This window comes from Anastrepha obliqua, chromosome 4 (genome assembly GCF_027943255.1).
Source record: "Anastrepha obliqua isolate idAnaObli1 chromosome 4, idAnaObli1_1.0, whole genome shotgun sequence".
Lineage (NCBI taxonomy): Eukaryota > Metazoa > Arthropoda > Insecta > Diptera > Tephritidae > Anastrepha > Anastrepha obliqua.
In genome coordinates, this window is record NC_072895.1 from 116,570,312 (window position 1) to 116,642,400 (window position 72,089).

Consider the following 72,089-nt stretch of genomic DNA (forward strand, 5'->3'; position numbering starts at 1 on the left):
TTGTATATCGAGTTGGTTTCGCTAAATATAGAGCATAACTTTGCGTAAAGTGTAAGCATTTGATTTGGCCGTAGACGTGGAAGCATGCCCTTTTTTCCGCACTTCGGATTGTGGTAGCGTACCCATTTTTCGCCATCAGCTACAATGTGATCCAGAAATCCTTTCCATTTTGGTCTTTGAAGTGCTATTGATAAGCAAAGAATCACCTTTCACCGTGGTTTTGGGGCATTTTCAAATACATTTTTAGTCACTATCAACGACTTCCGCAATTCTGCTTACTTTTTGACGTGATAACGTCTTATAATTCGATTTAACAGGCTGCACGCACGAAAAAATGTGTCGTTACCTTGCTCATTAGTGTTACCTTGCTCATATTAGTGTTACCTTGCTCATATGTAGTTACCTTGCTCATTAGTGTTACCTTGCTCATATTAGTGTTACCTTGCTCTTTAGTGTTACCTTGCTCATTAGTGTTACCTTGCTCTTTAGTGTTACCTTGCTCTTTAGTGCTACCTTGCTCATTAGTGTTACCTTGCTCTTTAGTGTTACCTTGCTCATTAGTGTTACCTTGCTCATATGTAGTTACCTTGCTCATTGCATTGAATGAACTGCAAGCGAAAGCACGGAACGAACGACAAAGCAAACAAAGCAAACGAACGGCAACGTTCGACATCTTGCTCTCTCCTACTTAAGTGAGCGTATATATGTATGTATATGCGCATATGTACATCTATAAATTCACGTATTTGTATTTTCATATGCCTTCTTATTGATTATTATTAATTTGATTCACTTGAAGAATTTAAAATAAAACCAAGTTTGTTAATAATACCTGTTGTTTTAATGTTATTATTATTAATTTTTTTATTATATATGAAGGAAAAAATGTATGGTAATATTTACCATATACCTTATAAGATATGTTGTCTATACTATGTAATATTATAAAGAGGAAAACTTTGTTTGTTTGTAATGAAGAGGCTCAAAAACTACTGGACCGATTTTAAAAATTCTTTCACCATTCGAAAGCTACATCCTCCACGAGTAACATGGATTATATTTTATTTTGGAAATAGGGCTCGAGATATAGGTCAAAACGTGGACCCGGGTAACCTTCGGACGTGTATATACAATATGAGTATTAAATGGAAGCTGTTGACAAGTGCTTTAATACGGGGTAATTTTCATACCTATTGATGACTAGGGTCTGGAAATATATGCCAAAACGTGGACCCGCCGTGTCTTTGCACTGAATTAAACCAAACTTACAAACATTGTTAAGGAGGTATTGAAGATGGTTTCCGTATAGTTTGGATACCTATTGATAGACAGGGTCTCAAGATATAGGTCAAAACGTGGACCCGGGTAACCTTCGGACGTGTATATACAATATGAGTATCAAATGAAAGCTGTTGGTGAATGCTTTAGTACAGAGTATTTTTCATGCCGCTCCGTGACTGGGGTCGCGAGATATAGGTCAAAACGTGGGCCCGGGTAACCTTTGGTTGTGTATGTACAATATGGGTATCAAATGAAAGCTGTTGATAAGTGCTTTAATACGGGGTAATTTGTTATGTTATGTAATGTTATCTTATGTTATGTTATGTTATGTTATGTTATGTTATGTTATGTTATGTTATGTTATGTTATGTTATGTTAGGTTATGTTATGTTATGTTATGTTATGTTATGTTATATTATGTTATGTTATGTTATGTTATGTTATGTTATGTTATGTTATGTTATGTTATGTTATGTTATGTTATGTTATGTTATGTTATGTTATGTTATGTTATGTTATGTTATGTTATGTTATGTTATGTTATGTTATGTTATGTTATGTTAAAGTATATTATGTTATGTTATGTTATGTTATGTTATGTTATGTTAAAGTATATTATGTTATGTTATGTTAATGTTAACTCATTCTCTATATCCATACAAAATATCTATCAAACAAATAAAATTAAAATTTTCTTTTGAAAAATGCAACCATTCAATCAGTATTTCCTTATGACGTTATCACGTTAAACTATCGTCAGTAAACCGACTTTACAGGCAACCTCTTTTAAATGAGTTTTTAACAATTAGTGCCACCTATTCTGAGTTCTCAATAATTTTATGCCTTCCTTTGATATGACGGTCCACCAAAATCAGCGCACCACCGCAAGTATTGAAAAGCATTCTATTAACCTCAGCTGACATTTTTCTTCGAATGGTGATACTTTAGCACATTCGACCAGGCACAGCCAAGAGTTCTTGAAGAAAACTTCTAATTGAGGTCGAAATATCGAGGAAAAAACATTATAAAAATAATTTTATGTATTCTTTTAAGTATGGCTCTACGCTCCACCCGGACTTAAAGGGTATATATTAGAACCCAACAGAAGGTAATACAATACACGGTTGCCCATATTCGACGGACCCGACGGATTTCGATGACTCTTTTGGCCCATTCCAATCGACGAGGCTTGTCCGTAGGCAACAATCTTTGCGTCAATTGAATATTATACGGAAATAAATGCAAATCAATGCGGATAATTCGTTCTAAAGTGGTCCGAGCAATGCCCAACTGCTGAGAACGGCGATTTTGGGATGTCCTTGGCGACGCCTTGGTCGGTTTTGATTTGGCCTCTTTGGATCAGAAAGAGCATCACCAGTGTTTAATGGTGTTCTTAGAAGGCGCACTTTTCACATTATTTATTTTTTTATATGCACGTTGAGTTTTCACAATTGACTTCTTTTGAGAATGTAAATTTCAACAATTTGGATGCGCTCGCTTGGCGTGTACTGTTCCATGGTAAAAATCTGCTTGGACTGACGCTTTCAACGCGGTATGTCACTAAGCGACCTAACGTTTCTGTCAAAAGATACAGGTTTGCCAGATGGGCCCGTCGAATATTGGTAGCCCTGTACAAAAGAGATCCGAAAGAGAAAATGGGGCTGGATTGGCCATGTTCTACGCAGAGGAAATGGAGACTTAACAAGAGCCACCATTGGTTGGCACCCCCAATGAAGCCGTAGACGTGGAAGACCACCGAATACCTGGAGACGGGTGCCAGAAACCCGCGCCATGCAGTTTAGCTCGAATGAAGTTAAGAGATTGGCGTAAAACAAACACGAATGGAAGAAATTAGTTGCCACACTATCTTTCACACCGGAACTCTAAAAATTTACGATGATATATATTATATTTATCTTTAAACTAGTCGGCCGTAGCCGAATAGGTTGGTGCGTGACCACCAATCGGGAGTGGGTACGTTCGAAACTCCGTGCATGAAACACCAAAATGGTAGAAAGTTTGTTTTAAGAGCGGTCGTCGCTCGGCAGGCAATGACAAACCTTCGAATGTATTTCTGACATGGAAAAGGTTCTCATAAATAACATTTGCCGTTCGGAGTCGGCTTAAAAGTACAGGTCGCCCGTAATGTGGGAAACATCAAGACGCACGCCACAAATAGGCGAAGGAGCTCTTCCAAACACATAAAGAAGTGCACGCACCAAGTACACATATACTTTTTCTCGGTCTCGAGCTCAAAAAAGAAATATTCGAATATATAATATTTGGAGGGCATTAAAAAAGCTCAAATAATTTTTGACCGAGAATAAATCTATGAAAAGAGGTTGTCTGTAAAGTCGGTTTACCGACGATAGTTTAACGTGACAACGTCATAAGAAAATACTGATGTAAGGGTTCCAATTTTCAAAACAAAATTTTAATTTTATTTGTTTGATAGATATTTTGTATGGATATAGAGGAGGAGGTAAATGGAATTGCAATGGAATAGGTCAAGTAACATTTACACAAACGTGAAAAATGACGAAACATTTATCAAATTTATGAAAGATATGTTCAATTTCGATTGTGCATCAGACGTTAATAAGTCAACAACACGAAGAGGCACCATCATCGATTTGCCTTTTTCAAGACACTTTACACTCGAAACACTCCCTTTCATTTCCTACTTTTTCTATTATCGTCCTATTCTCAACAGAGAAATGGTTCATTACCATGCACACAGGAAGAAGGCATATGCAAATACAAGTATGTGAATTTTATATACAAATGCGCATATACATACATATATATGCTCACTCATGTAGGACAGAGCCAGATGTCGAACGTTGCCGAACACGGGGGCCGATTGTGCTCTTTGTCGTTCGTTCCGCACTCTCGCTTGCAGTTCAAGCACATTAGCTTACATTTGCTTGCGTACGGAATAGATTCGTATATTTGATATGTCCATATGATTTGTATGCATATTTACATATAAATTTGTTCTTTTTGAAAATTGCGCGAAATTGTATATGTATATGCATGTTTATATACATATAATAGTATACAACATATCTTATAAGGTATATGGTAAATATTAATTACCATACATTTTTTCCTTCATCTACACTAATATTATAAAGAGGAAAACTTTGTTTGTTTGGTTGTAATGAATAGGCTCAAAAACTACTGGACCGATTTTAAAAATTCTTTCACCATTCGAAAGCTACATCATCCACGAGTAACATGGATTAGATTTTATTTTGGAAATAGGGCTCGAGATATAGGTCAAAACGTGGACCCGGGTAACCTTCGGATGTGTATGTACAATATGGGTATCAAATGGAAGCTGTTGGTGAATGCTTTAGTCCAGAGTATTTTTCATGCCGCTCCGTGACTAGGGTCTCGAGATAGAGACCAAAACGTGGACCCTAGAATGTGTTTGTACAATATGGATATCAAATTGAAGCTGTTGGTGAATGCTTTAGTACAGAGTATTTTTCATGCCGCTCCGTGACTGGGGTCTCGAGATATAGGTTAAAACGTGGACCCGGGTAACCTTTGGTTGTGTATGTACAATATGGGTATCAAATGAAAGCTGTTGATAAGTGCTTTAATACGGGGTAATTTTCATACCTATTGATGACTAGGGTCTCGAAATATATGCCAAAACGTGGACCCGCCGTGTCTTTGCACCGAATTAAACCAAACTTACGCACATTGTTAAGTAAGTATTGAAAGTGGGTTTCGTAAAGTTTGGTTGTAATTCGGAGCACTGGCAACGGGTACAGCGTTCTTTTGAACCAGCCATAATGTCGCTTACTTTTTTAACGCTTGGGGCGGACCTGAACTGTCAAATTGACAGTGTGAGTTACAATGTGTCAATATTTCTTTCTGATTTGGATATATTTACTCAAAAACAAATAGAAAAACAAAAAATATTGTTTATGCCAAAGCGCTTGAATAAAGAATAAAGAAATAAATAATATGAAAATCATATATTTTCTGTTCTAAACCATATCTATTCTATTTTAGTGTGCCCAGCGAAGGGGGCCGGGTTTGCTAGTATATAATAAAAAAATTAATAATAATAACATTAAAACAACAGGTATTATTAACAAACTTGGTTTTATTTTAAATTCTTCAAGTAAATCAAATTAATAATAATCAATAAGAAGGCATATGCAAATACAAATACGTGAATTTATATATGTACATATGCGCATATACATACATATATACGCTCACTTAAGTAGGAGAGAGCAAGATGTCGAACGTTGCCGTTCGTTTGCTTTGTTTGCTTTGTCGTTCGTTCCGTGCTTTCGCTTGCAGTTCATTCAATGCAATGAGCAAGGTAACGACAAATGAGCAAGGTAACACTAATGAGCAAGGTAACGACACATTTTTTCGTGCGTGCAGCCGGCTAAATCGAATTATAAGACGTTATCACGTCAAAATATTTATAAATACGCTTTATGAAGTAGAGAAATGGATGCACAAATGGAGGATTAGAGTCAACCCCCAAAAATCTACACAGGTAACATTCACTCTTTGAAAAGGAGACTGTCCTCCTGTTAATCTCTGTGGTACTCAAATACCACTAAATACGACTGTGAAGTATCTTATTGTAAATCTTGACAGAAGGTTGACCTGGAGATCACATATAAACTCTAAAGTGAAGCAACTTAACCAAAAAACAAAAAAGATGTATTGGCTTTTTAGTAAAAAATCGCAGCTAAGCCTGGAAAATAAAGTAAGAATCTATAAAGCAATCTTAAAACCGATTTGGACTTACGCTTTACAACTCTGGGGAACAGCAAGTTACTCCAATGTGGAAATAGTCCAACGTTACCAGTCAAAAACTCTAAGACTAATAACAGGTGCTCCTTGGTTTGTGATAAATGAGGAGATACATAAAGACCTCAATATTCTTTATGTTAAAGAAGAGATAAAAAAATATAGCAAAAAGTATATTAATCGACTCGACAATCATTGTAATACCCTAGCTATAAATCTGTTCGATAATAGTCAAAGTATACGACGACTAAAACGATTCCATATACTAGATTTATCAAATAAATAATATAAAATATCCTAACATAAAATGGCATATAATGGTTAGTCTCAGTGGAGACTAAACCATTTCTGTTAAGTACCTAGGTTAAGATTACAAAAATTATAACATTTGCTTATTGTCGTCAAGATTGATTGCAAATAAAAGTTTACATAAAAAAAAAAAAATACGCTAAAGAGGTATGTCGTTTATATTCACTATGTCCAAGTTTATTGTTTAATATTTTAGATTTGTCTGCTTCGACTAGTGCTTATATTGCAGCCAGCAGCGAAAAACAACATAGGAATGCACTTCCAATGTTTTACTAAGAATGATAATTTTCGGTAGGTGAAGAATTACAAATGTTCCGACTCTGAGAATATTGCATAGGGGGCTTTCTGCTTGGAGCAGAGCAAAAGGAAGGTATCCATTGTACTGGAGAGATGAAATGCAGATAAGGGATGTGGCTTCGCTTGGTGTGTTTAATGACGAGGAAGAAAAATTAAAAAAAATTTTAGTCTCAATAGTTTTGATTTAAATTGGAGTGTTGGAGTGTGTCGCTTAGTGCCAGGTCACATGACATAATTGTGGTTGGTATTCGCCTGATCAACAACTTGACCACCGAGCGTGAAGTTGTTAACCTTTTTATGTTTCGATTTAACTAAGCTACGCTGTTATATCACAGTACCATTCATAAAATTATGTTTATTCAATAAAAAACAATTTATATTGCTAGCATAACTGAAAATTTAAAAATTTGTTTCACATTTTAGTCATTTAATTTTTTCCATTCTCACATATAAAATAATCCAATTAATTTAAATCAAATATAATTAAGTATTTCTATACTCCAATTTGTGCTTTAAACGGTGCCATGAGGCCACTTAAATATTAAATTTTTTTATGTTCTAAAATGCTCGCTTTACTGCTCTATTTAAGTGGCTACATTCGAATCCGAATTTACCATTTGAAAACAAAAATTTACGCAATGCAAACATTCAGTTCACTACAGTTGCTGTTGGCGATCCTCTTTTCCAGCGTCATATCACAGGTTAGTTTATAGAAAATATTTTAAAAATTTTATGAATTAATAAATTTACAAAAATCATCGTAATTCTCTCGCAGTTGTATGCGGCCGATGATCAAGCAGCACGCGAAACTTGCGTCAAGCAGGCTAAGCTGAATGCCGATGAACTGAATCGGGTAAAGAGCGAGTCAGCTGTTATGAAACTCGTAGATGACGACTCGGAGGCATTGAAATGCTACCAACGCTGCTATTATCGACAACTGGGGTTAATGGACGATGCTGGCAAGGCGGTGGTGCCGCTACTTGTGGACTTTATTTCGAAGAACACTGGTGTTTCGGATAAAAAGAAAATAACTGAAGTTTTTCTCTCATGTAAGTCGGTAAAACGAGACAGCGAGTGCGATAAGGTGTACCAAATCGGGAAGTGCATTATGCAAAAATTGGCTGTTTAAAGAGCTGCAATTATTTAGTAAATGTTTCACTGACTCCTCTAAAACCTGTTGTAAAACGCCAGTTATTCGACAAATAAAAATCACCATATAAAAATGGAGCTCACTGTAAAAGCTGTGGTGGTTTTAACTCTCAGCAATTTTTGTTATGTTTAGTGTTTTTGGGAGGAAAATAATGTAAAGGATGGGGGCTCAGGTATCACTAGGTATATGACAGGAGTTATATTACATGCACAGTCCTTTCTGCACTGGATTCTATGTAATGCGAAAGAAAGTAGAAACGATGATGATCTGAATATGTAAAGCGTGCGGTAGCAATCTTGTATTTACTTTTTCATTTTTTGTTTTTGTCGGAACAAACTAGTAAGTACAGCACTCAGGTAACATGAAGTCCATTATACTGAACTCGGGTTCCCTTTTAAATTTGCTTTAAATCTATCCGACCTCCGCGGAAATGCGAGTAGATCTTGTGGTGCCAAGGAGCCAAGATGGTCGCTTCTTAACACATCAGTGCCAAAGACTACAAGCCTGATTCGAGCGAAGGCCGGGCAGACAGACAGAAAGGGGTCCGCCGTCTCATTCTCCTCTCTACATACTGGGCGACACCCAAGTGTCCCGGGACCCATGTTAGCATCAGGATATTATGTCTACCGACACAGTTCAGCTTGGATTTACAGACCTCAACTATCCTTGAAGTGGTTGAAGGGCTGTCTAAGACCATGAGCGCAGCTTTGCTGACGCTGTATTTACTTACTAGGAAATTCAAAATTTCTCTAGATTAAACGCCAAATATCTACTATGGCCAAAGAGACTTTGCTTTAGGAACGAAGGATTTTTTAGCTATTTCGTTTTTGTTTGAATATCTAAACAACAATCAACAAATCTTTACAAATTCTCTGCAAGTTTTTTCTTTCGCAAGTTTGAGAGAAATCTTTTTGATTGTCAGTAGCAGTAAAGCTGTGGATTTATAAGCATTTTGGATGAAGAATTATGCCAAGTTAGTACTTCTTCTCTGTGCCTTAATAATATATTTATCATAGCGTTCATTTAAGGCTAGATTTAGCATCTTTAAGCTATCCGTAGATGGTTAAGTTAGCATCTTTGACATAACCCATCCTTGCTGCTCTAGATTTCTAGCTACTGTAAGAGTACCAATAAAAGTGGGCACGACACTCGCCAGCTAACTGGCTTTTACTACTTTTCAACGTCAGACCTTAAAAATTAAATTCAATTTAACAAAGTCAATAAGCAACCAGTTTAAAAGTGACAACTTCTGTTCGTAAACACGATATCACAATTTGGCTAATTAAATACATAAGAGCAGTGAATTGACGCGATCACAAAGAAAAAGTAATAAAATAAATAAAATAAAAAACAAATCGTTTAAAATTAAATATAGCTTTAGTCATAAAAACAGAGCTCTTAAGACCTTGATTAATGCATATTATATATTTGTATGTATGCATGTATGCATCTGTGTGTGTGTATATATTATTATAATTATTTTATTGTTGTCATATGACGAAGAAGCTTAAGTTAAGTTTAGAGAGAAATAAGCCAAAATCTTAGCAGTTTTTTTAGTATTTTACTTTTCATTTAATATCTCAGGCCGTGAATAAAATTATCGGCGTACTTTCAACGAAAATAGTTTTTGCTCACAAGTGCGAATACAAATTTGTGAAAATTAATAATAACCTTATAAAAATAATATTTTTAGTTTAATATGAAAATATGCAAAATATTTTTCTAATGCAAGCTAGTAAATGTGTTGAACGCAAGCAAGAATTTATTGTTAATATTGCATTAAAAAAAGTATGAGGAAAAAAAACAACAGATTTAATTTTCCACTTATAACCGAATCCGATCTCTTTTATTTATTTATTGTTCATATTACATCCAAAAATGTATGAGCAAAAACATAAATAAACTTTAATTTTCGGCTTAAGAGGGAATTTGTGGTCTCGGCCTTTCTTCTCAATTTTTGTTTTGGGAAAGAAAAAAATTCATTTGGAGAGTCTAAAATTGTTTTAATAAAATATTTCATTAGCAATGGGAATTTGACGCATAGCTGTAGTTTTTCAATGGCGTGAAAGAAACAGAACGCATTTTTAGTCGAATATTTGAACCCAAAATTATTAAAATCGGTTCATTTTTGACTAAGTTATGGGCATTTAAAAAAAAAATTGTCTTATATAATTAAAAAAAATCGAGTTTGAGCCGAAAAACAAAATTGCCGATAACTCTTGAAAAAAATTTTTTTCGGGCGAACAAAAAAATACGTGTCTCATTATTTTGACCAGAGAGCAACATATTTCAGTTACATCGAAATCGAAGAACATGACCCGAATAGCCCGGTTGAATTGAAATGGAAAGCATCTTCTGCAAGGGCTAAAAACAATGACGGAAAACCATAACATTTTCCCTTTTTGAGATTTGGAAACATAAAAATTGTTTTTCAAAAAAATGTATTTCGAATTATAAAATTAAAAAAAAATTTTTTTTTTTTGGGAAAAAATTTTTCTTAGTTCACATGATTTTTTTTTTAGTTCACTTAACTGATAATTTGATACTGGAGTTTGTCGTTTGTGTGTCGTGTTCAAAATGCCATTTTATTTGGACTTTGTAAAAAAGGGAGCAAAACGACCCTTTTGTGAGAGAGTAGTTAATGGGTTAAAAAGTTCTATAAAATTATTCCTCGTAAAATTTCATTATATGCAACTTAACAACATATTTCTTTGCGATAAGTAATTTAACTATTTTTTTCATTTATTCAAAAACACTTAGGCAAAATATTGGTCATAGCAGAGAAATTTTACCGAAGAATGCAAGACGATTTTGAGGTTTTACTATATGGGTCTAGGTCATTCAGACTTAAAATTATTGCGCCCCCAAAAAATAGGGGGCCAACCCAGAGAAATCATAAAACGAAATAGGTGTAAAAACGTGCTTCAAAGTTATCGGTAAGCACCGCAACCATCTGACCACTGACTTTGTTCTATGGAAGCCTTGGAAATTATGCTCTCTAACTTTGTGCGCATGTTCTCAAATAAATATTGTTGAAAATGAATTTTTTTCCGACTTCATAAATTCGATTCCCTAGTTGAGATATTATTTTATATGCATAAACAACGAAGCCTTAAGTACAAGTTTTTGTAATCTCTTTGTTTCTCATTTAATTTTAATAATTTTTCTGTGACAACAAAGTTCATTCTCCTCCAAAACCTATATAAATTTGAGTTTAAAAAAAAATCAACAAATTTTCATCGGAATTTCAAACTTTTAACCAGCATTTCCTCCATATAGCAAAAGCTTGTTTGTATGGACAAAAACATTCATTAACGCCAGCAAAAAATTTCAGGTACACGGTTTTATAGCCAATGGAATTTTGGTATAATAAAGTGTAAGTTAAAAGTGGTGAGACATAAATTTGATGTTTGACAATTTTTCTCTGACTGGGATGTTTCTTTCATATAAAGGAAATGTCAAGCAATTGTTATATGATTTTTTTTTTTTCAAAACTTAGCGATTTTTTTTGAGACACTTCACAACTCTACTTATTAAAATATAATGGGCTATACATACAACTGCATACTCGAAATTATTTTAAATTTTGATTAAAAATTGTGAAATTTCGATAGAAATTTTTTGAATTTTTCTAAACTTTCACGAAGTTTGAAACTTAAATTTATAGGTGTTTTGCAGGGGAACGATCCATATTTTCATATAAATTATTAAAATTAAATGAAAAAAAAAAATTTAAAACTTATCAATAGATACCTGCGCTGTAGTTATTTAACAATGCAATTTCTGATCCTGTGTGAAAACTGTCATTTTCGACTTAAGCTGTTCTTCCATGTGATAATATGTATATATGTAAGTAAAGGATATGAAATTGTGTAAAATAAAAAAACATTCATAACCGGCTCATTTACATATTATATTATAATATATTTGCCACTCATTCAACTGACACTGATTTAATTTTTAATCAATCTTAATTTTTGGGACCATTTAAGTTGGGACATGCAAAATACAATGTTTTTGTTTTCGTTTTATTATTTCTTTCAGCACTTCTCATCTACATAACTAATTGGTAGTGCATTACTAATTTTCCATGTACACATGAGTGTGTGTGTAGATATATAATACATATATGTATGTACATGTGTGATTTGACAAAATTTAACGCTCACTTTACTTGCTAGCTTTGATGATATCTTTAATGTGTCTGCTTTTGTAAACAATTATTCATTTGGGCAATAAATGAACGATAAACAAAGCATACAATGTACATACATAGTGACCTGGTCTACGAAAAGGTACCTTACGTGCGAAAACAAGTTTTCGAGAAAACAGCAGTTAAAGTTTAAACTTCTAAAAACCCTTGTAACTTTTTTAAATATTAATATTTTTGAATCCGGCTTGGCTTATTTTCTTCAGCATAGATCACAGTATCAATAAAATCACAGAAGCAGTGGAAAACATTTTTTTATATATAAATAAATAAGAAAAAGTTAATGCAAATCGCAGAAATTAAAAAATAAGTTAGCTTTTGTACTGACATCCATGTCAAAAACAACTTATAAGACCCGGTGACAAAAATTTTTCGAAGTACTTAATACGATTCTGGTGTCAAATTTGAAAAATTTTAAATGGCATATCCAAGATGGCGCTCCAAATATGGAAAAAATAATTTAAGTTTTCTAAATAGTAACAATAACTATAAATTAGTGACACATGTTTGTAAAGGTTTTTAAAGCCACTGACTACGAATATGATGTCAAATTGACAATTTTACAGTTGACAGCTGCGTTACCTCTCCTTATTCTACTTCGTGGCTTTTCTGTTACTACGTTTATGTAATAATTTCTGTTGGTCTTTTGTTCACAAAATAGTGAAAAATGAGTGTTGACGAGGAGTTTAGTGCCGTTTACAGTAAATATGGTATTTTCCTAAAAACGATGAAGATGATGATGTTAGTTCGAATAGCGATGATGATGGTGAACTATATTTTAATGCATTGCTCCATTACCGAGAAGAGAATTAGCACCAAAGAAACGAAAGGCAAAGGATAGTTTAGATGTTCTCAAACCTGACGCAGAAAAAATACCATCTTCTTTACAACCAATACGTAAAAAAATCCTGAGAAAGACGGCGACGAAAAAAAATATAAAAACTTGAAAAACGTAAATTTTTGTGCATAATATTTCTTTTTCGTATTTGTACTTTTCTTTTTTTTTACTTTTAACAAACTTTTAAATGAATTATGGCTTTCTGGTTTTCACCATTTTAAAGAGCCTTTCACACACTATTCGAATCCACAAAAAAGTGAAAAATGATTTTTTTACACATAGGTAAGGTACCCTTTCATAGACCAGGTCACATACATATATGTATGTACATACATACATGCAATAAAATGTCTCGATACATGCAAATAAATTTTCGATGACGCTGAGGCATAATTGAGGTTCTATGCCGTTAATGTGTCGAATTATCTCATCCCTTAGTTCTTGAATTGTTGCTGGCTTATCGACGTACATCATTTCTTTCAAATAACCCCAAAGAAAGAAGTACAACGTTGTCAAATCAATTTATCTTCGCGGTCAATTGACATCACCGCGACGTGAGATTATTGGGCCATAAAAATTTTTCACGCAAAAGAGCCATTGTTTCGTTAGCTGTGTGACAAGTGGCACCGTCCTGTTGAAACCACACATCGTTCACATCCATATCTTCTAATTGGCGCCATAAAAAGTTCGTTATCATCTCACAATAGCGAACACTATTCACAGTAACTACCTGACCGGCCTCATTTTGGCAAAAAAATCCGGCCCAATGATGCCACCGGCCCATAAACCGCACCAAACAGTCACTCTTTGTTGGTGCATTGGTTTTTCGGCAATCACTCTTGGATTATCATTTGCCCAAATGCGGAAATTCTGCTTATTGACAAATCCACTGAGGTGAAAATGTGCCTCATCACTGAAGATGATCTTCTTCGAAAATTGGTCATTCACTGTTGCTCGATTGTGTATCTTTCCATATTTAAAATTGAATTAGTTTGAAATTAAAAAATGTCAAATTAAATGTACAAAAAACACTTGACGTTTAGGTATGGTTTACATCCAACATCGGCCCTTAAAATTTAACCACCCTTTATTAGTGAGCGCATCCGTTAGAAATTACTAGAATTGGGAGCAACGAGGAGTGAGTGAGGTGAGTAAATAATAAGGGAACAAATGAGATGAAAAGTATACGAATTTTAATGAAATTAAATAAAATAATTAAACTATTTTGAATAAATGGCGTCAAATGAAAATGGAAATGAAAATAAAAACTAAAATAAGTTAAATACAATGAATTGAACGACATGAAATTAAGTGAAATGATTCATCTTTTTGGTAGGAAATGTAGAGTTATGGGCTGGAATAAAATGGAAATGAAATAAATTACCGCAGCGAGATGAAATGAACTGATTGGAATGAAAATGCAGTGAAACAAAATTACTTGAAAGGAATTAAATGGATTGGCAATGAATACGATACAAAGGATAAAATTAAATATAACAAAAGACCCACAAATTGTTATTGACTTTTAGAATCTAAACTATGGTAGTTGAAAAATGTTCGAAGCTTATTGAAGTGTTGAATTCAAGCTGACATCAGAATAGCCAAAGCCCGTCAGGTTTCTTCGACGTTCCAGCTTGAAAGTTAAGGTATAGGTTTTTGCACTATTTGAGGTTATGTAACATTATGACATTATTAACCTCCGAGTGTATTTCTGCCATGAAAAATATCCTCATAAAAAATATGTATCATATCTGCCGTTCGGAGGTGGCGTAAAATTGTAGGTCCATTTGCCCATTTGTGGAATAACATCTAGACGCACACCACAAATAGTAGGAGGACCTCGGCCAAACACCCAAAAACGGTGTACGTGCCAATTATATATACATATATATTAGGCCGGGTCGATTTGTGGGGAGGCAAAGAAATCGCCCATTGCTCTGTGAAAATCATATTTTAGGGATCAAAATAAGAAACTTTGCCGAAGGAACCATACCTCTAAAACGAATTCTGATGGCCCACAATTTGGGTCGAACTTTTTAGTTTCTTTTCTATAACTCACTTAAATTAATTTTTTCATTTACATATGTTCTGACTAAATAAATTTCTTAAGAGAAAAAATAGATATTATTATAAATAAATAATAAATATTATTATAAATAAATAAAAATAAAGAAAAAACATAGCCATTTAGCTGATTTTAGCTACCCAAAAGTTTGACCCAAATTGGGGGGCATCAGAATTCGTTTTAGAGGTATGGTTCCTTCGGCAAAGTTTCTTATTTTGATCCCTAGAATACGATTTTCACAGAGCAATGAGCGATTTTTAAATCGACCCGCCCTAATATATATATATTATATAACATTCTGACCTTTTTTTCGAATCCATGAATCCATTAATCCATTTCTCTTACGTAAAAACATCTTGCCTTTTCTTTGAGATATTTGCTGTTAATCCCTTTTTGATAAGCAAAAAAATTTCATTTTTCTCTGCGATACCTCCTGCTGTATTTAGAGTTCTTATTTAGTTTTTGTGGATCACTTTATATAAGATTTAAACTGTAATTTTATTGGACATTTTCTTACAGAAAAAGCCCGATTTTTTAAGTATCAAAATTGGCTTAAAAAGGAAAGAGTTGCGCTCTGAAAAATTATTTTATCTTACTTTTATTGACTATTTTCGATAAAGCGAAATAAATAAAACAACAATTTTAATCAAACTTATATATGCCCGGTTTCACCAATCGATCTTAACCCTCCGGGCACTCGGACTGGCTTTTTCGACCTTGGGCGTGATATTAATACATTTCTATTATAGCTAACAACTTGAGCTACCAGGTAGCTTCCTTAAATTTAATGTTCCATCGAATTATGGATGTAACCTTTTAAAAAGAATCATCGAATAGAACGAGAAAAGACCAGATCCGGGTGCCCAAACGAAGGTTAAAAAGAATCATCAAATAGAACGAGAAAAGACCAGATCCGGTTGCCCAACCCAAGGTTTTAAAAAGGGTCTCCAACGGAGGGGTAAAATTTATCAGGATATTAAAGTTTAAAGTTGTAGAATTTCAGTGCGAAATTTTGCTATTTTTTATTATTTCTATTTTTATGTATGTATATACTTATTATAATATATTATATTATATTTGTATTTGTGATATGTATTTATTTAACAGTCTGATAAATTTAAAATTGATTGGAGAAACCGTGCATTGGAATTGTAAATATTGAAAATATTTAATTATTAATTTTTTATTAATGCATTCCAAAAACAAAGTGCGCATTGCAAAATGTTCTAAAACACAACGCAGCATTCACTTCATGCCTCAATATGCGTATGTCGTCCAAGCTGAAAATCTAAGCCTAGCGACTTCTTCTTCTTCTTAATTGGCGCTATAACCGCTTACGCGATTTTGGCCGAGTTTAACAAAGCGCGCCAGTCGTTGGATTTCAAGACTGTCATTGTCATCGGTGTTAATGCTGGTTCCTAAATAGACGAAGCCTTTTACAACCTCGAAGTTATAACTGTCTACAGTGACGTGGGTGCCGATACGCGAGTGCGTCGACTGTTTGTTTGAAGACAGGAGGTACTTCGTTTTGTCCTCGTTCACCACCAGACTCATTTGCTTTGCCTCTTTATCCAGTTTGGAGAAGGCAGAACTAACAGCGCGGTTGTTAAGGCCGATGATGTCAATATCATCGGCATACGCCAACAATTGTACGCTCTTATAAAATATTGTGCCTGAGCGATTAAGTTCTGCGGCTCGTACGATGCTCTCCAACATCAGGTTAAAGAAGTCACACGACAACGAGTCACCTTGTCTGAAACCTCGTTTGGTATCAAACGGCTCGGAGAGGTCCTTCTCAATTCTAACGGCGCTGCTGGTGTTGAGCAACGTCATCTTGCATAGCCGTATTAGTTTTGCGGGGATACCAAATTCAGACATCGCGGCATACAGGTAACTCCTTTCCGTACTGTCGAATGCAGCTTTGAAGTCGACGAAAAGATGGTGTGTGTCGATTCTCCTTTCATGGGTCTTTTCCAAGATTTGGCGTATTGAGAATATTTGGTCGACGGTAGACTTTCCAGGTCTGAAGCCACACTGATAAGGTCCAATCATTTGGTTGACGGTGGGCTTCAGCCTTTAACACAATACGCTCGCTAGAACCTCATAGGCGACTACAAAAACAAAATGCATTCGTAGACGCAGTCGCAGCGGCCATGATTCTTTTAGTCGCGGCGGCTCTGAACAATTTAGAATATTATATGGTACAAAATCAAAAAAAAGGGAGACGTGAATAGCCTAAAGTGTATCTAAGATACAATATATGTAAGGAATAGCTCTCTCTCTCCTTTTCCTCTACGTTATATGTTTTTAATCTCTCGCGGAACGAATATGCCCAAAACGTTGCATGACCTTAAAATTTTACTCTCCATTCTCGCACGTCCATCGACGCCTAAGAAGTTTCACTTCAAAAATATTGTATTAAGCACATCTCTTCAAGTAGAAGAAAATGGAAATGTTGAAATAAAAGGTAATAATTATTGTACACAGACTAAAATAAAAAATAATAATAAATAAATAGTTGCCAAGCCATAATTGCAGTTGTGTTGGCGACTGCTAGTGGACAATTAAGATTGCTTTACGATTGCCAAGTCATCGTAACAGCGAACTGCGGCTGATCCGGAAGCAATTCGCAATTTTTTTTAAATACAATAAATTATGCTTTAATTATTTTTAAATTTATAATGTAAAAAATTATATTTTTTTATTGCTAAATATTTCAAATTGCGATATAATTATGCATATATATATGTATGTAATTACCTTCACTAAACTTTTTAGATACTAATAAACATCTGCATGAACCCATATTGGATACGCCCTTCGATATCCGCTCCAACCAGTAGCGGATGTCGACTCTAAAACGACGTTGACACTTCTTGTGAAACTTAACGAGAATTTGATGATGCCGCAAGGAATTAAGCGCAGTAAAATGGCTGCAGTGCCAAGGTAGAGCAAGGAAGTGGCAATAATATCAGTAACACTAAAAGCAGATAGCGCAAATGGCACAGCAAATGGCTTTTCGTAGGGACCAAAGCAACACGTGTCGGCGCAAAAGTCACATATGCACAGGTAACTAAAATATAGGCAAAAAAATTCGCCTCTGTATTAGACACCATTTGGCTTATCATCTATAGTTTGCACTACGTTTGACTTTTTTTGCAATTTTTTTGCTCATGTTTTTCTTTCTTTAGCTTTTTCTAAAAATATTAATTTCACATTTGAATAGTAAATATATTTGATACAAAGTAAATCGAATTGATTTCAAATAGACTTTGCACCTTTTCGGCTTTCTGCTTTCTACCTCGTTCGACGCCATTAAACCTAGCACGCGCTTCGAGTTTACATTATTGCCTGTTACGATGACCGTCTTAGCGCTACGAACTCAGGTAGACAGGGCATACAATGAAAGATAATTATTTGAAAAAAAAAAAACAAAAAAAAATGGGTAGTGTCACGTACCTTTCTATCAGTATTTCAGACTTATATTCAAATGACTTCTATGAAGACTCATAGATTCGTATACATGAAGTGGGATAAAATAACGGGTGATTTTTTAGCTATTATCTTTTTAAACAGTTGGTTTAAAGAGCTGACGTACGATTCGTGTTTTGTTTCTCTGTCAAACATATAATTTAACCATGAAACGTCTTACAAACGAACAACGCTTGCAAATCATTGAATTTTATTATAAAAATTCGTGTTCTGTTAAGAAAGTTTATCGCGCGCTTCTTCCATTTTATGGTCAGTTTAATCGACCCACTGAAGCTGCTATTCCAGCTATTGTGACTAAATTTAGAACCAAATTTGCATTATTGGACATCAAACCACCAACACACTTACGTAGAGTGCGAACTGAAGAAAATATCGCAGCTGTATCGGCCAGTGTTAATGATGACCATCAATTATCGATTCGTCGCCGTTCGCAGCAATTGGGCCTCTGTTACTCAACAACGTGGAAAATTTTGCGAAAGAATTTAGGTGTGAAGCCTTTCATAATACAGCTGGTGCAAGAATTGAAGCCGAACGACCTACCGCAACGCAGAATTTTTGGCGAATGGGCTCTTGGAAAGTTAGCCGAAGATCCACTTTTTAATCGAAAAATTGTGTTCAGCGACGAAGCTCATTTTTGGATCAATGGGTACGTAAATAAGCAGAATTGTCGGTTTTGGAGTGAAGATCGGCCAGAAGAATTGCAAGAGCTGCCAATGTATCCAGAAAAGGTCACAGTTTGGTGCGGTTTATGGGCTGCGAGTCGTAACGTAACTGCGATGCTGCGAATCGTAACGTAACTGTGAATGGTGAGCGCTACTGTGAAATGATATCCAACTTTTTTTTGGTCAAAATGCAAGAGCTTGTCATGCAAGACATGTGGTTTCAGCAAGACGGTGCCACATGCCACACAGCACGCGTAACAATGGACTTGTTGAGCGGCGAGTTCGGTGAACATTTTATTTCACGTTCGGGACCTGTCAATCTGTCAATTGGCCACCCAGATCGTGCGATATAACGCCTTTAGATTATTTTTTGTGTGGCTATGTTAAAGCTCATGTCTACAGGTATTCAGACCAGCCTGCTTCAATTAACGCATTGGAAGACAATATTAAGGCATTTATATGTGAGAAACCGGCCGAAACTTTGGAAAGAGTATGCCAAAATTGTACTAAGCGTATGGACCATTTGAAGCGCAGTCGCGGTCACATTTGCATGAAATAATTTTTTTTTAATAACTTTCCTATAGCTCTTAAAAAATCACCCTTTAGTAAAAAAAGGAATTATTAAACTAACAACAAGTAAGTGAAGTCATGAAGATCGATTTTATCTGTATTTCCACTGACATTAAAATTAAGAAAAAAATTGGATAATAATGCCGGCGGTGAGTGGGTACTTTTTCTTGGATAATTGTTGATGAGAGAAGTAGAAACAAATAAAAAATTGCAATGGAATATGTAAAATGAAATCATTAAAAACTATTAGAACTGTATAAGTAAAAATCATGCAGTGGAGTAAGAAGCACAAAACCACAAAAAAAAATGTAGCTTAGACCAGTTTGAGTGCTTTTTTGTATATTTATAGATATTCTTACTTAAGTAACTTACGCGAATAAGAAAGCTTGAAGAAATTTTTTGCTTGTAAATGGAAAAGTACTGATGATTTTTGGTTGATCGAAACTACGAAAAAAGAAAATAAATAAAAAGCGCTTAAGTATAAACTCATTTGACTCTTTGATATTGGAAATTCTGGTTGAAATTGTGATTTAGTGCAATACAATGAATTTATATCAGAGTTCTGCTTAAGTTTTTAAGCGAGTTTTAGAGCTAGAAAAATACAGAGTGGACAAACTTTTGTGGCAATTTCTTTTTCAAATATTTCTTTTTCCTTGTTCACTCCACCTGGGAGTATAGGGCCTCGACAAGACTTAGTCTTGCGTTGGTTTCGTTAATCTTAAGGTGATTAGCCTGTCTTTTTCAAACATTAGCGCAGTAAAAAGTTTTACGCGTTTTTTGCTTATATAAATTTTAAATACTCAAATATATATACATTAGGCCGGGTCGATTTGTGGGGAGGCAAAACAATAGCCCATTGCTCTGTGAAAATCATATTCTAGGGATCAAAATAAGAAACTTTGCCGAAGGAACCATACCTCTAAAAGGAATTCTGATGTCCCCCAATTTGGGTCGAACTTTTTAGTTTCTTTTCTCATGTAAAGGCCAAAAATGATTGTATGGGAAACCCCCCAGGGGAGTTCCAGAGGGTGTGCCACTGGCATGGATGGATCAGCCGTCCAAAGTTAGTGGGGGTCGGTCATACATTTGGACTCGATTGGAGCACTCTAAATGGGTCAAAGTGGGATTTTTCATTCGACCCAAATTGGGGGAATCAGAATTCGTTTTAGAGGTATGGTTTCTTCGGCAAAGTTTCTTATTTTGATCCCTAGAATACGATTTTCACAGAGCAATGAGCGATTTTTAAATCGACCCGCCCTAATATACATAAATGTTTTATACCCATTAAACATACATTTTTGCTGGTTTAATCCCAATTTTAGACTAACTAGAGCATTTCGGCTGGCACCACTGCAAATTGAACTCGCACATTTTTCATCGCCACTTACCATCCGTTTCACAACTGAACGACTTCGCTGTACCCTAGCAAAAAAAATCTTCACTGCTGTGAAAACTTGAGTCGAGAAGAAATCCTTCTTATTATTTAGTTAAAGATAGCAGAGCCTCTCCTTTTTCATCTGCAGCCCTAATCATTTTATTTCGTCTTACAGTTTGAAAAATATACATTTACGTGGGTGCATCAATAAGTTCCTGAAAATTGATGTAAAGAACACTTTATTCGGTCAAAGCAAATATTCCACCTTTAAACATGCAATCCTAATACGATGCCAATTTTTCCAATATTTACGGTTCCGATATTTTCGGGTCCCTGGTATTACAATCCCGAAATTCCAACAATCCCGAGATGGTAGGCAAATAATCACGAAATTTTCGGAACTAAGAAACGACTGAAAAGCAGGTACCGCAAGGTGCCGGAACTGATATCTCTAAAACATAATCTCCTCTTAGTCTCACAAACTCATCCAATATTTTGAAGGTATACGGGTTCTACTGCTTAAGACGTTTGTTTCATCGACAAACTTCTCATTCTTTTACTGCTTTGTCGTTTCATATTTAGAAACATTTAAAGAAAAAGCAGTAGCAGGCAGATAAGGCTGTACAAAGTGCTAGATGTAGAAGAATAAAGCATGAGGAATGCATGTACGGGGAATTGACGCTGGAGTGACAGTCCTTAATCGGATATAAGTCCGGGTCGTTGCGGTAACGCAGAACCAACTGTCGTGGGAGCGTCTGTCTGCAGCCTTAGTGGAAAAGAAATTCTGCTCTCTAAATAACTAGTAATGCTTGCTACAAATCGGTGTTGAATAGAGTTAACTGCTCGACTCTTTTCAAGATAACCCATGTGAATGACAGCTCGCGCATTCCTAATACTCTCGCCGAGGTCTTTGTTGAACGACAGCTCCGACAGCTTCGATTCACTACAAGAATTCTCCTGTCTCAATTATTCCTTGATTTCAGATGTATGCTGATGAATCCACTGCTCGATTGCCATGAATATTTTCACGTTGCCTCAGCAACTGCCTACAAAAGTGATGGAATGCCAGATTCAGATGCTTGGGTACAACAGTGATATTGTCCTGCTACAATACCGATGATTGGGTCTATAGAGAAACAATTATTATAAATTACCGGTTTATGCCTTCTTTCATCGACGTTGCGTTAATTTGTTTCTTCGATCGATGGCCTTTATGCCCTTTACCTTTCAATCAAAATCGATGCAAGCAAATACTATTAGGGTTGAAGATGACTGGTAGAATTAAAGAAATGTTAATGAGTTCCTCTCCTGGCTGGTTCAGAGGAGTAATATAGGTGTGCATAGACTTACTGGCAGCTGGCTGTCAATGTAAATTGTCGTAAACTGCATTACTGTAGGAGAATTTTCAAATCAAAGACCGACCCCTTTAGTGCTGTCAATTACGGAAAAGATGCTGCGCGGGCTCGGTAGCCGTAGACCCAGCTGAAAGCTTGTTTGTGTGTCTCCCACTATCAATCATATGGTTTAGCGGGGAACAGCCAGTAAAACTTAAGGAAAACAAGTTGGTCTTAGAATTCAAATGCGCAGTTTTACGTGATGACAACGCAAACGAGTGGCAAAATATACAATAAATAGACAAATAAACAAATAAATTTTGTAAAAAAACTAACATCAGCCGGCTTGAGCGCGAGTATAAAAAGGCACCTCGCCTACCAAGCCACAATCAGTTCACAGTCAACAGTCGCAGTGAGAACTAGAACCAGTTTTTTCAACACAACTAAAACTTACCAAAAACAAAAATAAATAAATCAACATGAAAGTTTTCGTTGTTGCTATTGCATTTGCTTTCGTTGCTGCCGCTGTCGCACAAGACGTAAGTTAATTTCGATCTTAGAAAAGAGAGAAAATTTTTTCCTGACTGAATTTATTGTTATCCTTATTTGAGCTACATAATAAATAAATCATTTCCAATACACAATCAACCATAGAGTCTCGGTTTGAGCGAGGAGCAGATTCAAAAGGTCCACGCCTTGGCAGGTGAGTGCATCAAGGAGACCGGCACTAACCCGGCCGCTGTACGCAAATTGCGTGCTGGTGATTTCAGTGAAGTCGACGAGAATGTGAAATGTTTCGCTAAATGCTTCCAAGAGCGTTTGGGCTACCTTAAGAACGGAAGTGTCGATGAGGATGCTGTGAATAAGTCGTTAGGTCCCTTGGCCGGCGAGGAGAAAGTGAAAGCTGCTCAAGCCAAATGCAATAGTGTGACAGGTAGCAATGACTGTGATGCCGCTCTCGAGAGGTACAAGTGCTACTATGGCGAAAATGTTAAAAACCTGAGTTAAATTATACTAAGTATTATTAATCCGGAAAGTAATTTCGATTACCCTTGAAGCATTTTTGTAATAATTTGTAATAAATTCTGTACAAAATGTGATTCTTTTGCATTCTAAATTATTTTGTGTGTACTTCTTGGGTTCGTAAGGGAAAGAGTGTTGCTGCTCCATACCTGAACACCTCGTAACTCATTAGGTTCATAATAATTTTCATTGGCTAACTTCAGTCGAAATCCGGAGAGAGCAACGAAAGTAGGCCTCGAAATAAATGTTGGCGAAAGGCAAAACAATGCGCTTAAACACGACCTGTACACAAAGATTTTAAATCGACGCTACTAAGATTGAAGCAGTCTGCTTCTTTTGCTGCTTGGGCACAATATCTTCAAGCGGTGGCTCAAAAGAAGATTACAGGCAAAACATGTTTTTGACCCTCTTAAAGCTGTTCGGAGATCCTCTGTGCTCACTCGTAACACCAAAATTAAAACCTGCTACTGGAATGTAAAATTCGCCCTACTGTATGGCTGCGAAATTTGTAATCTTGCAGGCGCAGACTGACAACGACTACAAGTTTTTGTTATTCGTTGCCTCCGAACAGTACTTCGCATCTTGTGGCCCAACAGCATATCCCATCAAAGCCTATGGGTTAGCACAAGCCAAACTCCAATGCGAACGGAAATACTCAAAAGAAAGTGGGCGTGGCTTGGTACATTTTACGAAGAGAGCGGAGTGACAACACCCGTAATTCACGTTCCCAAGACAGTCGGTTCTACGTGACCGGAACAACCCGGATTTATAGCCAACCAAGGACTGTCACCTCAGCAGCATTCCCATCCATAATTCAATCGATTGGAGCATGTAAGCAAGCCGACTCAGAGGCAGACCGACTTGATGAAGAAGAGCCCTAGAAACGGGGAAAGCAAGGACAAGCAAAAAGTATAAACGAATTGAAGTGGCTGGCGTCCTGCAGAAGCGAATGGAGGCAATTTGATCTAGCCCTTTGTGCCCCTGTGGACCCATAAGAACTCACATATGTATAAAGGGTGTTTTTTTTAGAGGTGAGGTTTTCAAGATGAAATAAAACGTATATAATTTAATGTTATGGCCAAGAATTTAGCTTTATTATAAAGATAAGGGTTTGCCATTATGTTTTAAAAATGATTTCGAGCAAGTGGCCGCCGCGGCTGGCTCGAATAAATTCCAGCCGAGAGGCCCAATTTTCGACCACTTTTTGCAGCAATTGGGGCCGTATGTCAGCAATAACGCGCCGAATATTCTCTTCCAAGACGTCAATCGTCTCGGGCTTATCTGCGTAGACAAGCGACTTCACATAGCCCCACAAGAAATAGTCCAGCGGTGTTATATCGCACGATCTTGGAGGCCACGCCACAGGTCCACGGCGCGAGATAATGCGCTCACCAAAAGTTTCCTTCAATAAATCGATTGTTGCGTTGGCTGTATGGCATGTAGCGCCGTCTTGTTGGAACCAAAGGTCGTCCACATCAACATCGTCCAATTCAGGCACAAAAAAGTCATTAATCATGGCTCTATAGCGCTCTCCATTGACTGTAACATTATGGCCGGCTTCATTTTTAAAGAAATATGGACCAATGATTCCCTCTGCCCATAGAGCACACCAAACAGTGACTTTTTGAGGATGTAACGACGTCTCAGCAATGGCTTGTGGATTATGTTCACTCTAAATGCGACAATTTTGCTTATTGACATACCCATTCAACGAAAAGTGAGCTTCATCGCTGAACAAAAACCATTATTATCGAACCGCGCGAACCGAACCATTATTTTCGTAATAAATTTGCATGATTTGCAAACGTTGTTCAGGTGTAAGTCTATTCACTATGAAATGGCAAACCAAGCTGAGCATAAATCAAGTGACAGCTGTCAAAAAGACCATCTACGAAAAAAGTAGTGCAAACTTGAAAACCTAACCTCTAAAAAAACACCCTTTATCTTAAAAATATTTTGTGAAAATTTGAAGTAAATCCCACAACTATTTTTCTAGTTATTCAACAATTAACAAAGGCCGCTCGGGCGCTCGATAGCAAAACTTTAAAGGTGTATCGTCGGAGGGCGACGCAGTTGTAAGGTTTCGAACGTGAAATAAAATGTTCACCGAACTCGCCTCTCAACAAGCCCATTGTTACACGTGCTGTGTGGCATGTGGCACCGTCTTGCTGAAACCACATGTCTTGCATGACAAGCTCTTGCATTTTGGACAAAAAAAAGTTGGATATCATTTCACGAATGATACCTCCAGCCCAATGATTGGTAGCTCTTGCAATTCTTCTGGCTGATCTTCACTCCAAAATCGACAATTCTGCTGATTTACGTAGCCATTGATCCAAAAATGAGCTTCGTCGCTGAACACAATTTTTCGATAAAAAAGTGGATCTTCGGCCAACTTTCCAAGAGCCCATTCACCAAAAATTCTGTGTTGCGGTGGGTCGTTCAGCTTCAATTCTTGCACCAGCTGTATTTTGAAAGGTTTCACACCTAAATTCTTTCGCAAAATTTTCCACGTTGTTGAGTAACAGAGGCCCAATTGCTGCGAACGGCGACGAATCGATAATTGATGATCATCATTAACACTGCGATATTTTCTTCAGTTCGCACTCTACGTAAGCGTGTTGGTGGTTTGATGTCCAATAATGTAAATTTGGTTCTAAATTTAGTCACAATAGCTGGAATAGCCGCTTCAGTGGGTCGATTAAACTGACCATAAAATGGAAGAAGCGCGCGATAAACTTTCTTAACAGAATACGAATTTTTATAATAAAATTCAATGATTTGCAAGCGTTGTTCGTTTGTAAGACGATTCTTGGTTAAATTATAGACCAAACTGAAGATAGTTGACAGTGAAACAAAACACGAAACGTGCGTCAGCTCTTTAAGCCAACTGTTTAAAAAGATAATAGCTAAAAAATCACCCGTTATAATAGCACGGATTAACTCTTCCCTTCCGTTGGCTGACCCATCCTTATCCTTGATACGCTAATTTTGCAGTGAAATTAAATTTTAAAGTTAAGACGAACAGCGGACGGACAGCGTTTAACACAGTAAACGTTTTAACTGTTCGGCGGGGAAATGCCGAGGTTAACGGCCTTAACGTTGCAGCGAGTGGAACCGGTGGTTTGCAACAGTCGAAACGGTAGGCGCAATTAACATTAGGGTGGCAAAACATTTATTAGAATTTAGGGTGTGGCCCAAACAAAATGTTTTTTTCTCAAAACTATGTTTTTTGAACTGGTGACCACTGTAACTTAAAAGCTGCTTGGCAGATTTTAGTAAAATTTATACTGCTTTTGAAAAACATAAAAACCTCGTGCCTGATCGAAGGAGTTTTTTTCCAAAATCTAAAAAATAATTTTGAAAAAAAAAACAAATACCAGTCTAACGGTTAGACGCGATAGAAGTGAAATCTTCCGTAAAACAAACTGAGAGAGAATGAGACGAAAGCAGCATTAGGAGCGGGATAATTATAGGTTCACTATAATATTGCTATAAAGTTCATATTTTATTTTCTTCATTTTATTATTATTCATCCTCAATGTTTTCAATTTCAACAAATGATACGAGTGGCTTATGATAGATAAAATATGATACAAATGCTTTGGTTTCGATGTTGTCAACATATCTTTGAAATACCGCGTCAATTGTTGTTCTTGATCGTGTTGTCGATTCAGTTCGATTGTTACACATTTTTAAATTGTATGTTGTATTGAGAAAATCAATTAAAGGAACCGCTGTGCCCAATTCAAAATTTACGTTAAAATCGCCACTTAAAATCATTGGAACTTTATCGTAATCTTTTCTAAGTATCCGCGATACTTCTGGTGTATACTTTATTAAATTTTCGTGAATGAATTCCGTGATGCTATTTATTGATTTTTTTTCTGTCGATATTCACGACACTTTTCTGCATTATTTTTCGGCATAATTGCGGTAAATATTTAAAAATGAAAATATTTACGAATATAAAAATACACACGCGGTTGCTATTATGAGTGTCCCCAGCAAAACCTGCGTGACCGAAACTCTGCAGAATTGTCGGTTTTGGAGTGAAGATCGGCCAGAAGAATTGCAAGAGCTGCCAATGTATCCAGAAAAGGTCACAGTTTGGTGCGGTTTATGGGCTGCGAGTCGTAACGTAACTGCGATGCTGCGAATCGTAACGTAACTGTGAATGGTGAGCGCTACTGTGAAATGATATCCAACTTTTTTTTGGTCAAAATGCAAGAGCTTGTCATGCAAGACATGTGGTTTCAGCAAGACGGTGCCACATGCCACACAGCACGCGTAACAATGGACTTGTTGAGCGGCGAGTTCGGTGAACATTTTATTTCACGTTCGGGACCTGTCAATCTGTCAATTGGCCACCCAGATCGTGCGATATAACGCCTTTAGATTATTTTTTGTGTGGCTATGTTAAAGCTCATGTCTACAGGTATTCAGACCAGCCTGCTTCAATTAACGCATTGGAAGACAATATTAAGGCATTTATATGTGAGAAACCGGCCGAAACTTTGGAAAGAGTATGCCAAAATTGTACTAAGCGTATGGACCATTTGAAGCGCAGTCGCGGTCACATTTGCATGAAATAATTTTTTTTTAATAACTTTCCTATAGCTCTTAAAAAATCACCCTTTAGTAAAAAAAGGAATTATTAAACTAACAACAAGTAAGTGAAGTCATGAAGATCGATTTTATCTGTATTTCCACTGACATTAAAATTAAGAAAAAAATTGGATAATAATGCCGGCGGTGAGTGGGTACTTTTTCTTGGATAATTGTTGATGAGAGAAGTAGAAACAAATAAAAAATTGCAATGGAATATGTAAAATGAAATCATTAAAAACTATTAGAACTGTATAAGTAAAAATCATGCAGTGGAGTAAGAAGCACAAAACCACAAAAAAAAATGTAGCTTAGACCAGTTTGAGTGCTTTTTTGTATATTTATAGATATTCTTACTTAAGTAACTTACGCGAATAAGAAAGCTTGAAGAAATTTTTTGCTTGTAAATGGAAAAGTACTGATGATTTTTGGTTGATCGAAACTACGAAAAAAGAAAATAAATAAAAAGCGCTTAAGTATAAACTCATTTGACTCTTTGATATTGGAAATTCTGGTTGAAATTGTGATTTAGTGCAATACAATGAATTTATATCAGAGTTCTGCTTAAGTTTTTAAGCGAGTTTTAGAGCTAGAAAAATACAGAGTGGACAAACTTTTGTGGCAATTTCTTTTTCAAATATTTCTTTTTCCTTGTTCACTCCACCTGGGAGTATAGGGCCTCGACAAGACTTAGTCTTGCGTTGGTTTCGTTAATCTTAAGGTGATTAGCCTGTCTTTTTCAAACATTAGCGCAGTAAAAAGTTTTACGCGTTTTTTGCTTATATAAATTTTAAATACTCAAATATATATACATTAGGCCGGGTCGATTTGTGGGGAGGCAAAACAATAGCCCATTGCTCTGTGAAAATCATATTCTAGGGATCAAAATAAGAAACTTTGCCGAAGGAACCATACCTCTAAAAGGAATTCTGATGTCCCCCAATTTGGGTCGAACTTTTTAGTTTCTTTTCTCATGTAAAGGCCAAAAATGATTGTATGGGAAACCCCCCAGGGGAGTTCCAGAGGGTGTGCCACTGGCATGGATGGATCAGCCGTCCAAAGTTAGTGGGGGTCGGTCATACATTTGGACTCGATTGGAGCACTCTAAATGGGTCAAAGTGGGATTTTTCATTCGACCCAAATTGGGGGAATCAGAATTCGTTTTAGAGGTATGGTTTCTTCGGCAAAGTTTCTTATTTTGATCCCTAGAATACGATTTTCACAGAGCAATGAGCGATTTTTAAATCGACCCGCCCTAATATACATAAATGTTTTATACCCATTAAACATACATTTTTGCTGGTTTAATCCCAATTTTAGACTAACTAGAGCATTTCGGCTGGCACCACTGCAAATTGAACTCGCACATTTTTCATCGCCACTTACCATCCGTTTCACAACTGAACGACTTCGCTGTACCCTAGCAAAAAAAATCTTCACTGCTGTGAAAACTTGAGTCGAGAAGAAATCCTTCTTATTATTTAGTTAAAGATAGCAGAGCCTCTCCTTTTTCATCTGCAGCCCTAATCATTTTATTTCGTCTTACAGTTTGAAAAATATACATTTACGTGGGTGCATCAATAAGTTCCTGAAAATTGATGTAAAGAACACTTTATTCGGTCAAAGCAAATATTCCACCTTTAAACATGCAATCCTAATACGATGCCAATTTTTCCAATATTTACGGTTCCGATATTTTCGGGTCCCTGGTATTACAATCCCGAAATTCCAACAATCCCGAGATGGTAGGCAAATAATCACGAAATTTTCGGAACTAAGAAACGACTGAAAAGCAGGTACCGCAAGGTGCCGGAACTGATATCTCTAAAACATAATCTCCTCTTAGTCTCACAAACTCATCCAATATTTTGAAGGTATACGGGTTCTACTGCTTAAGACGTTTGTTTCATCGACAAACTTCTCATTCTTTTACTGCTTTGTCGTTTCATATTTAGAAACATTTAAAGAAAAAGCAGTAGCAGGCAGATAAGGCTGTACAAAGTGCTAGATGTAGAAGAATAAAGCATGAGGAATGCATGTACGGGGAATTGACGCTGGAGTGACAGTCCTTAATCGGATATAAGTCCGGGTCGTTGCGGTAACGCAGAACCAACTGTCGTGGGAGCGTCTGTCTGCAGCCTTAGTGGAAAAGAAATTCTGCTCTCTAAATAACTAGTAATGCTTGCTACAAATCGGTGTTGAATAGAGTTAACTGCTCGACTCTTTTCAAGATAACCCATGTGAATGACAGCTCGCGCATTCCTAATACTCTCGCCGAGGTCTTTGTTGAACGACAGCTCCGACAGCTTCGATTCACTACAAGAATTCTCCTGTCTCAATTATTCCTTGATTTCAGATGTATGCTGATGAATCCACTGCTCGATTGCCATGAATATTTTCACGTTGCCTCAGCAACTGCCTACAAAAGTGATGGAATGCCAGATTCAGATGCTTGGGTACAACAGTGATATTGTCCTGCTACAATACCGATGATTGGGTCTATAGAGAAACAATTATTATAAATTACCGGTTTATGCCTTCTTTCATCGACGTTGCGTTAATTTGTTTCTTCGATCGATGGCCTTTATGCCCTTTACCTTTCAATCAAAATCGATGCAAGCAAATACTATTAGGGTTGAAGATGACTGGTAGAATTAAAGAAATGTTAATGAGTTCCTCTCCTGGCTGGTTCAGAGGAGTAATATAGGTGTGCATAGACTTACTGGCAGCTGGCTGTCAATGTAAATTGTCGTAAACTGCATTACTGTAGGAGAATTTTCAAATCAAAGACCGACCCCTTTAGTGCTGTCAATTACGGAAAAGATGCTGCGCGGGCTCGGTAGCCGTAGACCCAGCTGAAAGCTTGTTTGTGTGTCTCCCACTATCAATCATATGGTTTAGCGGGGAACAGCCAGTAAAACTTAAGGAAAACAAGTTGGTCTTAGAATTCAAATGCGCAGTTTTACGTGATGACAACGCAAACGAGTGGCAAAATATACAATAAATAGACAAATAAACAAATAAATTTTGTAAAAAAACTAACATCAGCCGGCTTGAGCGCGAGTATAAAAAGGCACCTCGCCTACCAAGCCACAATCAGTTCACAGTCAACAGTCGCAGTGAGAACTAGAACCAGTTTTTTCAACACAACTAAAACTTACCAAAAACAAAAATAAATAAATCAACATGAAAGTTTTCGTTGTTGCTATTGCATTTGCTTTCGTTGCTGCCGCTGTCGCACAAGACGTAAGTTAATTTCGATCTTAGAAAAGAGAGAAAATTTTTTCCTGACTGAATTTATTGTTATCCTTATTTGAGCTACATAATAAATAAATCATTTCCAATACACAATCAACCATAGAGTCTCGGTTTGAGCGAGGAGCAGATTCAAAAGGTCCACGCCTTGGCAGGTGAGTGCATCAAGGAGACCGGCACTAACCCGGCCGCTGTACGCAAATTGCGTGCTGGTGATTTCAGTGAAGTCGACGAGAATGTGAAATGTTTCGCTAAATGCTTCCAAGAGCGTTTGGGCTACCTTAAGAACGGAAGTGTCGATGAGGATGCTGTGAATAAGTCGTTAGGTCCCTTGGCCGGCGAGGAGAAAGTGAAAGCTGCTCAAGCCAAATGCAATAGTGTGACAGGTAGCAATGACTGTGATGCCGCTCTCGAGAGGTACAAGTGCTACTATGGCGAAAATGTTAAAAACCTGAGTTAAATTATACTAAGTATTATTAATCTGGAAAGTAATTTCGATTACCCTTGAAGCATTTTTGTAATAATTTGTAATAAATTCTGTACAAAATGTGATTCTTTTGCATTCTAAATTATTTTGTGTGTACTTCTTGGGTTCGTAAGGGAAAGAGTGTTGCTGCTCCATACCTGAACACCTCGTAACTCATTAGGTTCATAATAATTTTCATTGGCTAACTTCAGTCGAAATCCGGAGAGAGCAACGAAAGTAGGCCTCGAAATAAATGTTGGCGAAAGGCAAAACAATGCGCTTAAACACGACCTGTACACAAAGATTTTAAATCGACGCTACTAAGATTGAAGCAGTATGCTTCTTTTGCTGCTTGGGCACAATATCTTCAAGCGGTGGCTCAAAAGAAGATTACAGGCAAAACATGTTTTTGACCCTCTTAAAGCTGTTCGGAGATCCTCTGTGCTCACTCGTAACACCAAAATTAAAACCTGCTACTGGAATGTAAAATTCGCCCTACTGTATGGCTGCGAAATTTGTAATCTTGCAGGCGCAGACTGACAACGACTACAAGTTTTTGTTATTCGTTGCCTCCGAACAGTACTTCGCATCTTGTGGCCCAACAGCATATCCCATCAAAGCCTATGGGTTAGCACAAGCCAAACTCCAATGCGAACGGAAATACTCAAAAGAAAGTGGGCGTGGCTTGGTACATTTTACGAAGAGAGCGGAGTGACAACACCCGTAATTCACGTTCCCAAGACAGTCGGTTCTACGTGACCGGAACAACCCGGATTTATAGCCAACCAAGGACTGTCACCTCAGCAGCATTCCCATCCATAATTCAATCGATTGGAGCATGTAAGCAAGCCGACTCAGAGGCAGACCGACTTGATGAAGAAGAGCCCTAGAAACGGGGAAAGCAAGGACAAGCAAAAAGTATAAACGAATTGAAGTGGCTGGCGTCCTGCAGAAGCGAATGGAGGCAATTTGATCTAGCCCTTTGTGCCCCTGTGGACCCATAAGAACTCACATATGTATAAAGGGTGTTTTTTTTAGAGGTTAGGTTTTCAAGATGAAATAAAACGTATATAATTTAATGTTATGGCCAAGAATTTAGCTTTATTATAAAGATAAGGGTTTGCCATTATGTTTTAAAAATGATTTCGAGCAAGTGGCCGCCGCGGCTGGCTCGAATAAATTCCAGCCGAGAGGCCCAATTTTCGACCACTTTTTGCAGCAATTGGGGCCGTATGTCAGCAATAACGCGCCGAATATTCTCTTCCAAGACGTCAATCGTCTCGGGCTTATCTGCGTAGACAAGCGACTTCACATAGCCCCACAAGAAATAGTCCAGCGGTGTTATATCGCACGATCTTGGAGGCCACGCCACAGGTCCACGGCGCGAGATAATGCGCTCACCAAAAGTTTCCTTCAATAAATCGATTGTTGCGTTGGCTGTATGGCATGTAGCGCCGTCTTGTTGGAACCAAAGGTCGTCCACATCAACATCGTCCAATTCAGGCACAAAAAAGTCATTAATCATGGCTCTATAGCGCTCTCCATTGACTGTAACATTATGGCCGGCTTCATTTTTAAAGAAATATGGACCAATGATTCCCTCTGCCCATAGAGCACACCAAACAGTGACTTTTTGAGGATGTAACGACGTCTCAGCAATGGCTTGTGGATTATGTTCACTCTAAATGCGACAATTTTGCTTATTGACATACCCATTCAACGAAAAGTGAGCTTCATCGCTGAACAAAAACCATTATTATCGAACCGCGCGAACCGAACCATTATTTTCGTAATAAATTTGCATGATTTGCAAACGTTGTTCAGGTGTAAGTCTATTCACTATGAAATGGCAAACCAAGCTGAGCATAAATCAAGTGACAGCTGTCAAAAAGACCATCTACGAAAAAAGTAGTGCAAACTTGAAAACCTAACCTCTAAAAAAACACCCTTTATCTTAAAAATATTTTGTGAAAATTTGAAGTAAATCCCACAACTATTTTTCTAGTTATTCAACAATTAACAAAGGCCGCTCGGGCGCTCGATAGCAAAACTTTAAAGGTGTATCGTCGGAGGGCGACGCAGTTGTAAGGTTTCGAACGTGAAATAAAATGTTCACCGAACTCGCCTCTCAACAAGCCCATTGTTACACGTGCTGTGTGGCATGTGGCACCGTCTTGCTGAAACCACATGTCTTGCATGACAAGCTCTTGCATTTTGGACAAAAAAAAGTTGGATATCATTTCACGAATGATACCTCCAGCCCAATGATTGGTAGCTCTTGCAATTCTTCTGGCTGATCTTCACTCCAAAATCGACAATTCTGCTGATTTACGTAGCCATTGATCCAAAAATGAGCTTCGTCGCTGAACACAATTTTTCGATAAAAAAGTGGATCTTCGGCCAACTTTCCAAGAGCCCATTCACCAAAAATTCTGTGTTGCGGTGGGTCGTTCAGCTTCAATTCTTGCACCAGCTGTATTTTGAAAGGTTTCACACCTAAATTCTTTCGCAAAATTTTCCACGTTGTTGAGTAACAGAGGCCCAATTGCTGCGAACGGCGACGAATCGATAATTGATGATCATCATTAACACTGCGATATTTTCTTCAGTTCGCACTCTACGTAAGCGTGTTGGTGGTTTGATGTCCAATAATGTAAATTTGGTTCTAAATTTAGTCACAATAGCTGGAATAGCCGCTTCAGTGGGTCGATTAAACTGACCATAAAATGGAAGAAGCGCGCGATAAACTTTCTTAACAGAATACGAATTTTTATAATAAAATTCAATGATTTGCAAGCGTTGTTCGTTTGTAAGACGATTCTTGGTTAAATTATAGACCAAACTGAAGATAGTTGACAGTGAAACAAAACACGAAACGTGCGTCAGCTCTTTAAGCCAACTGTTTAAAAAGATAATAGCTAAAAAATCACCCGTTATAATAGCACGGATTAACTCTTCCCTTCCGTTGGCTGACCCATCCTTATCCTTGATACGCTAATTTTGCAGTGAAATTAAATTTTAAAGTTAAGACGAACAGCGGACGGACAGCGTTTAACACAGTAAACGTTTTAACTGTTCGGCGGGGAAATGCCGAGGTTAACGGCCTTAACGTTGCAGCGAGTGGAACCGGTGGTTTGCAACAGTCGAAACGGTAGGCGCAATTAACATTAGGGTGGCAAAACATTTATTAGAATTTAGGGTGTGGCCCAAACAAAATGTTTTTTTCTCAAAACTATGTTTTTTGAACTGGTGACCACTGTAACTTAAAAGCTGCTTGGCAGATTTTAGTAAAATTTATACTGCTTTTGAAAAACATAAAAACCTCGTGCCTGATCGAAGGAGTTTTTTTCCAAAATCTAAAAAATAATTTTGAAAAAAAAACAAATACCAGTCTAACGGTTAGACGCGATAGAAGTGAAATCTTCCGTAAAACAAACTGAGAGAGAATGAGACGAAAGCAGCATTAGGAGCGGGATAATTATAGGTTCACTATAATATTGCTATAAAGTTCATATTTTATTTTCTTCATTTTATTATTATTCATCCTCAATGTTTTCAATTTCAACAAATGATACGAGTGGCTTATGATAGATAAAATATGATACAAATGCTTTGGTTTCGATGTTGTCAACATATCTTTGAAATACCGCGTCAATTGTTGTTCTTGATCGTGTTGTCGATTCAGTTCGATTGTTACACATTTTTAAATTGTATGTTGTATTGAGAAAATCAATTAAAGGAACCGCTGTGCCCAATTCAAAATTTACGTTAAAATCGCCACTTAAAATCATTGGAACTTTATCGTAATCTTTTCTAAGTATCCGCGATACTTCTGGTGTATACTTTATTAAATTTTCGTGAATGAATTCCGTGATGCTATTTATTGATTTTTTTTCTGTCGATATTCACGACACTTTTCTGCATTATTTTTCGGCATAATTGCGGTAAATATTTAAAAATGAAAATATTTACGAATATAAAAATACACACGCGGTTGCTATTATGAGTGTCCCCAGCAAAACCTGCGTGACCGAAACTCTAACACAATTACATTTTTTTGAATGTTACAAACACATATGCACGCAGGTTTTGCTGGGGCGTGACCGAAACTTTAACACAATTACACATATGCACTCGTATTTGTTTGAAAATCGACTTTTTTTTTTGGTTCTCCGTCACCTTTGGAAAATGTGTAAACAGTAAGCAAACTTTATTCATATATTTTTCCTCATTTTTGCATCAGTAAAATTAAACAAACGCCGTAGCCGAATGGGTTGGTGCGTGACTACTATTCAGAATTCACAGAGAGAACGTCAGTTCGAATCTCGGTGAAAATACCAAAATTAAGGAAAACTATTTTTCTAATAGCGCTCACCCCTCAGCAGGCAATGGCAAAACACCGAGTGTATTTCTGCCATGAAAAAAAGCTCCTCATAAACATATCATAAAATAACTGTATAAAAAAAATTTTTTTCTTGTGATTCGAACCAAGGATTTTGGATCGGAAGCTCACATTGCTAGCCGCTCGGCTATCGCGCCATGCTGTCGGCACTGGCCTAAAAGTTATTTAGTTCGTCGCTACGTTTATATCAACATATAATATAATGCTTCGTAGCCAAGAGTGTTGCTTTTTTCGTTTCACTTTTTCTCAAATCACTCCCAACGATTCTAAAGAAGTTTTCACTTCAAAAACGTTTCGATCGGGAACGTAAGGCACTTCTGGAGAAACGGGCTCCACACAAACAGCGATAACTTGTACAATTAATAATTTTGTTTTTTAATTTTGCTAAAGTGAAGTCTCGACGATGTATTAATGCTATTTTTTTTTGTACAACAAAGCAATTGACTAGCAAAAACAAATTATCGAAAATCCTTATTTTTTCGGGCCTCTGACTACCTAACCCCTTAAGCAGTAGAAATGTATATGGAAGTTAAGTGCAGTCGATTTAGGTTTAAAACGACTAAAATTGGAATTGAAATTAAAACAAATACTGAAACCAACCACAAAACACTAACGCCATGGAAAATTTTCCAAGCTCAGCCAAGTATTTTTCATTTGCTAAATGTGGTTCGCTTCAGGCCAAAAACTCAGTTAGTATCTTGCAATATTTTCCACCATTAACTGAAAGGTTTGAGCTGGAATATTTGAGAAAGCAACAAACAACAACAACTCTCAGAAATCGCCAGTTCAACAAAGAAACAATTAAATGAAATGCCACTTTCACCCGCTGCGTAAGGGAAAGTTTTTCTCTCCATTCTCTTTTCCTACCGATTGCTTGGAAAACAGCCGCCGATATAAAATCAAAGCTTGTGTTCAAACGCTTTGTATCGATATCACCAACAAATTCGTTAGTGTATTTAAAGAAGTGTGCATCAAATGTTTACTGCGAATTTCGCAAAGCACTGTTTATATTTTCAAAAAAATATAATCAAACCAATTGTGTATAATATAACACTGAATTATTTACTCATATGACAGCACCAGTTGTGTGCGCATTTATGTACATATAATTAGGAATTCACAGCTATTACGACCTACTACCCTGCAGTCCACCGACTAGTTCTGAACTGCATACCTTACGGTGCTACCGGTTTGCTTTGCAGCTGAAGTTGTTCCTTTTCGACCGTTTTTCAGTGCAAGCATGTCAGATGTTAATTATCTGCCTGTGCATCTGCACTGTACCAATTAATGAACTAGTCAGCCCATATACCAGTCTTCAACCAGTTAGTGAACTGGTTCACAACGAGCAAAGGAAGGCAGCAAATGAAGCAAATAATTGACGCTATCAGTATTTGTATACCTCAAATCCTCTTTTGCGTATCCATAAAGTTTGAGGTATTCATATTCATTGTGCACACACCGCTACTGGGCCACTTTGCAACTGGTACAATTGCAACCACTGTCGTACTGGTATGACTTCCTCCGTCAGATATCAGTTCATAACCCATAATTTTGGCTGGGCTTTGTGGCTTTTCATCACAGGGTATTCCCAACAATTTAATAGACTCAGACGCAGCTAATTTGTAGCGATTAAAAAATAAACAATAAACGAAGCCGTGCCTCAAAAAATTGCAAATCGAATCAAAGTACTTAGAAGCTTTAAGCGGGGCAGAGCAAATGCAAAATGTCAACAAATAAAACCAATAAAATCATCAACATCTGCCAGCTGGAGTGCAATTATAAAAAGACAATTCGCCTGGCAATCTGCAATCAGTTCTCCGGCAACATTCGTAGTGAACGCTAGAACCAGTTGTTTTTAATATAATTAAAACCTGCCAAAGGAAAAAATTTAAACAAATCAAAATGAAAGTTTTCGTTATTGCTGCTGTACTTGCTTTCGTCGCTGCCGCTGTCGCACAAGAAGTAAGTGGTGTTCGAATTTGGAATATATCCAGTTATTGACATCCTTTCTGAATTACACAACTACTGCAACCTTGCTAATACCCAATCTTCTATAGGGCATCAAGTTAACTGAGGCGCAGCATAATAAAGTCCGCGGAATAGCAAATGACTGCATCAAGCAGACCGGCACTAACGAGGCGGCTGTACTCAATTTACGTGCTGGAGGTTTCAGCGCTGTCGACGAGAATGCGAAATGCTTTGCTAAGTGCTTCCAAGAGCATTTGGGCTACCTTAAGAACGGAAGTGTCGATGAGGATGCTGTGAATAAGTCGTTAGGTCCCTTGGCCGGCGAGGAGAAAGTGAAAGCTGTTCAAGCCAAATGCAATGGTGCAACGGGTAGCAATGACTGTGATGCCGCTCTCGAGAGGTACAAGTGCTATTATGGCGAAAATATGAAAATCCTTGCATAAATTTCATTCTGTGATTTAGTTTAATTTAATTGGGTTGCAAATAATTTCGATTGTTCTAAAGCATTTTTAGTGTCTCGTAATAAATGTTTGTGCCCAAATGTGATACTTTTCATTCCTTATTGGCCGATGTGTGTTACTTCGATGTTAAAATGGATCATAATTAGGTTGGCACAAAAAAAAGTGATATCTCGCATACAGAGATTGTGAAACATTTAAGGAAATTGGCTTAGTACAAAAAGGTTATCATGTTTCAATAGAAAATCTCGAAGCACGGCATTACTGCAAATTCACTCGTAGGCCAGCAAAGTATCAAATGGCAAAATGTAGATGGAGTTCAGCGCAAAATACTGCAAGGTCCCGTTTTTGCGAATTATTTTGATGCGATTTTGAAGTTGTGCAGTTTGTATTTCATCCCAAAATTTCTTGAAAAAAAAGGAAGAAGCCCGCGTATAGACAGTATCCAAAACGTTTCCACGACAGTCGGTCCTACGTAACCGGAACGACCCGGACTTATATCTACCCAATGGCTGTCACCTCAGCAGCATTCTGTATATACGAGGTGTGTTCAAAAGGTATCGCGATTTTTTTTTTTTTTCGAAAATTATTTATTTATTCATTAGGGGGCGTCCATAAATTACGTGAGGTGTTTTTTTTTTAATTTTCTGTACCCCCCTCCCCCCTGGTGAGATGTCGTGAGACTTTATTCAACCCCCTCCCCCATCCCCCAATCTCACGTGAGATTTTTTAAAATGTGGGTTTCTTATGTAAACGCGTTGGATTGTTATTGTAAAAAGAAAAAAAATTGCTTCGTGCTTTTATTTACGACTAGTTAAAACTAGTAATCAATATTGCTGAGAGTTATAAGTGTAATAAAAACTGCGATTAAAAAAGAATATCTACTCTAATTCAGTCCATGGAGAATCATGCGCGGTTTCAAGAGAGACTATTGGGACCAACATGTCCATATGATTTTCAGTAAAATCATCTGCTCCTTCAACTTCGTTCTGATCTAGCCACTCTAAGCCGCCACGTATACTTGGGCAATAGAGATCATAAGGCGTGCTGATGAAGGCATTCAGCGGTTGAATCGGTACGCGTATTAGAAATGGAGCAAATGACTTTCCGTCATGTTCTTTAAAGTCCGGAATTATCAAACGTCCATCAACCTGAGTGATAGGGTGTGGAGGTGGCAGAAAACGGTCGTGAGGAATCATAAGCAGATCACTCCGGCGTGGGCTGCAGCACTTCTGGTCATCGCATTTCACAACCTAAAAAAAAATTAAAAACAATTTCCCTTTGTAACTCTTAATAAAAATTTGTTGACATTCGCGCTCGTTAAAAAACTAAAAAAAAAAAATAAAATAGGCACGCATAAAAATTTGATATGAATCAACTGCAATGTACCTGGAGTAAATATTGGCTCTCTCTAACGTGCTCAGTGTACCATTTTTCGGCTGGCAGGTCTGGAACGCTGGAAGTGTCATTATTCGGGTCTATATATTTAGCGACTACTTTGTGTCCGTCAATGCACACTGCAGACTATATTTCAGCCAAAATATCCTCTGCCTTTTTGAAATTATGCTTTTCCAGACTTTCGTCTAATGTTCTGCCGCTGGAGTCAAGATGTGTCCCAAAAGAATCATGGGGAAGAACAACGCCTGTTAGCTCTCGACTGAGTGGAGCCATGCGTCTCTCTACTCTATTGAATGCGCTCCTGCCAGGGGCATTAGTCACAATAAATACTGCGTCCAAATTATATTGTTTAAAATGCTCTATGGCGTGTGTGATCACTTTTCGATATCGCGGATTCTCGTCAGTCCCACCGTCACTTGAAATTATAAGAACAGGTTTAACTTTGCCGTCTATATTCTTTATAAATTTGGAAAAAGACTCAATTGTTAAAAGAGTGTCCAAGTCTTGAGCGTGACTAGTTGCAGTTGATGAAGAGTGCTTTCCACTTCGTATTGCTATTTAAGTTGGTCCACTATATGAAACAGCTTCTGGTCGTCCCATCTCATTGGGTTTCACTTCCCACAAAGCATACACGCTTGGAATTAATTTGTGCCCCAGAGGAATCACAAAGTCGTGATCTGGTAACGACACTTTATATTGAACGTGCATTAATAATGGCGCCTGTAGTAGCTGCAATTTTTTGAAATTTTTTTTAATGACGGTGTTGGGTGTTTTCTTCCATAATAAAATGTCGAGCAGTCGTTAAACAAGAAAAACCATAAAACTGCATACCTGAAAATTTTCTAAAATTTCTGATAAAGAAAAGTGAAATTTTGAGGAAAACTCATTGATTTTTTGACGTGATAACGTCTTATAATTCTATGTAGCCGGCTGCACGCACCAAAAAATGCGTCGTTACCTTGCTTGAACAGCATGTTATGTTATGTTATGTTATGTCATGTTATATTATGTTATGTTATGTTATGTTATGTTATGTTATGTTATGTTATGTTATGTTATGTTATGTTATGTTATGTTATGTTATGTTATGTTATGTTATGTTATGTTATGTTATGTTATGTTATGTTATGTTATGTTATGTTATGTTATGTTATGTTATGTTATGTTATGTTATGTTATGTTATGTTATGTTATGTTATGTTATGTTATGTTATGTTATGTTATGTTATGTTATGTTATGTTATGTTATGTTATGTTATGTTATGTTATGTTATGTTATGTTATGTTATGTTATGTTATGTTATGTTATGTTATGTTATGTTAAAGTATATTATGTTATGTTAATGTTACCTCATTCTCTATATCCATACAAAATATCTATCAAACAAATAAAATTAAAATTTTCTTTTCAAAAATGCAACCATTCAATCAGTATTTTCTTATGACGTTATCATGTTAAACTATCGTCAGTAAACCGACTTTACAGACAACCTCTTTTTTTTTTATTTGCGCAACATTTGAAACTCGCTTTTATTTGGTTGTATGAGTAGTAGGAATTATATTTTCATAAAAAAAACTATTAAATTAAATACTTATTTTAACTGAAGTTAATTTTCAAAATTTCCCAATTGATCCTAGTGCTGCAGTTATTCAATGCAGTATAAGCCTAGTATTGTCACTTGCGAAGCGAAAGAAAATATAGACAAATTTAGTAGTCTCGAATTGTGAGATGGGAATCGCCACGAAATGGCGAACGAGTGTCGAAAATGAATTTTTCTGTATTGCCATAGGGGAAAAAACTCATTTGCTTCGCTGTTACTGTCAAAATTTGGCTACTGCTTATTCTGTTCGCATTAAAAAAATGGAAAGAACGTAAGTACACTTTAAACTTATATATAAAATCTCTCTAATAACTCCAAAAGCTATAGAAAAATAAATTGTAAAAAGACATGCCTGTACTAGAAAAATGTACAAGCTAAAACAGCAGGAACTAAAATTATTGGAAATAAAAGAAGAAAGAAAAAAGGAGAAAAATTTAGAAGAAAAGATGACTCATAGAAAAGATGGAAATGAAGCAAAAAAAGCTGGAGCTCAAATACAAAACATAGGTTTAGAATTAAGAACTAATTAAGCTAATGAAAATGAAATAAAAAGTAGCTGAATATGTGAAGTAATTTTACATCTTATGAAGCGAATGAATTGAATTTGTGATTTTTATTTATTTTTTATGAATGATTTTTATGAACTTAAAATCGTTTTTAATTTTACCTGCACAAAAAGTGAAATTCAAAAGTTTTAAATGAAATAAACAAACACAATGAAATAAGGTAAATTATTTTGAATTTATTCAATAATTCATCCTACAACAAAGCATCAGCTGTTTGTGTTCTATACACATGTATTTGTTGTTGCGTTTGGTGCAAGCATCATGTCAAAATCAGCAAGCAAATGTAAACATACGAATGTAAACATACCAATACATACAAACAAAGCATATCATTTTGACGTAAGCCATACCTACGGCGAAAAATTCAGCTGGGTGAATGCTGTCACCTTATTAAATCCACCTTGGTGCAGTAGAAGCATAAATCGTAATATTCGCTGCCTCAACGCAGCCAATCACATTTGGCATTCCTGATCTACAGAAATATTTGTTCCTTCCTTGTTATTTCTCTTGTTCGGTCATTTCTGTGCTTGTTACTGCAAATTTCACATTCCTTTGAAACTGTGGATTGAAATTCATTTCCCACAGTTTGAGTGGAATCCTCCTAAGAAGAATGGACTTATTATTAGGTGCGCAACTAAGTTCTCGCTGTTTGTCAATAGATGCCGCCAGCAGTGTGTGCTAGTCGATTCTAACATAACCTAAGGGTCATAAACCAAGCTTAGACATATGGTAAGGAAACTGCTTCGACACATTAGTTACTTTTTTTGGTATCATATACTTTTGTTTGCAGATTTATAAGTACCGGAGAACCTACCTATTGGCCAACTGACGTAAAGAAAATTCCAGACTTGATCGATTTCTGCATAACCAAAAACATAAGCCATAACCAATTGACAATTCAGTCGTGCTATGAACTTTCTTCTGACCACTCGCCGATATTACTTGAATATGTAAGTCATATAAAATCTATAGATACATCTTTTCGCATACTTAATGACAGAACCAACTGGGAAAAATTCCGCCACCATATTGACGATCAACTTATACCAAATGTGATATTAAAAACGCAACTTGACATTGAACATGCCATTATCCATTTTAATGACGTAGTACTAGAAGCAGGGATCAGATCGGCACCAAAGCAAGCAAATAGAACAAATACACCAACAACTGACATTACTATTAAAAAGCAAATTATAGAAAAAAGAAAGTTAAGAAAAAGATGGCAAAAAACTAGATCACCTGACGACAAGAGAAAACTAGACTTAGCTACAAAAATTCTTAAGGATACCTTAAATAAGAGAAATAACAAAGAAATCGAAAACTATTTGAAGAATCTGACTCCCTATCAAGGTTCAAACTACTCTTTATGGAAATGTACTAAAAAATTAAAAACTCAAATAAAACATCAACCACCACTAAAAAAAGATGACAATTCATGGGCTATTACAAAAGAGGAAAAAGCGAAAACATTGGCAAATTACTTCGAAAAAGTTCTATCAAATGACGAAGAAAAGAAAATCAACAACCAAAACAACTTCCACTATGATTTTACAAAAATAAAAAGGACGAATACACACGAAATAATAGCTTGCATCAAAAAAGGAATAAAACATAAAAAAGCTCCCGGATATGACATGATCACAGGCAAAGCATTAGCGGAGCTACCAACCAAGGCATATGTATACTTGCGAAACGTTTTTAATGCAATGTTTCGCTTACAATACTTTCCGAAGCTCTGGAAAGTGGCAGAGATTATTGCTCTGCCAAAACCGGGTAAAGATCCAACTACCGTGTCATCATATAGACCAATAAGCTTATTACCGACAATATCTAAAATTGCTGAAAAATTACTGCATGATCGGATAAGCCAACTTCTAGACCAAAAACGTATAATACCGGATCATCAATTTGGATTTAGAAAAAAACATTCGACTATTCAACAGATCCATAGAATTACAAGTACAATCCAATCAGACCTTGAAAACAATCGATACTGTGCCGCAGTATTTTTGGACGTAGCTAAAGCGTTTGACAAAGTGTGGCATGAAGGCTTACTCCACAAAATAAAAAGAATGCTACCTTTTGACTACTATCTCATCATAAAAAGCTATCTAACCAACCGAAGCTTCTATATTAAATATGACAATCAATGTTCAGATATTCATCAAATAACTGCTGGAGTTCCGCAAGGAAGCGTTCTTGGCCCTCTACTATATGTTTTATTCACCGCAGACATACCACCTCCTGACGAAACTAATTCATCAATTGCTACGTTCGCAGACGATACAATACTATTAGCATCAGACAAAAGCTTAATTATCGCTACTGAAAAACTGCAGCGATATACAAACGCAGTTAAGGAATGGTTTGATAATTGGTGCCTAAAAATAAATGAAGACAAAACCGTGCAGGTTATATTTACTACCAAAACAAAATTTACTGCAGTTCCAATAAAAATGAATGGCAAAGCAATTTCAATTAAACCCACTACTAAATATCTCGGAATACATTTGGACTCGAAACTAAATTGGAATCACCACATAAAGCAAAAGGTTAAACAAATAAAAGAAAAACTTCGACAACTTCATTGGTTAGTCAGCACAAAATCCAGACTTACTATACAAAACAAGCTATTATTGTACAAAGCCATGATTAAACCAATCTGGCTATATGGACTACAGGTGTGGGGAACGGCTAAAAAAACTCATATAGAAAAAATCCAACGACAGCAATCAAAGATTCTTCGAATTTTGACCATGTCTGACAGGTACACGAAAAATGATGACATCCACAGGACTTTTATTATAGCAAGAGTAGACGAAGAATTAAAAAAGATAACAACAAGGCACTTTGAAAAAATACACACACACAGTAATGCAGAAATCAACAAACTTCTTGAAAGGGAAAGAAACGGGAAAAGGCGTTTAAAGAGAACCCGACCAAGCGACCTAGTATGATAAATGCTAGAAAAACCATAAATATGTACAAAAAAAAAAAAAAAATAGTTGTAAAATGTAATCATGTAAAGTGAAACTTGTATTGTATTATTGTATATTATTTAATTGCTATTATTTCGTTTATTTTAATTTTATCGCTTTTTGACACTGGCCATTAAGTGATGTATATAAATCCTGACCAAATTGTTAAACAACATACTTAATGTCAAAGGACAGATGTATAAAATAAATGGGGAAAAAAAAAAAAAATACTTTTGTTTTTGTGAAAATGTCTGATTTTGTGCCGAATAATCGTCGTTTGCGGGAAGTGTTGACTTTCCCTTTTCATTAAAAAAAAACGGCGGCTGAAGCGCATCGAGAGTTACAAAAAGTTTATGGAGATGCTGCTTTAAGTAAAACAACGTGCCGAGATTCCGTTCCGTCGCTTTAAATGATTGATTTTAATGTTGACGACCGTCCGCGTGACGGAAAGTCAAAAACCTTCGAAGACGCTGAATTGGAGGCATTGCTCAATGCGGGTCCGTATCAAACGCAAGAAGAGCTTGCTTTAGTATTAGGAGTTACTCGCCAATCTTGGGTTCCTTATGAGTTAAAACCAAGGGATGTTGAACATCGTTTTTTCGCCTGTTAACAACTGCTCCAGCGGCAAGAAAGGCAAAAAGGAAGGGTTTTCTTCATCGCATCGTGACAGGTGATGGAAAATGGATTCATGACAGCGATCCAAAGAAAATAAAGTCATGGAGATTGCCCGGTCATGCTTCTAAATTAGTGTTATTTATTATGAACTGTTAAAACCAAGCGAAATCATCACTGGGGATTGGTATAAAATGATGTGATTGAGCCGAGCACTGCGCGAGAAGCGTCCGCAATAAACTTACCGTTAAAACCTACCTGGAAACACTGAAATGGGACATCATAACCCACCCGCCATATTCTCCAGATGTTGCGCCGTCCGATTATCACCTGTTCCGATCGATGACACATAGTCTAGCTGACCAGCAGTTCCATTCATAGGAAGACATAAAAAAATGGCTTGATCCCTGGATAGCCTCAAAAGATGAACAGTTTTACCGCGGCGGTATACGAGATCTACCAGAAAGATGGGAAAAAGTAGTAGCCAGCAATGGGCAATACTTTCAATGATTCACTTGTAACCATTTTATAAGAATAAAGTTGTATTTTCATTAAAAAAACAGCGAGAACTTAATTCCGCACCTAATAGTTTTTCTTAAATGGCAACCACATAATCTTGGCGAATAAGTTCATCCGCCATTCACAATACGAATTTTAAGAATTTTGCCAAACCGTTCACTTCGCCACATTTGTTCGCTTCGCAAGCGACAATACCAGCCTAAGTTCCGAAACGCCTCGAATCAATATTTTCTTCAGCTCAGCAACTCGTCCTGAGAACGATAGCTCCACCAATAACAATCCCTTTGTCGATAATTATCGATTATCACCTACTACATATAATTTGAGTGTTAGAGTAAATCTTTCGAACACATTACTTTACACCTTCCATCTAACTTTTCTTTCATTCCTTACTTTTGCCTAAACACCCCAGCCTTTGTGTGTGTGTGTGTGTTTTGGGTTCTTGCTTGTCGTTTTTACTAGTACGAAACATTACTCTTAATTTACAGCACAATGACATAGAGCACACCTTTAGATTCTTTTTCGTATGTCAAATGTGGAAAATATTTGTAAAAAGGATTTAGGACATGGAAGGAAATAAATTGTGCTTGAAATTTAGCAATTCGTTAGAACTCACACTTTTCGCTACTCATTCCTGTTGATTAATGATGTTGACATTTTTGCGAACTGTTTTACATATGTACACACACACATACATACAAAGCTTTGCTCTACGGAAATTGAGCGCGAAACGATGCATTAAACTGGTTGCATGGCACCATTTTGGCAGAGAAGATCTATTTTAAGTGAAACTCTAAATTGAGGATTACGTTAGGATGTATATGCAAGCAAATATTAATAAATAAATATAAAATAACAAAGATACAACATTTTACTTCAGTTTCTAAAATGCAGTGCTAGTACTTTTGTAAATGTCCTTAGAATAAATTCTTAAAAACAAAACAAAGTCAGAAAGTTGTGTGTGCCCTTTGAGTAGGATTTTAGTCATGCTTGAAATAGTTCCGTTCAATATATTTCGCCAAATCGTGTTAGTGTTTCTTACTGGCATATTTTTGTAAAAAAATGCATTCGCCTGGTGAAGCCTGCGTCGAGATACCTCGAGAAATCATATTTTGGTGCAATTAGTTCATGTTTGGGGAAGAAACGATCTCGTCGCTGGGATCGATTTGGGCAAAACTACAAATAAAATTAGCTCACTTAGTGTTTTATTATTTTATTATTATTGATTGTTTTTTGACAAAAATATGCTCGCCTATGAAAAGAATGGCAATTGTTTTTCAAACGGAAATTTTTGCCATTCTGAAAGTAGCAGAATGGATAATTGAGAAAGGATGGAACGGGAAACAGATTGGAGTCTTAAGAGACAGTCAGGCTGTACTAAAGGCTCTGGAGAACGCAAAGCAAACCTCAATGACTATTCAAGAATATAAGAAGAAGTTTAATTTTGGTGCAATACAGAATAAGCTCGTACTTATCTGGGTTCCAGAGCACTGCGGGGTTCAAAGGAATGAAATTGCCGATGAATTGGCCAACTGTGGATCAGCGGTTCCCCCACAGGAATCAGAGTCAATGGTATCGGAATCAGTTCCGCTGGAATTATGATGTGGATCAGCGATTATGCGTGCAATTTACATAAAGAGCGATGGTCCGGTCTAGAACGCTGCAGAACTGCAAAGTATTTTGTGACAGAAAACTGTTGGACTTTCCTCTAGAACCGGGAAGAAAATAGTTCGGTTGATGGTCGGTATTTTTTGAGCACACAATCCATGGGGTCAACATAGGATCACAATTGGAATCACCGAGGATTCGATTTGCTTCTCTTGTTTAGGGAAGACGGATGGCATTGAGCATTTTCTCTGTGAGTGTCTCCCATTTGCTAGAGCAAGACTATGAATTTTAGGTTCCAATGTATGGGAATGAGTAAAATTCGTTTTCTCAAACTGGAGGTTATTTTAAGATTTAGCAAAGAATCTGGAAAATTCTAACAGGTCTAACTTTTTCTATGCCTTTATTCTATCCTATTGTTGCCCTATCCTATCTCTCTCCTTTCCTCCCTGACTATCTTCCCTTTCACTTTCCAGAGCTTTAAACACAATAGGCCTTTAGTGTTTTAGGAGTTACCAAATCTCTCGGTACTTCTTGGCTCGACCTTTCGAATTTCATTCAATTTCATTTCAAAATGGACTCACTCGGTTGCGTTGAGTCAATAAATTGGAAAATAATGGTAAGTGGCACTGGAAACATGATATATCGAAACATTGAATTTCTGGCAGTATTTGGGTTTTAAAAATAGACTAGACTTGCAAATTTTTGGAAACTAATGATTTGCAGCTTAATTTGGTAAATGTTTCTGTAAGAGACAGTACTGTATGGATGTGCTGAAATAATTTAAAAAATCGTGACCATTGGTCTCATTTGGATCAATACGAAAAACAATAATTACGTGGTGGTCCTGAGCCAAGATATTTCGGAAAGTCATACACACTGCATTAAATACTGTAGCATAAGGACTTATTGCCAAGTTTTGAAAGGCAATATCAAAAACCATATTCCTTTTTGCACGAGTTTGCAATTCAACAAGAGTTTATCAAAATTTGGAGTTTGTTGTTTTATGGCCCATGGAATTCTGGTATCCAAGAGACTCCAAAATGGCGTTGACTTTTTTAAGTTTCCTCTGCTGCCAGTGTTAGGAGTTCTCTTGCGTTTAATAAAGAATTCGAATATTCTTTATATGGAGAAAATTCAAAAAAAATTGTTTGATCAAATTAATAGATTAATAATTGAGATATATTGGCTCGTGGATGGAGCTTCGAACTTAAATGAATAATAAAATAGTCGCATGTTTTGAACTAAAGGTTGACGATTCCGTAGACTTGTTTCAAGAGTTCAAGCAAATCAGACGAAAACTGAGGGAGTTATGCAACCTTGAGTGAAAGGATTTAGCCAGGGAAACTAAATGCTAGGGAAGCTTTAGGCGAATTTGACTAACCTTTGTGGAAATCACCTCTCAAAACTTCAGGCCAATCGGGTCAAAATTGAGCGAGTTTGACTAACCTTTGTGGAAAGCACCTCTCAAAACTTCAGGCCAATCGGGTCAAAATTGAGCGAGTTATGGTACTTTTACCTCTACCCTTTCAGGTTAAGGTTAAATCCTTTCAGTCAAAGTTATGTAACTCCCTCAGTTTTCATCTGATTTGCTTGAAACTTTTACACAAATCTACGGAAGCGTCAACAATTTTAAATATAATATGTAAAAAACCCAACAATCGGTCAGAAAACAAAAATTGATCAAATTAGCCTAAAGCCAAGTTTTAGCCGGATCGGCGGTCGGTCTATTTCTTTGTGTTCGGCATTTATTTGATTCGAGCAAGTCTAGTGATTTTCCCTTTCCATCACGACAACGCACCGGCTCATGTCTCAGCAGTTGTGGTCACAAAATTAATGAAAATACGGTTTCAACTCGTTTCGCATCCCGCACAGTCTCCAGACTTGGCTCCCTCGAATCCCTTGGACTACTATTTATTACCTAATTTGACGAAATGGCTGGCGAGAAAAATATTTGATTCAAACGAGCAGGTGTAGTTGTTGCTGCTAAGGTGGATGAGTATTTGTGATAAATAATCTTAATTAGCGACTAGCGCTGTTCCTGTTGTCACCGACAGTTCGCAGGTGAGAGGGCATTCGCTGGTTGACGTTCAAAAAGGGTAGTCGACGGTTCGTTGAAGGTGCAGGTGGATGTTCCTGACATTTTAATTAATTATAAGTTAAAAGTTTTATAAATATAAATTTTAACCAGAATAAACATAAATTGGCTATTCTTGACACTGTGATGCACTTTTTTTAAATCAGATCCATTTCGTGAGATCCAGATATAACAACAAATTGTTTATGCCTATGTCTTCGAGTTCACTAATGTGCTATAAAAAAGGTTTCCGTATGTGCGAAGTATTGTTCTGGCTAAACCTGGACATTCGCATAAATAGTGGAAAAGACCTTCTTTCACCCCCTCCTCCTGACAGCTTCTGCAGATGGGATTGAAAGAAAGGTTGAGTCTGGCTGTATGATACCCTTTCAGTGACCTGTAAGGGTTGCAGTAATACGTGAAATGTTTGAGCGAGAGCATCCTAATGGGTAATTCGTCCTCTGGATGTTATACGACGGCTATGGTTTTCTTGATGTAGTATTGCTTCCACCTTCTTTCGGCTAATGCATTATAATGTGACGCAATGTCTTGAATTGGGTAGCGACTGCGACCGCCTATGTTATGTCTTGTGTTGAGTCTTTCCTTGCTAGCTTGTCTACTTTCTAATTACCCTCTATATTCCTAGGCCTGGTTACCCATATCAGAGTAATTTGAAGCCAGAGACCAAGCATCTCTAGTTCCTCTCTACAGGTGATTTCAGAAATGAATGGCTTAAAGGAGACTGTCGAAAAAACGGTATACCCCAAGCAATTAAATAGTTTTTATCTTTGCACGGACTTTTCAAACAACCCCGTATGTAGAAGGCTGAGAAGGCATCAGTTGGAAGCTTGCGTGACAAAAATGCAGACATTTTGATACTCACTTTTTGTTATGCCTTGGAGGCTGTCAGGTTGGAGTTTTAGCTTCCTGCTGAATTGTAGCACCCACATCCGCACATATAACTCACCACCATTGGGTGATTTTGCCCTTAAACCATCTATTTTTCCTGCTTCACCCCTTCTCCTTTAATGTTGCCACAATGGATGAAAGCGGAATTTATGTCCAAGGGTGTCCTTCTTCTTAGAACAACAATCCAAGCTAACCTAATCTAACAAAGGGCACCAGGCGTTGTTTCTTCTTCCTGGCACTAGTAAAATGAAATTTGGTGTATCTCTCGTAGGTTTTCCCAAAACATAGAAGGCCTTCTCTTTCTGTATAATCTCCACCAAGTGCTTCAATGTGAGATCGTTTGGATGAAATGAACCATAGCGTACGGCCTAGCTGTATCTCTATTCACTGCTCTGTGTCTACATCGCGCGCAAAGCTCATACCTTATCTTACCTCACCCAAAAAGTAACGCCGTAATACCTACGAGTATATGCAATTTCTAAAGGTAAGAGGATTCCACTAAAGTTCATACAGCACACAACAACAACAAACAAAACTTGTGTCTGATGTGTTGACAGCCGAAAGTAAGAGCAGCAGTGGACGATAGAACGAAAGAAATTTCGTTAGTTTTCACAACCACCCTCTCAATCAAAAACTTTTAAATTCAATTTCGTTTGCAAAGCTTGAGGCCATACGGCGCGCTGGCTCACTGCATGTGGTCAAGGTGATGGTGGCCAAACGGGCTCAACTTCTTGAGAAACTTTTACATATGAAAAACACAAACTGCATCATGACAAATACAGTCAAGAAGAAGTTCAACAAAGCGAACTTCCGCATCGAAAATGTGCTCGCAGACAACCAAACGAGCTTTCAATTGCAGAAATTCTAATCAGATAGCGGCGCACATAACAACTGAATGAATTGATTGTTGAAAATGGCTGTCGCCAGCCGGAAATAGTGTTTGTCTGGTTTGTAGGAGTACTGCATATTGTCAGCCACACGGACGCAATCGACACATAACCGGAGTGTCTGTCTCTATAAGAGAGCATGCGGAAGGTGGTGTGTTCGGGATGATAGATGTGGTGTTTGAAGTGAGGAGAATCTCGGGATTAGTTGATATAAATGAGGAGATAGTTCGTAATTTTTTTTAGCTTTATGATTTGGCATAAAATCTTATTGAAGGAAAGTTGATATCAATTCCAATTACAAATTTTTCATTTGAAGTATGGAATTCCAATTAACCTATTCGAGAACCTATCGTTTATTTATTTTTATCGTGACATTATAAAAAAAATTGATAAGTATGCAGAAATTACCAGAAGCATTTCTTTTATGCTGTGTAAAAGCTCATCTATTAACTATAAATATATTAAGCCCGTTTTCGCAACATTTTGGTATTTGGATTACGAGGCTATTGAGGTAAATGGAAGACAGCCACTTTCACATGTAAATTGGCGCTTTCAGGCGGAGGCTGTACGAGTATGCACAATCAATTTGGAATGATTTGCTATTCCTAAATATACATTTTAAGTTTAACAGGTGATAAGTTTTTGATATTATAGACTCTTTCAATTTTTAGCTCGAAGAGAAATTGATTAACAGAAACTGTTTTCATTTGACCGATGAAAATTCCTGCCTTAAAACTGTTTGTTTGAGTTTCATTGCACTAAAAAGATAAGATAAGATATGAATCTCTGAATTTGAATTTCGGCAAAACTTTGTGATATTCTAAAAATGCTACTTTTTTATATAAAAACATAGGGCTTTTTGAATCTCTTAATCTGAATTTAGCGAATCGATATCCCGAAAAAAAATCGCGATTTGGGACTGCTTTAAAAATATGTTTTATTTGTGTTAGAGATGCAAATATTAGCTGCAGTTGATGTTTTCGAGAATTTCTTTTTTTTAATCCCGAAATTAAATATCCCGATACTTCGGGATCGCAAATTACCGGTAGTATTGGTTTCCTTAATATCAATGCTTACATGTTTTTAAAATTATAAATATACCGAGCTCACGGGATTAAGGGGGCAGATATCTGTAAAATTTCGAAAAAAAAAATTTTTTTTTCATAAAATGTTCATATACTCCTTTAAGAATATGTCAAAAAAAATTTAGAACGTATTTTTTTTAATTCATATAAAAATTATGACATTAACAAACAAAAAAATGTTTGGGTGTTTTTTATTCAGGTCACTGACGCCGATGCTACAATTCCCGCCGATTGAGAAGCCCCGCTGCGACCTTCGTAGAAGAATTGAGTGTATATTCGACATTTATGTATATTCGACATAGGACTAAGTTGGGGTCTCTCCCCATCTATCGTATACTGGCTTTACACGGCAATTGTCAGACCAATCCTAACATACGACATATTAGTATGGTGGCCAGCTTTAGATAAATTGTACATCAAAAGAACCATGGCACACGTACAAAGAATGGCCAGTATTTGCATTTGCGGGGCCCTCAGAACCACATCCAGAGATGCACTAAATATTATGCTTAACATTTTACCAATAGAGCAGTACGGTAAGCAAACAGCTACCAAAGCAACTCTCAGACTAAGAGAAATCGCCCTACTCAGAACGTACCAAAGAGGGCACTCCTCAATTTTAGAACAATTCCCCTGCATTCCCAGCACAACGGATTTCTGTAGGACCAAGGACATGAATTTCGATAAATCCTTTGTCACATTGTTTCCTTCCAAAGAGGAATGGCATAACGGGCTCATTGTCAAGATAAATGACTTAAACATCTACACAGATGGCTCAAAACTGGACAACCAAGTAGGTGGATGGGTCTACTCCGACAAACTCGCAGTATGCCAATCATTTCGCTTGCCTGATCATTGCAGTGTATTTCAGGCGGAAGTCACTGCCATAAAAGAGGGACTTAAAGAAATAAAAACGAGAGTATTATCCGCAAATGAAGTCTTCATTTACTCGGACAGTCAAGCAGCAATAAAAGCGCTGGAATCAAAAACGCACTCGTCAAAAACAGTTCTAGAATGTTTTAAACTACTAGATGACGTATCTAAGTGCTACAAGGTGCACCTTATCTGGGTACCAGGCCACAGGAACATCGCAGGAAACTGTAAGGCGGATGAACTTGCAAGAACCGGTACAACGCTCGATCTCGAACCGGATAAGGCGCTGATACCCATGCCCATAGCCACTTGTAAATTACTTATAGACAGGGAAACCATCAAAAAGGTAAATACAATCTGGCAAAACTTCACAACATGCGAACTAAGCAGACAGGCATGGCCGAACTGGAACAGCGGTCGATCAGAGATCTTGCTAAGATTCAACAGAGAATCTATAAGAAAAATGATAGGAGTTTTAAGTGGTTAAATTAAAAAAAAAATATGTAATTGAGCAACTTATATAGAGTCCGCCTTATAGAAAAATATATATCGGGTGTTTTTTAGCTGCGTGAGAACTATCGATATTGATAACTATGGTTTGACAGCAGAGAATGGCAAACTGTGTGCACATTTCTGCTCAGTAAGGTTTGGCAAGACATCATGAATCGTTTAGCAGCAGATCCACGCTTCCAAATTATGGAAATTTACTTTGAAAAAGAAACAAATAAATCCGTTCGCGAGCTTCATAGCGAACTGGCGGCATCATCGGTCATTATTTATTTCGAAATGAGGAAAGAGCTGCCGAACGCAATCCAGCCATGCTTACTTAAATTTTGTTTCCAAAAATTATATATGTATACCTTTTTTGGGTGTTTGGCCGAGCTCTTCCTCCTATTTGTGGTGTGCGTCTTGATGTTGTTCCACAAATTGAGGGTCCTACAGTTTCCAGCTGATTCTGAGCGGCAGATATTTTTATGAGGAGCTTTTTCATGGCAGAAATACACTCGGAGGTTTGCCATTGCCTGCCGAGGGGCGACCGCTATTAGAAAAATGTTTTTCTTAATTTTGGGGTTTCACCGAGATTCGAACCAACGTTCTCTCTGTGAATTCCGAATGGTAATCACGCACCAACCCATTCGGCTACGGCGGCCAAAAACTAATCAGCTAAATATCGACGGCATTTGGTACCAACAAGTTGCCGCAACTTCCATACATCCCGCGCTTAACACCCAATTTATGGCAATATTCAAGCCACCATTGACGCCATATGGCCATATTTATAGGAAAAAGTAGTCAAAATTGGATTGCTCGCTGATCGAATGAACCATGTAACACGTCACCGCGGCAGACATATGCCAGATGCCGCATTTAAAAAATAAATGCCATGAAACTATCTGCCAGATTATAATAAAAAACATTCATTCCAACAATATTTGCTTTTCTATTATCATTTGAAGTTCTCAAGCTCTTAAAAAAGCACCCGATACATATATCGGGGAAATGTTGGCATCAAAAAGGAAATACCATTAAATAAAATCTCTCACAAGACCCTTGCAAGCACAGTTGCCAAGCTTCAAAGCTCTTCGCAATTCTCACATTGAGCCTCCCATTACCGAATTGCAGCAGCTCAAATGGCAATGCAATTGCTTTTCACAAATTGAATTGCTTCTCAACGAATGTAGACAGTCTAAATGTTTCAGCCAAATCAAATACCAGCCAAGAATACCCCACTTCATTAGTATGGCTAACTTTGCTTCATAATTTCTGTGATGAATTTTCTTATATTTTACGAGGCGTAAATGCCAAAGGAAGCAGGCCACACACGCCGAGCTGTTTATTTATAATATGTTAGCATTTGAAAAATTTATAATACTCTTTACTATCCTTGAAATATTTGTCATTTTGCTTGGCTTGAAAGTTTTTGAAGGAACGAGAAATCAATAGATTTTTTGGCAAATGAAAATCTGAAACATTTCAAATATAAATATTTGGATAAACGAGTTAATGTAGCCCTCGTTGGCAAATAAATTAAAATTGAAAGTTTGATATATGTATTCGATAAGTGGGGCTCACTTGGGCGTTTACTTTTAAAAACTTCATGGAGATAAGAGCTATAGTCTTTAAATTATGCTTGGCTTAAGAGAGTGCACCCTTATATTTTGATAAAAATTTGTTTGATTTGTTACAAAGAAAGTAATTATATATGTATATACTTGCCCCAGAAAGGTTAAGAGGTAATTAAAGTCAGACAAATTTCTAACGGACGGCGCATTGGCCCTATTATTTATAATGTCCTACTAAAGCCAACGCGAAAAATCTGAAAGCAACGAAAATTTCTGCAAGGAACATTAGACTGTATTCATTCTAGAAGAGCTGAGCAATCAATTTTGTCATTAACCAGACCAAAGATAAATGATACTGCCTGAAGCAAACATCTGTAACTTAAGGGGAAAAGTTTAATCGATCGACAGCGGCATTCATATGATGGCTAAGGGTCTGAAAAATTGAGTGAATGTAGCGCGAAATACACAACAAATTTTTGAATCTGTAAACTAATTTGGGCCAAACAAGCGCAGATTATAATATTTTATGGCATGTTACACCGCAACAGAATGGGTTGGTGCGAGATTTCCTTTCGGGATTGCATAGGTTCTAATCTCTTTGCATGTAACAACAAAATGATAGAAAAAGTTTTTTCTACAAGTAGTAGCCATCGCCCCTCGGCAGCCAATGGCAAACCTCCGATGTATTTCTGCCATGAAAAAGCTCCGCATAAAAATATCTGCCGTTTGGAGTCGGCTTAAAACTGTAGTTCCCTCCATTTGTGGAGCAACATCAAGACGCACACCACAAGTAGGAGGAGGAGCTCGGCCAAACACCCAAAAAGGGTGTAAGCGTCAATTATATACAAAGTATATGGGTCAGTGAAGAGCGAAGAGTGACGTCATACTAAAGCGAGCATAGCAAACGAGTTCGAAACCGCATAATTTGATTGCGTGATAAAATTCAGCCTTGAATCAAAGAGAACTTCTCGCCAGCTTTAATCACATTAGACGCAGCAAAAATGTGATGCAAGGTATAAAGGAGGTTTTGAAGCTTAGAAGATGTAAGTTTATACAATTTTTCATTATTAAGAAATAGACGATTCATAAGGCATTAGGAAAAAAACGATTCAGCTCAGACGGTAGGGTGGCTAAATCACTAGAATTCCTTCTTTCAGCATAAACTTTTACATCATCAGTTTATAGAAGAAATTTAGTAAAGGAAAAACGAATATCATTAATAAACAAAACAAACAACAAAGCTCATAAAATACAACCCTGAGGCCCATCAGAGGTGGCAATAAAGTGTTTCGAAAAAGCCCCATCGATAACTACTGTACTGCATCGCTATATTAAATAGGGTAAGTCGAATGAAAACCAAGAAATACCAATTTAGCTTGGTCGAGCTACTGTCCCTATTTTTTATGTGATTTTTGCTGTTTTGGAGCCACCTACGGTTCAGACCATTGGGAAACTGCAAACAGACCGCAATTTTAGTAGCTTTAGCAACTAACGTCTGTTCTATGAGAATACTTTCCAGCTCGATGGCATACATACAGATACAAACACGCTTTCTGGTGAATGATTACATGTCAATCAAGTGAAATTTGAATATCCAACGCGCAAGGAGAATAGTCCAGCAATTGACTTGTTTCTTTTAATTTTTATCGATTTCTTTCAGTAACATTTTTTTCCTTTTCATTTCATCAATACATTTTTTTTCGATAGATGTCTTCAATGAGGTTGATTCTGATTTCTTTGACAGTTTTGCTTTTATTGAAGCCAGTTAACCCGGGATTTTTCTGTCACATAAAAATACTCGAGCGTGCACTTTGCATGGACGAAAAGGCGTGATACCTCAGCGAAAAAAATCAACGGTACTTTGTATTCACTTGAAACTTGCACTTTGTTATACTAGAATTTAATGAGCTATAAAAGTGCATTCCCAGAAAAATTCGAAAAATTGTGGTTGAAAAGTTAAAAGTTTTGATGAGATTTCGAAGAACTTTTAAAAATTTTGTATAAAGTTTGAAATCTTGCGTTATATGGTTTTTGTTAAAGAGTGAACTCTTCGCAGTAAATTTACTGCTTTTTTATACCCAAAATGCAAACTTTTTGAGTTTGGAGTTTGCTTCTGATGTTTCTGAAATGCAAATTTCATTTCTTGCTCATTTTGAAGTTATCCAAGAATACTGCATCTATTTATCTTAACTCTTTTTCGAAACATTTTTATAAATTTTACAAAGCCTTTGAATCTACTGAATATGAATTAATTAATTAGAGGTGTAATTATAGTAAAAAAAACACAACAAAATACCAGACAATACTGAAGAAGCCATAACGACCTTTTTTTAAAAAGGATAATATTAAATAAGCTACGAACTGCATATTTAAAATTTTCTAAAAATTCCGATGAAAAAGCGTGAAATTTTCATGACAATTTTTTGTGAGTATGAAACTTTGATTCACGCGGCTTTTTCATAGTAACGACTATATTTCTATAAATAAGTAGCGAATATTCAATAGAGAAAAAAGAAAAACTGGGTGCAGGCTTTTTTATTCTTAGTATTCATATTTGACTGCTAAAGTTGTTCCACATACGCACCGAAGGTTAATATTGGGTTGGGGAAAAAGTAATGTCGTATTTTGTCAATTGAGCCCGACATTTAAACATATCTTGCGTTGTACTTATTGCATCGGGTCACACTAAACGGCGATTTGAAGACAACAATCTGTACTACAAGTGTCTCTTTGACAGTGTTGTGATCGTACGTTTCAGTCTTAAGTTATAACGCGTCAAAGATGGAGTCCACCAAGGGAGAAATTCGTCATATTTTACGTTTTTACAACCTTAAAGGTGAAAATGCAACGAATGCGGCGGCAAAAATTTGTGAAGTTTATAGGCCTGATACTGTAACGATTCGCACAGCACGGCGTTGATTCGATCGATTTCGTTCTGGTGTAGTAGATGTCGAAGATGCACCCTGTACTGGTAGGCAAATCGTCCTAGAGAGTGATAAAATCGTTGAAATTATCCAAAGAGACCGGCAAGTGAGCATTCGCTCGATTAGTCAGGAACTAGGTGTAGACCACAAAACCGTTTGGAACCATTTGCAGAAAATTGGATTCCAAAAAAAGGCGGATGTTTGGGTGCCACACGTGTTAACGCAAAAAAATCTTTTGGACCAAATCAACGCTTGCGATTCTCTGCTAAAACGGAACGACCATTTTTGAAGCGGATGGTGACTGGCGATGAAAAGTGGATCATGTACGACAACGTCAAGCGAATAAGATCGTGGTCAAGAAGCGGCGAGCCGGCCCAAACCATCGCCAAGCCCGGATTGACCGCCAGGAAGTTTTTGCTGTGTGTTTGGTGGGATTGGAAGGGAATTATCCACTATGAGCTGCTCAACTATGGCCAGACCCTTAATTCGGTCCTCTACTGTGAGCAACTTGACCGTTTGAAGCAGACGATTGACCCGAAGCGACCAGAATTGGTTCCTATTGATTGGTGTTGTGTTCCACCAGGACAACGCTCGTCCTCACACATCTTTGAAGGCCCGCCAGAAGCTACGAGAGCTCGGATGGGATATCCTATCGCGCCCACCATATAGTCCGGACCTGGCACCAAGTGACTATCATCTCTTCCGGTCCATGCAAAACGCCCTCTGTGATACCAACTTGGCCTCAAAAGAGGCTTGCGAAAACTGGTTGTCTGAGTTTTTTGCAAATAAGGAGGGGGGTTTTATAAAGGGGGGATAATGAAGTTGCCTTCTAAATGGCAACAAGTTTGCAAATAAAACGGGTCATATTTGACTTGAATCGGATAATTCTAAGTAGGTTAAATAAAGCGTCAAATTTCGATCAGAAATACGGCATTTCTTTTTCCCCAACCCAATAGAAGCACATCTGCAAACCCTTCCACGAACTACTCGCATGTTATTATTTCGTTATTCTCTTACATTATCATCTATTTTAGGTATTCTTTAAACCTAGAAATAACAACACCATAAAATATGCAAATCGTCAGACCCAATGGAAGCAACAAAATAACCCATATTTGTAAGAAACCAAAAAAAAAAAAACAACGAAATCAAGGCAAAGCAGCGTAAAATTCCATCTCCATTCGCTTGCTTTGCATTGCAGAGTAGCCATTAAATTATGCTTTCGCCTTAAGCGTACAAACAGATTTGCACCTGCAAATCTCCAGAAACCAAAATAAACGCAGAACATAATAGATAAAAATGTATAAAGGCGATATTAAAGGATTGTTATTTTCATATTTGGCAAAGCAAATCTCTGCGCTGTAAAGCACAAGCACTCCCCCACCTCTTGTTCGGGAATAGAAAATGCAAATAATTCAAAAAAAAAAGAAAAAAAAACGCAATTCAATTGCATTTATTTGTGATAAATAGTGGAAAAGCAGCGCCACATAGTCGAGCAATGGCCCATTCCACACAGCATCATTTTTTACAACGCGCAGATACTCAGCTCACCTTATCTTGAGCGCGCATTTTGCCAAAGTATTCGCATACGCACAAACATACCTCCTACTTACCCTGCTGTCCAACACCAAACTAGTGAGAAAAAAGTACTAGTTTACAACGGCAATTTTCTGACTGAAATCGAACTAGTACGAAAAGGACCAGATTTAATTCACTTTTATTTGAGTATATTGTAAGCCATCGAAACGAGTACTTATTCAATTACTTATCAAGTATGCAATTGAATATATCGCCGCTTTGCCAACAAAAATCAATTTAACCTCTTACGCTGATGATATAAGTTTCCAAAAGCCGCTGACTGCAACGTGTAAATGAATTTGTGACGAGCTCTTGCGTGGCAGAATTTCTATTAAGGGGGGGGTAAGGGATAAAAATCGATTTTTTTTCGCATGTTATTGTAGTAAAACATTTCAAAAATACCGTGTTCAAATTTTAAGTCAATCCGAGCAAAACTTTTTAAGTTATAGAGCATAAAGCCGAGCCGCCTCAAGCATCTGCCGAGATAACTTAAAACTTTAAACGCGGTTTTCTCGAACCTTTTTTTTTAAAGTGCGTAGTCATTGGCATTTGAAAACTACTCAACCGATCCTTTTGAAATTTTGCACACATATTTTACATATAAAAACCCTCCGCCCAACGTTTTTTTTTCGCCATTTTTTTTTATATTAAGGTGGTTTTACACCTACAAAATGGCGGCATTTTTTCGTCAAAAATCACTTTTTACTTCAAACGACTACCAAATGGCTGAAAATGAAAATAAATCGTCAAAATAAACGTTGGGGGGAAGTTTAACTCATACTTTAACTAAATTATTCGATTTTTTTGATTTCAGATGATTCTACGCTGAGATATGCTGACTACTGCAAAATGTATTTTTGAAAAGACGTCTACGTAAATGTGCTCTCATTCGCTCATTTTACAATATTTTTACATGAAAATTTTATCGAATATTCTTGAAATGTTACTTTATAATATGCAATAACTTTTAATAAACTGACTTGAACCATTTCGCTACAATAAATTCATGAAAAAAGTGTTTTTTTTAGAGTTTATCCCTTTACATCTCTCAGAACTTCGCTTTGTAAAAATACCGTAGTTGCTCTGTAACGAAAAGTCTAACTAGTGTTTAAACATTCCACTTCAGATACTGGTATTTAATAGAAGAAATCATATTATATTAGTTCGTCATGGAGCAGAATACATAATTCAATTTACCTGCAACTTAATTAATTTTTGTTTTAGGTAAGAAAGTTTAAGACTCGTCTATAGACGCAACAATGCATCGCGCTGATTCTTTTTCTTCTTGATTAAGCGATTTTGGTCGAGTTCAACAAAGCGCTCCAATCGTTTCTTTCTCGTGCTAACCGGCGCCAGATGGACACACCACCTCATCTTATGATGGGGGCCTTATAAAGTGTTTAAGTGTGTTTTGATCGTCAAGAGAGGACTTAACTGCTCAATTGCCTACTTAGACCCAAGAGGCCCTTTGTTAGCAAGAGAGACTGATGATCGCGGTGATTAGATTCGATCAGATTCTACGATTGGGTCAAAAAGAAAACTAAATAATTAAGATGAATGAAAAGGCGATACCGGATGTGTATTATATTAATTTCGATCACAAAAATAAATAAAAAAAAATAATAATATTAATGTAAAATATTAAGTTTGTCTTTGACAGATTTCTGCATTAAGAAGTTTGCGGCAGCACTCTATGAGCCAAAATTTTAAAAACGTGCTCAGCACCGATATAATAATAAACTGGCCGCACGGAAAAAGCGTGCAAGGCACATACAAATTTCTATGTGGTTTTGTTGTGTAATGAACTTTTACATAATACCAAGCTGAGTGTAAATATAAATTTTAACTAATGTGTCTTATTTCCGAATATATAAAAAGCTTTCCAACGCCGGTGGGTACGAAAAGCAAGTCAAAAGGCGCAATCGAATAAAAGGTAGTTTTTCCAAAAAAAAAAAGCCGTCGCAGAAAAATCTTTGTAGCAACCAAATACATAAAAGATGATGTCGAAATTAAAGCAGCAGTAATTTTATTTATGTTCCCAAAGTGAATAGTTTAATTTTTATTTCCTTGTTGGTGTTTTTAAAGAATTTGTTTATTTTTTTTGGGATTTACATTTATTTAACATTTATTTCAACAAATTTTTGAATATTTAACCAATTACCAAGTACGTAAAATATGTTTCATTTAAATTTCATTTCAAAAATGAGTCCACACTTTTAGTATGAAACAAAATATTTTAGAAATTGGAATGGAAGGAAATTAATATATTTTTTCACATTTTAACTGGTCTTAAACCGGTTACTTTAGCAACATATTGCACTAGTTTCAAGTACCTGGGGATACTACTAAAAAATGCCAATAGTGTTCAGGACTGCGTACAAGATCGACTTCTGGCAGCAAACAGAGCTTTCTACGCCAATCTGAAACTACTAAAATCCAGACTACTCTCGCGCAGCTGTGAATACAGTAGTTACAAAATAATAATAAGCGCAGTTTTAACGTATTGCTTTGAGTCATGGATAATGTGAATCAAGGATGAACAAAGTCCCCAAACTTTTGAAAGAAAAGTCTTACGAAAAATGTATGGTCCAATACGGGCTGAGGATGGTTAATATAGAATCAGATACAACGAGGCGAAGATGTCATTTGCTGACATGGAAAAAATATAAAACACGAACAGGTGGAGCTGAAAAGGGGGCTGGTCTTATTCTAGTTTGCAACCAGTATTTTTCCCTGCAACCTCAAGCCAGCACATTTGACTACTGGATGATGTTGCATGCCCACACATACACATATTATATATTTACTTTGTGCATTGGTAATATTGGAAATGATTTAGGAAAATATACATACACACACACACACCTTCAGAGAAATATTTTTCTTTCATATGGTATTTTCGTTTATTTTGCATAAATTTATGTTTATTGAATTTTCAAATTTACTATCGCACCAAAACCAAATCTAAATCCAAAGCCAAACCAAAAACAAAAGCCCAGCAGCACAAGGCTTAGAGCTGCACACATGCACACATACAACCAACCATGAAATGCATGTGAATAATGCCCGTGCGTGGCTGTGTGAGTGTGCTTCGGGATGTATGTGAATTTCTGCTCGGCTAGTCCTTTGAATATTTTGCCTGCTCTGGCATATTTTTCGGTGGCGCCAGCGTGTGGTTACATACATTTGGTAGGACTTGCGAGCTGAACGCAACATTTTTTCTGCCGCACAAGTCACCGCTCAGCTTAGGCATTACAAATTGACGTAGGTATGTAACTAAAAATAATGAAAACAATGAATTTAAAAAATCTGATACGAAATTAAACTACGAATTGCACTTTGAAAAGGGCAACTGCAATTCGGTGGAAGTAAACAAGCTCAGGATGTCCCCGCAAATGTTTTTACGCGCAGTTGCGCCCAGTCAATCGAGCTTTTTATAGTTATCAGGCATATCAGCACTCAGCAGACAGTCGAAAAGTTTATGTTTATCTTCCATTGATGGTGATTGCATCTGGAAACGTATGCGTATCAGCGCACCTCCATGTCATAGAAAGCATCGCCAGTTCACTGTAGGGAGATAATACGATGGGATGAGCTACGGTCACTTTAGAAAAAAAAATTGCATGAGCAAAATAAGTTTAATTATGATAATATTTAGGTTATTAGGAGTCCAAGATATTTTCTATGTAATTCTTAATGTAAAACCGTTCAGCCATTTGCTTGTCAGCAATATCACTCAAGTGTGAAAAATATGTTGATCCCAGGCACATTTTTCGAGTTCTATCAAGAGCAAGGCAGGCCCAAAGTAGGTGTTCCAAACTACTCCTTGCAGTCACCTCGTTGCATGTGATGCATGTCGCATCGCTCTGGACTAATTCCATTTTGGCTGCGTGATGTGGGGTGAGACAGTGTCCCGACAGTACTCCAAGCAATATTTTGCAGGCTTTCCTAGGCAGTGATAAAATAAAGTTTCTAGTTTTCGTACTCCAAGCCCTTAGTATAATTTTGGAAGTTTTGTACGAGGTTGAGTGTTCCCATATCGACTGCGTTTCCAGAGCTAGTTCCTCATTTAGTTCCGTTTTCAGAAAGAAGAGTGATGGATATATGCCTGACGTGCTGAATCTCAGCAAGCGAATACCGGCCTTAGTGAGCTCATCGGCTCTCTCATTGCCTTCTATTATTCAGTAAATAGCGACCTGCTCATTTTCGCATTTTCAAACAAACAAACTTCAACCATCGTTAGTGGTAGGGGTCTTAGCTAAACACTGCCCAATGGTAGGCCATGCTGTGCTTTGGCTTCAAGTCCCTTCTGCAGTATTTGCTGGACTTATCTCAGCATCCATTCGTCAGTTGCATTGCTTTGGCGAGACTGAATTTTGAACATTTTTCCACATAAATCTGAACTTAGCTAACTAATGAAGGATTCAGGTTTGCTGGAGGCTTAGAGAGACTGAATTTTGAACATTTTTCCACATTAATTATAAGAGCAGCTATCAGGTAGGGATCTTAGAGGGAAAAGTGGTCCTATGCGATTATCTGATGAGCCAAATAACGATGCAGTACCAGTTGTGGCATATTCATGGAAAGGACAACTGTCGACCTGACAGCGTTGTATGAATTTTGCCCTCTTAAAATTTCCCTATATCTCACTTGACGGCCCTCCATTGGCACTCTAATTCGGAGTCTTCATAGCTATCTCGTCAGTTTGGCGGTACTTCTACCCTCTATTGTATTGTTTTCATTATCTCTTCTAATGAATCAAAGAAACCTAAGAATGATTACATTTGATACCCAAAAAAAGGCCCAAATACATCGATTTATCAAATTTCTCACAACAGCTGAAGAAATAAAAAAGCTTGCCACTGGTCGCAATAAAAGACTTCAGTCACACACAAACCCTTTAATCACAGAAATAACAGAAGAGGAAGTCAACAGTGGACTTTTTATGCTAATAAGCAAACATTTTTGGAATGGTTGCACTACTGGGGGCTTTCCATACATGTCTCAGAAAATGTTTTAGTTTTAAGTATAAATGTTGAATGTTAGAAAACTGATTGGAATAAATAAATGGATTAAAAAAATAATAATAAAAAAACTTTACTCTTTTTCATTATAAACCATCACATGCTTGCCTCATGTGATTTTTGTAATATATTTCTCTGAAAGCGACGAAAAAGACCCATATGTGAAGGAGGTAGAGGGTTAAAATATTCTAAAGAAATAATCCTCGCAATATTCCACATAAAATTTATGATGAATTGAGGCATAGAATAACTCAGATGAAGAGCTCTTGACATTTTATCAAAAGAAAAAAAGAAAGAGTAAGATTTTGTGGCAGATATTATTCTTTGATCTGCTTAACCAAAAACCGTTTCCAGAGCCTTGTCATTGAATTGGTGTTGTATGGTGTAAAGAACATTTTAGCATTGAAATCATTATCTTGAAAAACTTACAGATATACCCTACCTCTTCTCACCCCATTCGACGCATAGCTTTTAATAAATGAAGCCTATTTTTACTAAATTTACACATAAACATTGCAAAGGTATGCAATCGGGCTATTTCTTTCTATGAATTTATTTTTCACCCGCACATACCGACTGGTTGCCTAACTTTGCGAAATTTCAGTGGAACTCTATGAAATTTTTATGAGCTTACAATGTTTTTAATGAGTTTAGCAAAGGAAGGTTAGAAAAGCAGCACTCAGAATTACGGAGACTTCACCACCCGACAAATATGCCGCTAACTGTTGTGAGTTGGTTACTCCACTCAGTCTCCACACAATTTCAGTTGAGAATACTCTTTGTATGAACAGTGTTCTTGCTACTCTCTTTGTTGCCTTAACCGCCTGCAATGTTTGGAGTTGTATATTTTTTCCGCTTGTAGCTAAAATGGCGCTGCTGTGCAATGCTTGCTACACTCTCTGCCGCTTATGAAGCTCTCAGCTGCTTGTAGAGTTTCGTTTTCACTCAAACATTTGAGCAGTGAGTTCACATCTCTACACTATTTCTGCTGATTTAGTCTCTTAAATATTTTATTGCTTTGCTTCGCTGCCACAATGATTTTATGTCGCTTGTGGTAGACGAAGTTTCTGTCCAATTATTATTTAATCCTTACAGTAATTTATAGGTAAGCGATGACTTTTTTGTTCCGTTGTATTTGTAAGGATTTGTGATTTGTAAAGATATGAAAAAATTTTACTATATCTTCCGAAAAATGTATATCAAAGACTTCAAATATAGCTCACAGAATTTATCATTTTATTGAAGGCTCATACGAAAAAAAGCAGGATTCTAGGCGAAGCTGCAAGTAATAAAAAAGTCATACGAAGCTAAACGGTCTGCATTTGAAGGCCGAGAAAATAAGATGAAAAAAAAGTAAGAGAAAATATAAGATATTGAATATTACTGGAACAGATGGGTACTGCATCACACAATACCCAATACACCTTCAGATTGTCGGCTAAAGGCCCCATTTCAGCAATACTTTTCTTAAAAAATACTTTTCTAGATCCAGCCAAAATCGCGCATATCCATCCAGGTTGGCACAAAATTAAACAGTACGGCGCCCGCTGTAGCCGAATGGGGAAGCTCCACATAAAAAAATATCTGCCGCTCCGAGTCGGCTTAAAACGCACGCCACAAATAGGAGGAGGAGCTCGGCCAAACATCTAACAGAAGTGTACGCGCCAATTATTTATTTATGTGTTTTTTTTTTTAATTAAATTGATGAGAAAATAAAAAAATTAGTGTGTATGAGAGTTGTTTGAAAGAACGGTGCAAAAATAAAAACTACTTAATTTTTTGGGGTAAACCTTTTTTACTTTGTGTATAATCCAATTATAAGCAAAATTAATAAAAAACATTTTTCTAATAGCGGTCGCCCTTTGGCAGGCAATGGCAAACCTCCGAGTGTATTTCTGCCATGAAAAAGCTCCTCATAAAAATATCTGCCGTTCGGAGTCGGCTTGAAACTGTAGGTCCCTCCATTTGTGGAACAACACCAAGACGCACACCACAAATAGGAGGAGGAGCTCGGCCAAACACCTAACAGAAGTGTACGCGCCAAATATTTATTTATTTTTTTTATATTCCCCTTTTAGGTTTAAGCACTTCGTCAAACGTTGTTCCAGTTTGATGAACCCTTCCAAGTAATAGGATTTGTCCAAGTCTGAAGCATAGACATTTGTTTCTGCAATCACGATTGAATAAAATTGATTTTCCGCCAGCCATTTCTTCAAATTAGGTAACAAATAGTAGTCCGAGGGAGCCAAGTCAGAAGAAAAGGTTAGATGTGAAACGAGTTGGAACACTATTTCCATTAATATCGCGCCTACAACTGCTGAGGTGTGAGCTGGTTTGTTGTATGCCGTGATGGAAAAGGAAAATCACTCGACTGCTTCGATTCAAACGAATGTTAAATAGGTCTGCCACAATTTGTTATGTGTGATATTGTGTTACTCCATGTACGGTGTGCATGTGGTGCCTCCGACTCAAATACACATAATCTATTTTGCTCTGAGTCAAATTCGTTGCCCAACTGATCCATTGAGACAGGCCTAAAATACAACGAAATACACCAATCTGACTGAAACTTGGTGTGTGTTCTTCCAAGAGATGCTAGTAAGGAAACATAATCTTAATACGCGCCAGTAGTGCCATCTCTGTGACTTTGCACTGACTTTTCAAACGGCCTTCGTAATAATAAAATCTATAGTCTCGCACATAGTCCACTGTATGAATTTTTTCCTGCATAATAAAAAAACATTTGATTTTCGTCGTGCAAGCTATACATTTAGCAATTCGCACATTTCAAATCACATCATCCAAAAAACTCCGAATTCATTTCGCCCTTCCTCCACAAAATATTGCATTCACAACTGAAGTGCCTTAGCGGAGGTGACTATAGTATCTCATTCCTTCAGTAGTCATTCTGGAGAAACCAAAGCATTGCTTATAATACCCTATAGTCAAGTTGGTCAAGTAGCAAGCCAATGCTTGTGAGTAACTTTCTTCTGTTTAGCGCGAAGAATCTCTGCACTTTCTTCTTATACCCTACTTGACTTACGAGTTAGACTTAGTTACGGGTACCAAAGTGTTCTTTCCTTCGAGTCAATACAATTCGCCATGTCGAAGATGGTATCGGAAAATAGCCTTTCATACAAGCTCGCCCTTATCTCCTGTGAAAAGGGAACTGCTTTGCTTATTCATAAGTAGTTAAAAATGTCACTGGGTGAAGAGGTGTGCGCACTCAATTTAGCAAAAAGAGTAACAACTCTGGTAACTGATTCGTACATATTTAATCGCTTTTTGCACGCGTGTTGTATGTATGTATTTAGTACTGATAAAACTATCAATGAAGAAATGTGGGATAAGAAAGGAGGAAAGTAGAAAAATTTAAAGACTCCATAGATTTTTTTAATAAATATAAAATTTACATTTTTTTATTTTAAACGAATCTATAGCATATAAATAATTATAAAAATTTTGTGGGCACTCCTTTATGCCATAAAATTCCAATATTTAATAATATAAATATAACAAAGCTGATAACTTTCAATTTCAATATTTAATATAACAATTGATTCCATATCAAAAATTTTATAAAAAGCTTAAAAAATAAAATAAAAAGTACACAATGAATATATGGCCCATATGTGACTTATTCATATTACCATACATCGCTTTCAGTAATGGTGTGGTGGTGGTGGTCAATGGTGCGGAGGTCCATGGTGCGGAGGCCCATGGTGTGGGGGTCCGTGGTGAGGCGGTCCATGGTGAGGCGGTCCATGGTGTGGCGGTCCATGGTGAGGAGGCGGTGGTCCGTGGTGCGGTGGTCCATGGTGAGGCGGTCCGTGATGAGGTGGCGGTGGTCCATGGTGCGGTGGTGGTGGTGGTGGTGCCATTTTTGGGAAAATGTATAACTTTCTAACTAAATACTAAAAATTCTAATTTATTTTATTCAATATTCTCCGCAAGAGTACTCTTCAATGAGCGTCGCAAGTGAACTGTAGTAAAAAGATTTTATACTTAAGTATATGTCGGAATCTTATCGACATATTCTCCATGCTCATATAGCTTGTTTAGTATTGTTTATTGAGTGGTAATCAAATTTTAAGCGATAACTATAATAAATTTGTCATGTTTCGCTAACGAAAACCAAATGATTCAATATGAATTTGGTTAACTGAAGGCTCGTTAGTCATAAGGGGTGACTTGTGCGGAAATCTGATTAGATAATGAAGTAAAAAAAAATATATGTACGCAATACCCTAAAAATATCAAACAAACTAATAGTTCGAATTTTTCCAATACTGTTTGCTCCGTGCATTTTAGTCAGTTAATACTACGTTGCTGCAAAATGTGGCATAGACCAAATTTTTGTTTTTAAGAATAACGTAGCTGTTTGTCGAAAATTCCTTTACCATATTTTTTTGATGCATGCCTTGATCTCGTTTTACTCGGGAAATCCCCTTCTAGTGTGGATTTTTGAAAAAATCAAAATTTTTTCTGCATATTTTCAAAGTTTAGACATTTAAGAATATGCCATTAAAAGTATTTTTTAAAATTCATATTATTCAATGAGTTATAGCCTTTTTGGTGGCATGGCGTCGGTTACGGTCCGTCTTGTCTGAGCACTTTGAACGCGTTTTTGTCAAAACTACTTTTTTCGAGCTGGCGGCAAGGATATCTCGAGTTCTAATGAACCGATTTACTTAAAATTTAGGGATGAAAAATATGCAAAAAAACATTTTTTTTTTTAATTTTTCAATGTTTTTTTTCCAAAATTTTTTTTCCAAAATTTTTATTCAAAATTTTTTTTTCCAAAATTTTTTTTCCAAAATTTTTATTCAAAATTTTTTTTTCCAAAATTTTTTTCAAACATTTAAAAAAAAAAAAAAAGTTTTTTAATTTTTAGTTAACTTGTCTAAGAGAATACGTTTAGTTTTTATTTTTCAAATCAAAATTTTTCAAAGTTCTTTTTTTTCAATTTTTTTGTTTTCAAAATTTGTTTTTCCAAAATTTTTTTTCAAAATTTTTTTTTAACTTGACCAAGGCTCATTCGATAGCGGCATCTATGATAATTAAGAATCCGTTTAGTTTTTATTTTTTCAAATAAAAAGGAGGGTTGGAATCATGCACGGCAGCACACGACGTTTTGTTTGGACCCCCTACTTTGACTGCGCACACTTTAGTTAATTTCAGTTTTTTTTTTTGGTTTAGTTTTTAATGTAATAATTTGCTTTTTGTTTCCTTTGTACAGCGCTTCAAAAACCAGGCTAAAATCAAGCGTCTACACTAGAATACCTCCTTAAAGTCACGATTGTTCGACCCCTCACCGGTGTCATCTTCTAGTGGCAAGTATTAGAAAATATAACAGAAAAGGAGCATAACGAAAAGTGTGCAGCAGACACCATTCGCGCTTGTCACGTGAGCTCTGCCCTTCAGTTCCACAAACACGCAAGCACCTGCATTGAATATTCTACCAAAAGATTCATACAACGATTTTCGGCCCAGCTGTAAGAAGATTAAAAACAAGTCAGATTGGGAGACATTTTTGTTGTAGCGCGGAATTCTACTATCCCACTTCTGTGGTATGAAAATAAGTTTTTACAAAAAGAGCCGGTAGAGGCGAACGTGAAATTTCCCAAAACTATGTACCTAATCTACTTCCATCTCCACTAATGACTCGATTCTTAATAATAAGGTTGATAGTAGCATATTCGCCGAAGTACACTCTCTGAAACTTAGCCTACGGCTTCTTGAATATTACAACGTCTGTTTGACCCAAAATTAATAGCGTTCGCTTCTTCGCAAAGTCTACCGCAATATAATCTGACAACTAAGGTGCGATAAATAATTTCACTGAAGTGAACTAAAACTTCTACGGAGTAAGCGATTAAGTCTGTGGCCTCATTTGAATATTCATTCTAAAAATCATCCTTTAGACGCTGGTATGCTTACAAGAGTCTGCCTAATGGCAAGTGAAAGAGCTCCCGCTCACGGGAGCCAGTTTGGAATGTGTCGGATGCTAATTATTGTTGTTTTTTTTTGTCAAGTAGTCGTGTGGAATACAAGAACTGTTTCTTCACAATTCTGCCATATTCTGACAAATATTCTCTGTATACTTATGAAAAGAGACTTTTTTTCAATTTCAAACGTTTATTTACAAAAAATGGTTACACATTTAATCTTAAAAATAATAGCCATCGCGAGCGACACATTATTTCCATCTCTCAGGCAACTTGTGGGTGCCGCGCCAAAAAAATTCTCCGTCTTTGGCCGCAAACCAATCATCGAGCCATTTTTTGGCTTCTTCGTAAGAATTGAAGCGCTGCTCGATGCAAACAAATGATAATCGGAAGGCGCCAAGTCGGGTGAGTAAGCCGCATGCACCAGCGATTCCCAATCGTACGTTTCCACCAATTCCCGGGTCGGTCTTGTTCGATGTGCCGTTGCATTGTCATCAAGAAAAATTACTTTGTGACGCCGATCGGCGTTTTCGGTGCATAGCGCTGTTCAAATCGGCCAATTGCCGTTGGTAGCGTGCACCGTCAACTGTTTCCCCTGGTTTTAAAAGCTTGTAATAACCGTTGTTTTTGGCTTATGGCCGGGCGGACCATACGATCGTTTACGCTTGTGATTGGAGAAATATACCCATTTTTCATCACCCGTAACAATTCGATGCAAAAAAGATTTCCTTTTGAACCGGGAAAGCAGCATTTCACAAGTGGTTTCACGATGTCCGCAAATCGTAGTTTGAAGGCAAGAAATTCGACATTTTTAAGAGCGACAAAAATGCATTGTTGTATGAAACGTAACAAACAATGAACTGAATATTGTTGACAGATGACAGA

The 72,089-nt window shown here is 36.8% G+C and overlaps 4 protein-coding genes across 4 annotated transcripts; all 4 read left to right on the forward strand.

Annotated features, from left to right (window-relative positions):
• The first annotated feature begins 7,316 nt into the window (after positions 1 to 7,316).
• Positions 7,317 to 7,807, forward strand: LOC129244383 (uncharacterized). The gene is made up of 2 exons (XM_054882004.1): positions 7,317 to 7,379; positions 7,454 to 7,807. The coding sequence occupies exons 1-2, from the start codon at positions 7,317 to 7,319 to the stop codon at positions 7,805 to 7,807; spliced, it is 417 nt and encodes a 138-aa protein (XP_054737979.1).
• A 14,945-nt stretch (positions 7,808 to 22,752) lies between these two features.
• Positions 22,753 to 23,494, forward strand: LOC129245828 (general odorant-binding protein 56d-like). The gene is made up of 2 exons (XM_054884239.1): positions 22,753 to 22,913; positions 23,029 to 23,494. The coding sequence occupies exons 1-2, from the start codon at positions 22,854 to 22,856 to the stop codon at positions 23,380 to 23,382; spliced, it is 414 nt and encodes a 137-aa protein (XP_054740214.1). The 5' UTR covers positions 22,753 to 22,853; the 3' UTR covers positions 23,383 to 23,494.
• Positions 23,495 to 31,090: 7,596 nt separating this feature from the next.
• On the forward strand, positions 31,091 to 31,829 carry LOC129244542 (general odorant-binding protein 56d-like). Its single transcript, XM_054882229.1, has 2 exons — positions 31,091 to 31,251; positions 31,367 to 31,829. The coding sequence occupies exons 1-2, from the start codon at positions 31,192 to 31,194 to the stop codon at positions 31,718 to 31,720; spliced, it is 414 nt and encodes a 137-aa protein (XP_054738204.1). The 5' UTR covers positions 31,091 to 31,191; the 3' UTR covers positions 31,721 to 31,829.
• A 6,090-nt stretch (positions 31,830 to 37,919) lies between these two features.
• On the forward strand, positions 37,920 to 38,637 carry LOC129244804 (general odorant-binding protein 56d-like). The gene is made up of 2 exons (XM_054882653.1): positions 37,920 to 38,090; positions 38,186 to 38,637. The coding sequence occupies exons 1-2, from the start codon at positions 38,031 to 38,033 to the stop codon at positions 38,537 to 38,539; spliced, it is 414 nt and encodes a 137-aa protein (XP_054738628.1). The 5' UTR covers positions 37,920 to 38,030; the 3' UTR covers positions 38,540 to 38,637.
• Positions 38,638 to 72,089: the final 33,452 nt, after the last annotated feature.

Bases quoted from the DNA above. Each gene is read 5' to 3' on its own strand.
- LOC129245828 (XM_054884239.1), top strand. From the start codon at position 22,854: ATGAAAGTTTTCGTTGTTGCTATTGCATTTGCTTTCGTTGCTGCCGCT. The intron at 22,914-23,028 runs GTAAGTTAATTT...AATCAACCATAG, and splicing joins CTGCCGCTGTCGCACAAGAC to AGTCTCGGTTTGAGCGAGGA.
- LOC129244804 (XM_054882653.1), top strand. From the start codon at position 38,031: ATGAAAGTTTTCGTTATTGCTGCTGTACTTGCTTTCGTCGCTGCCGCT. The intron at 38,091-38,185 runs GTAAGTGGTGTT...AATCTTCTATAG, and splicing joins CTGCCGCTGTCGCACAAGAA to GGCATCAAGTTAACTGAGGC.
- LOC129244383 (XM_054882004.1), top strand. From the start codon at position 7,317: ATGCAAACATTCAGTTCACTACAGTTGCTGTTGGCGATCCTCTTTTCC. The intron at 7,380-7,453 runs GTTAGTTTATAG...ATTCTCTCGCAG, and splicing joins TTTCCAGCGTCATATCACAG to TTGTATGCGGCCGATGATCA.
- LOC129244542 (XM_054882229.1), top strand. From the start codon at position 31,192: ATGAAAGTTTTCGTTGTTGCTATTGCATTTGCTTTCGTTGCTGCCGCT. The intron at 31,252-31,366 runs GTAAGTTAATTT...AATCAACCATAG, and splicing joins CTGCCGCTGTCGCACAAGAC to AGTCTCGGTTTGAGCGAGGA.